The sequence below is a fragment of the Loxodonta africana genome, chromosome 13, assembly GCF_030014295.1.
Source record: "Loxodonta africana isolate mLoxAfr1 chromosome 13, mLoxAfr1.hap2, whole genome shotgun sequence".
In the NCBI taxonomy this organism is placed as follows: domain Eukaryota; kingdom Metazoa; phylum Chordata; class Mammalia; order Proboscidea; family Elephantidae; genus Loxodonta; species Loxodonta africana.
The window spans coordinates 19,179,039-19,251,127 of record NC_087354.1 but is presented as its reverse complement, the minus strand read 5'-3'; positions in this window follow the sequence as shown (position 1 = coordinate 19,251,127).

Here is a 72,089-nt window from a genome sequence, read left to right as displayed (position 1 = left end):
GAGAAGATAACGAGATGATTATATATAAAGTCCATATCAATGTGTGGCAATTCAATAATGTTTAAAAGTGTGGGTTCCATTGGAATTCCTCGGACCTAGAGGGCAGTGTGTTTGAAAGAATGAATAACATATGGCAAGGCCATACAATGCCTCCAACATTGTAGTGGGGCAGCATCACAGACAGGGCTCCAGCCAGACTGCTGGGGTTTGAATTCCTTCTTCCTAAAACCTAGGCCAAGTTACTTAACATCTCTATACCTCAGTTTCCCCACATGTAAAGTGGAGCTGATAGTAGTTTCGGCCTCGTAGGGCTGTTATGAGAATTATGCCAAGCACTTAGGACAATGCCTGACAACACAACTGAACTTACCTAGAGTTCCACGCTGCCTGCTCTGTGAAGTCTGCTTAGACACTCAAGTTATGTTCTCCCTGCTCTGATCTCCCCGACCTTCACCCACTGTATTTCTTTATTTACACATCTATTTCCTGAGTCCTTACCTAATCAAGTTCCAGACTGTGTCTTACTCATTTTTGCATCCCCAAAACCTAACTCCCTATATATGCACACTAAATAGGTAATGTCTTTAAAAACACGCTACACCACTTACCTACCATGGACAATGGATTTTATAAACGCTAGGGGTGTTCTTCCCCCCGCCCACACGCACACACACAAAATGTACCGTTTAGTGAGACTTTGGAAAGAAGAATATATTTTATCTCAAACGTTGAAAGGTAGAAACAAATCTGCATTCAAGCTTGTTTTTAATAAAATTTATATAGAATTGTTAGGACCTAGCAATTAAAATTATATCATTTACTGGAATTACTTTACCCTGCCTGTTTATACAGGCATTTCCATTATTCCAATTTGAGCTGCTAAGAAAACCTTCAGCAGCAGCTATTTAAGGCAGCTATTTTTTTTTTTTATTTCTATGCTGCTAAGAGTGAAAACAAATTTCCTACAACATAACTCATGTGGTAGTTTCTGGGTGGACAGAGAAGGAGTCAGTAGGAAAACAAAAACAAAAACAATAACAATAACATTGGACTTTGAAGCCTGGTCTCTTGGATTCTGGGTCAGGCCTGCTGACAGTGTGTGACCCTGGGGAAGACACTTCATGTCTGCAGACCTGACGTCCTTATTTGCATAGCAATAGGGCTGGCAAAATGCTCTGGAATTCATCAAGCTAAAGTAGCACAGCAAAGACTCCTGAATAATTCTGGCCTACTCCTGCTTTGCAAATTGAAGGGAGAGAGCGGGACAGTGCCTTTCATTAAATGAATAACTGTTATAGATTGAATTGTGTCCCCCTTAAAAAAAAAAAAAAAAAGTACTTGAATCCTAACCCCAATACCTGTGGATATAATCTAAACCTATGGATGCGTGTGTGGAGGTATCATAAAATCATCCCCCATAACGCACTCTAATGTAATGTAATCAATTAGTTGAGGTCATACCAGTGTAGCTTGGATCCTAAACCTAATCACTTCTGAGTTATATGTAAGAGCAGCAGAGACACAGAGACACACCCACATAGTGGTGGAGACAGACGCCATGTGAGGACCACCAAAGAACCAACCAACACCCGGGCTACAAAAGAGTGGTCAATCGACATGGCTGATGCCCTAATTTAGGCTGTTAGTCTCCAGAACTGTGAGAACATAAATTTCTGTTCTTAAAGCCACTCACTTGTGATATTTATGTTACAGCAGCGCTAGCTAAGATGGTAAGTGAAGTTTATTTTGCAAGAAGCAGCTAGATGAGTTTCTGGATGTTTCCAAAAAATGGTGTTATCTCCCTGAATATTCCCAAATAACTTCAAACCGTCCTTGATCTGTTTGTGGAGTGGAAGTTCCCAGGCAAAGTAGTTTTCAAGACACTTCAGCTCAGCACCACAGATCCCTGCCTTTTTTTATCAAAGGGGACTTCCTGCTGAGTTTGTTTACACCATTAAATTTCCTCAAATGTAAAGCCAGGAGAATTTTTCCAGGTGTTAAAATTCCTAGAGGGCGGGGAAAGTGCAGAGCCCTCTATTAGATCAATACCAGGCTAGAGTGAAATACAAAGAACCCTTTTTATAGTGTGGACCCCTCCAGAGGTCTCGATTTGGGGGCAGCTTTGGCAGAGCGCACAAGGCCGTCTGTCACCTTCCCCTGACACCGGCAGCCTGACCAGGGAGGTTACAAAGCTCTGTGCTGGCAGCAGCCCCCAGGCCCGGGCACAGCCTTGGTCCTACCGACTCAACATGGTAAGGTTACTCCTCTGCAGGGTGTAGCTAAGCTCTCCAACAGTTCCTGGCTTCTATGGTGGGGTCAGAGGGAGAGGGTCAAGCCAATTCCCTCCAAGGAGCCCCATTTAAATGAGAAGGAGAGGAGATTCCAGCTGGAGCCGGAGGTTGCAATCCGAGCGACAGCCTGGGCTTTCGCTGAACCAGGTGAAGAGAGCTGGCAAGGTCGCACCTCCCATCACCAGGCGGTGCATTTAATTTAAAAGGAGTGTTAACCTTGTTTATACAAAATAACACCAATACGCAGAGAAGCAGTAAATCCATTGTCGTTAAACAGCGGGGCGCGGTGGCGCTGGCAGCCTGCCCACCCGCGACGCGAACTCGCCTGGCACCGCGCAGGGAGCCGCGGCCAGAGCCGGGTGGCCATCCTGCCAGCCTGGACAGACCAGGCGTGCGCGGCGCCCTCTCTGCCCTCCAGATGACTCTCCGCATTCTTGTCAAATATATTTAGAACAAGAGGTGTCTACTTAAATAGAAACATTTGTTAATCACTTCAATGCAGGCGTTTGGCAGCCCTCCAACTTCACCTTTATAAATATGTAGGATCGGTTTCCAGCTAAGAGGGCAACTCCGGAGTAAGCTTCCCTTCTCTCTGTGTCCCCTCGAATCGACCGAAGGTGCATGTCCCTAGCCTGGGACACGGGCAGATTAACCAGTAAGCACGGTATGCTTCCGTTTACGGTGCTCAAGGTACGCACAGACTTAATTGTGTTTACTTACTTATCTGTAGTGCACAATTGTGAAATTGTACGTAAACACAATTAAGCCATGCCGTACCTTGCTTACTGGGTAATCCGTCCCTGCTAGCACCTTATTAATTTTCCATCCCGGCGGGTTTTCCTGAGTCGAGGCCAGCCCTCTCTCTAAAGGTGGAGGAAGATAAATAAATGATACTCAGCAGAGAGAGAGGAAAAGAGTGGTGTTTCTTTAAGTAAGGGGCAGATTAAAGGCAGATGCCTGTAGATGAGAACCTGGTGTCGACACCCTCCTTGTTTATAAGCAGCTGTCCCCACTAACTAGCAGGAGGTTACCCTGAAGTAGGGGATGAAGCCGCAGAGCAAGGCTTCGGTTTAACGAATTCCATCATCCGCTCCACTCTTTGTGACTTCCCTCCATTTAAGAATCAGTGAAACTGTCCAGAAAAGGCACATCCTGGGTACAGAGGTTGTTACTGCCCGCCTTTTGAGTTCACAATATAAAAACTCCGGCTGTACCGGACTGTCCTGGATCGGCTGATGATTATTCCAGGCATGGACACTGGGGCCAGGGGCCAGGAGGAGAAAAGGCAGCTGGTTGCCAAGGTGAGAAGGTCAGCTCTAGGTGTCTTGAAGAATCCTCCTTTTGTTTTAAAAACACTGACATTTCTTTGCCCCCCAACAAGTCTCGGGGCTGAGCATGTCAGCTACGGTTACCAAATTACATTTCTTTGAGGACCGATTCATCATTAAGGCTAAACACATGAAAATCACAGTTAATGCTTTGAACTATTTCCCTCGTAAGATTTTAAAGTTGTACCGGACCTTGCCTGGCATCCAGGCCAATACTTTGACCTCCCAGCTGAGACAGCAGATGCCTAGGAGGTTAAGAAACTTGCCTAAAGTCACTTAAGTTTAGTGGCAGGACAGCGGCTGGAACCCAGATCCCCGCCCACAATTCTTGAGATATATATATATATTTCATATATGTTATTATTTTGGAGCCCCTGGGTAGTACAAACAGTTATGCACTTGCCCACTAACTGAAAGGTTGGTGGTTCAAATCTACCCAGAGCTGCCTCAGAAGAAAGGACTGACTAGCAGTCTGCTTCCAAAAGGTCACAGCCTTGGAAAACTCTATGGAATACAACTCTACTCTGACACACATGGGATTGCCAGGAGTCGGAATGGACTCGACAGCAATGGGTTTGGTTGTTGGTTTTATTATTATTACAAGTACTATATATATATATATATATACAATATATAATTTGTGCATAGTATATTATATATTTTTTTAGATTTCCTCTTCCAGTCCTGGTGTAACAAGCTGACAACAGCTGTCTAGTCCTTTCGTCACTGAAAGGAAGCCAAAGCCTTTGCTTGGCTCAGGTCCCAGCCCAGTGGATCCTTGGACTTCTCTCAAGGCCCAACTCAGCCCTGATTATTCCATGCACACAATCCTTTTAAAGATCAACAAATCTAGAATCCCATAATCTCGTTCATGCTCCAACCAGTTGAGCAGACACAGCCCCAATAAAGCAAAGCACAGAACAAATTTATTTCTGCTGTTTAGAAAGTGAAGATGGTGTGAAACAAATTTCTTACTTCCTTTTACCTCAGCTTTGTCCCCTGTAGCTTGTCCCTCATCCATCTATAGAGAATTTGAGGAAAAAGAAAAAGATTTTAAGACCAGCAAAGTATTTTGAATAGCTCAGAAGAAAGACGGTAGCATTTTGGTCTGTGTGACTTTCTCAGGAAAGTTCCTTACCATATTTTTCAAGATAAACTAATGCAATCAGTGTATTTCTAGTGTCCTACAATAATGCGAGGTTTCCCATTTGGATTGTCATACTGTAATGACTCCACACTCCCCCTTTATATCAAGGTATAGTAAAACTGGAGCCCTGGTGGTGCAGTGGTTAAGAGGTATGGCTGCTAACCAAGAGGCTGGCAGCTCGAATCCACCAGTCACTCCTTGGAAACCCTATGTAGCGGTTCTACTCTGCCCTACAGGGTCGCTGTGAGTCAGAATCGACTCAACGCCAATGGGTTTGTTTGTTTTATAGTAAAATTATTCTTTCTACAAAATTTAAATATAGCTTATGATCTCTTTATGGTGTTTCCTTAATTACCAAGCAATTTTAACCGTCCTAATAACTCTCTATGTTCCCTAGGATCAATACTTCAAAAATGTATAAGATTGATTTAAATGGATTTAAATTACTTTTAAAGTGTTACATCTAATGGAAAGGTAAATGGGAACTGCCATTTATTATTCATGTCCTCGGCAGAATTTAGGAATAGGGTCATTATCAGTCGGAATCGACTCGACGGCACTGGGTTTTAGGTTTCTGGGTGGTATACTTTTATTCACTTTACATACATAAACCATCCTTTCAACAATAAAATGTTATCTAATTCAGTAGAAGCACATTTTGCGCGGTAAGAACATTTACAGTAAACATGAGTAATTTAAATGAGTACTAATTAAGAGGATTGTACCCTGCTTAGCATGTGTCATTAAAGTACATATCATAGGAGACAGTGTCTTCTCTACGTTACTTGTTAAATGCTTTGCCATTCATTTCACCCACATTTTTTAACGTATAATTGATGGTTGAGAAGTGTATACATGTAGTAGGTTTTGCCAAGGACCCAATTGTGAGCAGAGATTATAAATAAGTGCAGTCAGTCAAGAAGGTTTATCAAATAGATACTCTGTATAAAGTCCTAGCAAGAGGAGGGAATGATGTAGAAGCCCCACTACCTGTCTTGTCTAAGAGTCTAATGGATAAGAAAGGCCATAAAACCAAAAAAACCAAGCCCATTGCCATCAAGTCGATTCTGACTCATAGGGACCCTATAGGACAGAGTAGAAGTGCCCCATAGAGTTTCCAAGGAGAGTCTGGTGGATTCGAACTGCCGATCTTTTGTTTAGCAGCCTAGCACTTCTAACCACTATGCCACCAGGGTTTCCAAGAAAGGCCATAAGCAAGTCAAAAAGGCAAATTAAAATAACTTAAGCAGCATTTCAGCACTAGACTCCATTAGCAACACCCCCCACCATCTAGATGTGACAACCAAAAATGTCTGCAGACACTGCCAATGTTCTGGGGGGGGGGGCGGGCAGCAAAATAACCCCCAATTGAGAACCACAGTGTAGCCAAAGGTTACGTAAAGGCCAGGAGAGGGTATGGGCAGGAATGATGATTAAGGCATGGAAAGTTATCTCAGGAAGGCAAGATTTCAGCATCTGTAGAGAAGGAACCTGGATAGGTTCAAGAAGAAGGACATTCTTTGTATAAAATCATAAAAATGGAAAAGAGCAAGTTCGAAGTCTAATAGCAGAAGTACCAGGAAAGGCAGTAACCATTTGGGGCATTAAATAAGTTAACCAACCTCTGGACCAAGCTAAAGCTATGTCTACGTACCCTTCAGGAATGTTTAAAAAGTAATAAGGCACTGAAATCTCTAAATTTGTAATTCTAGGTGCATACAACATGTTACCTGGTACAACAGGGTTAGGCTGCTTATAGTCGTCAATTCTTTAATATGAACAGAGAGGCAAAGGGTAATAGCCCCCTTCCATCTTCTCCTGAGACAAGAAAAAGAGTAGTTAAGAGTATGATATTAATAATAACTAAGCTGCTATTTATTTGGTGTCTCCTATATCCTAGGAGCCCTGGTGGTGCAGTGGTTAAGAGCTCAGGCTACTAACCAAAAGGCTGGCAGCTTGAATCCATCAGCCATTCCTTGGAAACCCTATGGGGCAGTTCTACTCTTTCCAGTAAGGTTGCTATGAGTTGAAAACGACTCATCGGCAACAGGGTTTTTTTTTTTTTCCTTTTGATGTCCTAGACCTTTTGCAGACAATATCTCACTTAATCCCTTTAAGATCTGTGTAAGGCCAGCAATAACTTCCCTGGGCCTCAGTTTCCTAAACCGTCATTGTTGTTAGTTGCCATTCAGTCAGATCCAACTCATGGCAAAGCTTATATAAAACAGGAAGAAACACTGCCCAGTCCTTTGCCATCTTTGTGATCACCAGCATACTTGAGTCCATTGTTGCCTTCCAACATAGAAGGCTCAAATTCCAGCACTACATTGGACAATATTCTGTTGTGATTCACAAGGTTTGCATGGGCTGATTTTCAGAAGTAGCACTCCAGGCCTTTCTTAGTCTGTCTTAGTTTGGAAGCTCCACCGAAACCTGTCCACCATGGGTAACCCTACTGGTATTTGAAATCTAGGTGGCATAGCTTCCAGCATTATAGCAACATGCAAGCCACCAAAATACAGCAAACTCCCAGATGGGTGGTGGTCCTAAACTGTAATGCTAGTGAAAATTTGTGGTATCAGGTAACGGTTAAGAGTTTGGGCCATAACTTGAATCCAGATCCTTCCACACCAAGTCCATGTGTGTTCTTGCCCACCACACTGAAAGGCAAGCAGAGGAACTTCTTGGTGGAAAGATAACACAGCCAGTTTATGAACATGGTAAAGATGTTCATTCACTGTACGAAAACCCATTGCCATCAAGTCGATTTCAACTCATAGCAACCCTATAGGAGAGGGTAGAGATGCCCCAAGGAGCCGCTGGTGGATTCAAACTGCCAGCCTCTTGGTTAACAAGCCAAGCTCTTAACCACTGCACTACCAGGACTCCAGGACTGTAAAAACTAGACGGTTGTGGGGCAGGGGGTGGGGTGGGAGGGAGGCTTGCTCTCTCTTTACATCTAATTAACCTTAATTATTGTGTGCATCCTTATCTATCAAAATAATGTGACCTTTATCAGGTTTCTTTCATTTAGCTATTAGGCTGTCATTGTGGATCAGGACTTTCTAGACTGGTTGATGTTTAACAGAAGTATAAAAATATGACTGAGAATACTGGCTGTTGGTGAAATCCCTCAAAAGGAGAAAGTAAAAATCTCAATTTTAGGACTTTCCCAGGTAAGGATATTCAGAATTGAGAGGCAGGCTCTGTCCTCCCATCTCGTTTCATTCATAGCTCTTCATTTACTCAGTAAGGTTAACTCACCCAAGTGGCTGAAAGGAAGTCATGCTTTTACGAGGGGATCTCCAGGCAAACATGTGCAGTGTGAGTTTTGGCCAGCGCTTGTGATTTCCCTTCTGCCTCAACCCCACTCAGTCAGCTGGGGAAAGACAAAGTACTCACAGCTCCAGGCTTGTGGCTTTTCCTTAACTGAAGTCAGTGTGATTAATACCTCCACCCAGGGCGGTAAGATTTAAACTGGGCCACAAACTATGCTTTCTGCCTGGTCATGATGGACCAGTATGGCGCATTACATCTGTTATTTTGTTGTACCAACCCCGGCGCCCAGAGGTAGAAGATGTCTTATAACCCCTATTTTATATTTATATTTTATAACCCCTAAGTGGGAGCCCTGGTGGTGCAGCAGTTAAGAGCTATGGCTGCTAACAAAAAAGGTTGACAGTTCGAATCCACCAGCCCCTCCTTGGCAACACTATGGGGAGTTCTACTCTGTCCTATAAGGTCTCTGTGAGTTGGAACCGACTTGATGGCAGCGAGGATTACCTAAGTGAGGAATCCCTGGGTGGTGCAACCAAACGTTGGCGTCCACCCAGAGGTGCATGGGAAGAGAGGCCTGGTGAACTACTTCAAAGTATCTGACACTGAAAACCCTGTGGAGCCCTGGTGGTGCCATGGTTAACGAAAGTGCTCAGCTGTTAACTGAAAGGTTAGTAGTTCAAATCTACCAGCTGCTCCACTGGAGAAAGATGTGACAGTCTGCTTTCCTAAAGATTTCAGCCTTGGAAACCTGTGGGGCAGTTCTACCCTGTCACGTAGGGTTACTATGAGTCGGAATCAACTCAGCTGCAACAGGTTTGTTTGTTTGTTTGTTTTTCGGTTTGGAAAACCCTATGGAGCACAGCTCTGCTCTGAAACACATGTGGCACCATGAGTTAGAATCAACTTGATGGCAAATGATATTCCCTAGGGGAAAGAGATGAGGATCGAGAGAGATAAAACAACTTGCCCAAGGTCACATGGCTAGGAAGGAAGAGGGTCATAATTCTAACCCAGGTCTACCTAATCTCAAAGCCCATATTCTTTCCACTAAAACAGGTATTTCAAGGGAAATTAGTTATTTAACATGAGAAAATTAGGAGTGAGATTTCCAGCCTATGCCAGAGAAGTTAAGGTGAACCCCATGTCAAAGGAGAGGCACTGAAGGCTTTGGGGCTCTCAGGCTTCCATTCTTATCAGCGCCCTGCTGTTTGCTAGATGATACACCCTTCTAGAAGAGCAGTAGGCGAACATTATCTTGTTGTCTGCAAGACTTAATGACCCTCTTTTCCAGCCCTCAGTATGTGAACATTATGCTCAACCGCAGCTTTCATTTATCTTTTCCAGCATAAATGACCTTGCAAAAAGTTCAAGGAGAAGCTGACAAGTTCAGTGGGACATGGGTACAGGCTTTTTATCTTTCTCATGCCACCATGCAATCTGCCAGGCCTCTCAGAGAAGGTTATGTGCAGTGCTCCCCATGGACCATAGTCCATGCCCACTGGAGCTATATGGAAGGACCCAGAAGATGAAGCCATCAAAAAGCAAGTAGGCTGGAGGGTTTCATAGGCTGCTGCCGTCGTTTATCTGCTCACGTAGTTCTCTGGGAAAGAGTTTGCAGTATGCAGGAGGGTCCACTGGGTCTGTTTCTACAGAAAATCATGAGTGTGAGGGAATGCCCAGGAGCGCTTGCCCTCACAACCACATGAAGGGAGCTTATACACTTCTAAAGTGTGCAAGCAATTATGAATTCCTTCAAAAAAGACTTACCTGACATCACTCGAGTGCCAGGTGCTCTTCTAGGAGCTGAGATAGCAGTGAACAAAACCAAGTGCCACCACTGGGCAGCTTGCATTCTCATAGGTGTAGAAAGAAGACATAGGAAGTGGTGATAAGAGTGGGGGAGGTGTGATGTTCCATGGTGTAGTCAGAGATGATCTTTCCAAGGAGGTGACATGAGAGCAGAAACACGAATAAAGCACGAGAATGAGTCACAAGGGTATCTGGGGAAAAGAATGTTCCAGAGATTGAAACTACAAGTGCAAATTCCCTGATGAAGGCCAGTGTGGTGTCAGGGTCAAAGGAGAGAATGGAGGATATAGCAGACAAAAGAACTACTGGGAGATCTATGTCATTAATTTTGAATGCCATATAATATCCTGTTATGGATTAAATTGTGTCCCCCCAAAAAATGTGTGTCAACTTGACTAGCCCATGATTTCCAGTATTATGTGATTGCCCACCATTTTGTCATGTAAGGTGGATTTCTTATGTGTTGTAAATCCTACCTCTGTGAAGTTAAAGAGGTGGGATCAGCAGCAGTTATGTTAATGAGACAGGACTCAAACTACAGGATTAGATTCTGTTTTAAATCAATCTCTTTTGAGATATAAAAGAGGGAAGTGAGTAGAGAGACATAGGGACTTCATACCACCAAGAAAGCAGTGCTGGGATCAGAGCTCGTCCTTTGGACCCAGGGTTCCTGCACGGAGAAGCTCCTAGACCAAGGGAAGATTGATGACAAGGACCTTCCCCCAGAGCCAACAGAAATAGAAAGCCTTTGCCTGGAGCTGGGGCCCTGAATTTGGACTTCTAGCCTGCTAGACTGTGAGAGAATATATTTCCCTTTGTTAAAGCCATCCACTTGTGGTATTTCTGTTATAGTGGCACGAGATAACTGAGACATATCCTTTGTAAGAATATACCATATTCATTGATTCCTCTGCTGACACACATTTAGCTTGCTTCCAAATACTCACTATTATAAACTCCGACATACATGGAAAACTGTCTCTAAAGTTTACATCAGGAAGTAGAACTGTTGGTCATGGCGGATGAGCATCTTCAGCTTCAGTACATATTGTCAAATTACTCTCTGGTTACTTTGGGAATATTTTTTCCCTTGTCTTTGGTCTTCTAGTTTCACGATGATGTGAATAAATTTAGGTATATTAGTATTTATCTTGCTTGACTCCCGGGTGCCCTGGTTTGCTGATGTGTGGCAAAACAGCATTCTTCTCATGACTCTCGCTGGCCGCCTCGGTTATCTGGCTAGTCCGGTGCACTGCTGTCTCAGCTGAATATTCTCCAACGTGCCTCATTCCAGCAACGGGAGATAACCGTCAGCTGGAACATCTGATGGCCTCACCTTGGAAATGTAAAAAGCACAAGATAATGACCAGAGTTTCTTACATGCAAACCCAAACTCAACCTTGCCATTAGGTCAGTTTTTTTTCCATAGAGTGATAGAGAAAAAAAAAATGGAAAAGAGATCAAAAAGAACGAAAGTTAGTAAAAGTCTCAAATGAAATTACCAAATGAACAGGAGGAAGATGACATTTAAAAGCCCAGAAAACATCGTCCAGTTAATAGAAGTTCTTGTATTCCTTTTCCAATTATTCATTATAACATCCACTGAGCTATCTACATTTATTTTTGAATACCTGCACAGAAGCATTAGTGCACTAGGTACAAGAGAAACAAAAATACAATTTCTGCCCACGAGAAGCTTGTGGTGGAGTGGATGAGACAGACAGGTACAGGCAATCCCCAGATTACAAGTGAGTTCCATTCCTAAGTTTGTCTTTAAGTCAAATTTGTATATAAATCGAAACAGGTACAGTTTGTATCTAACAGCACTTAAGCGAATATTTGTCTTGGTATATAGTATATAGCATACCTTTCAGTGCATAAAAAACATGAAAGAATCACTTCCAGATACACTAAAACATCTTGAACATAATACTGTAATAATAATAATATTTTGATATGCATCAAAAAGTAGCAGCCATTTGTTATTACCAACTATTGTATGTACCTCGAATTTTTAATATAATAGGCTTTACAGGGGTTGGTTCGTAACTACAGGTTGTATGTAAGTCAGATGTTCATAACCCAAGGACTGCCTATATGTAGAAAATAGCAAAACAAAGTAAAGAGGCTGCAAAAGTGCCCAGCCCTAGGAGAGAGGTTATACAACCCGGGCTGAGGAGAGCTAAGGCGGCTATTCTGGGTCACGGTCTTTCCTCCATACACACATGCCCCCAGACTTAAAGCCTATCCAGAAGCCAGCATATTAAATTTATTAATTAAAAGTTGATCCTCCTTGTGGATCATGCTTTCTCAATACAGTAAAATACTATAAAAAAGATATTGCTCATGCAACCATATGCAACATTGCATAATTCAGATAAAAGACACCATCCATGATAGAAGTGCTGCATAAGAGTTGGATGTAATGGGTGAAAAATCCAATGTCTAAAGCAGGGGGAAACTATTTGTGCCTTTATAAGTCAGTGCTTTGTTTATCATTCTGTGGTATGGAGTCATTTTTGCTATCATAGGAGGATCCTATGACTTGATGGTGAAACTATTAAACGAGAAGCCAGAGAATTCTAATAAACTTGTTGAAATTTGAGTGCTCTTCCTGGACTGGCATCAGACATGTAATGAATGTGGTCTATTTGCCATCACTAAAATGAAGAGTTGATAATAGAAGTGTCTAAATGTTCACAGTTTCATAGAGGATACAATTGCTAATTGCTTTTCTGTGGGCTAGTGTTTGGGATTTAGTGGTAAGAGGAATGCACTATTTTCTAACAGTCGCTTCAGGTTTAAAATAGTCTCTTTAGAGCAGCATCACTGCTGTTTAGCTTTAGATCCCTAGAGTGGTGGATCTATTTACCTAGGGATCTATCTCTTGTCTCACAAAAATAAAGTTATTCTGAGAGCTCAAAATGCAGAAAATAATATATTAGAATATTCTTACAAAAAGTATGAAACCACCAGACTTATAAACCAAACCCATTGCCATCAAGTCAATTCCGACTTGCAGCAGCCCTATAGGACAGGGTAGAACTGTTCCACAGAGTTTCCAAGGAGCACCTAGGTGAATTTGAACTGCTGGCCTTTTGGTTAGCAACTGTAGCATTTAACCACTACACCGTGAGGGTTTCCAGCAGGCTTATAAAAAAAAAGGCTTATAGTAGGTTTTTATTCTAAAGACCATTACAGTTTTAAAATTTTTGTTTTGCTCCCTATGATTCCCACTTCAGATGTCGTTACTTGTGGGGAGCACCAAAATTCCACTGGTGTTATTACAGCTCAAAAACATTATGATTTTGAAGAGAACAGGAAATACAAATTGAGGTTTTTTTTTTTAATGTTTGTTTCATAGCAGTTATTTAAACTATTACACTATGGTTTACTTCTGCATTTATTAATACTTTCAAAGGGAATAACTCTTAATATAAAAAAGCCAGATACTGGGAAGTTGTATAAAACTTAAAAGAAATATGTCCCTAAAAACATGCTCTTAAACCCATTTCCTGTAAATAAAACAATCCCAGCTATTTCTTGAAACAATTATATAATTAAACTCTGGTAACAGAGGTTACTGAGATTTTTAAAAAGTATTTAAAAAATATTCTTTACTTGGAAAATTGTTCTGGATTCAATAGGTACCATAAGACGTAAGTCTGTGACAGCTGTGATTTTAGCAGAGCTCAATAGTAAACTAGATGCAAAGCGAAGAGTAAAAAATAGCAACCCTGTATTATTAGTTAATAAATAAAAACTACCTATGAGGGCAATGTACTTGGCACTATGCAGATTGAAAATTATTATTATTATTAAAAATTATTGTTATTATATCATCTGGAACCCCTGGGTGGTATAGTTAATACACTCACTGCTATCCCGAAGGTTGGAGGTTAGAGTCCACCCAGAGATGACTTACAGAGGTACCTTGGAAGAAAGGCCGGACAAGCTACTTCTGAAAAACAGCCATTGAAAACTCTGTGGAGCACAGTTCTTCTCCAACACACAAGGGGTTGCCATGAGTCAGAATTCACTCCATGGCAACTGGTTTGCTTTTATTGGTATTATATCATCTAACTTTACAAGAACACAATTTTTATTTTTTATTTTTGTGTGTGTGTTTTAAGTGGAAGTTTACAATTTAAGTCAGTTTCTCGTACAAAAACTTATACACACATTGTTATGTGACCCTAATTGCTCTCCCTATAATGTGACATTACACGACACAGTTTTTCAGTGCTTATTTTACAACTGTAAAAGATACATGTCAAAGAGTACCATGTGCCTGGCCCAAGGGCCATAGGTAGCATGGAACTATGGAGAAATTTGAATTCATGTCTCACTCCAGAGCTACATGCTTAATCACTCAACAGGACATCAGGTAACCTGGAAAAGGAGACATCACTTCATGAAACCATGACTGGTTTTAGCTTTCTGCTCAAACTGGCTTCCCAATCAATTTTCAACTTCATTAATGCTATTCTTCAAACTAAATTTTCTTATGATCACCAGTCTCCCATGATTTTCCATGGTTTCCTAACTTCATGCCTCTAACCATGTGGAAAGTGGTACCATGGGCAGCAAGGTGGGGAAGAGGAAGGAGGGAAAATCATTGAAGCTGGAGGGGTCAGCCTTAGCCCACCCAATTATCCTTTAACGATCAGTTCAAATGTCACCTCCTCCCCTATTCTTTCTGAATGTTCCAAAGCACATGCTCTTGACTACCTTGCCAAAGACCTCCCATGGTCTGGTTAGGAGACAGCTGGGGTTTCTCCATCCATGACTCCCCAGTGCCTGCGGATGTTAACCCTCATCAACCCCCAAACTCAACAGCCCCCTGGCAGGGTGGCCTTGACTTCAGAAACAAACATTATCTATGGACACTATTAAATTTAGATCTTGTTAACTCTAAAGACATTTCTGATAACATTTTTTAAAACCATCAAGTTATTTATGCATTTTCAAGAAGCCATCTGTTTATTTTTCTTGGTTGCTTAAATTCAATTGTTCCTATTTGTCTTGAAATAAGACTAAATATTTTTAAATGCAGAACTACATAGCTGATATGGCCCAAGTTCTTTTCTGCATTGCCAGGTTCTAACTTTTTATAAAAACATGTTTTTCAAATTTATTTTGGAAAGGCCATTTGCCTCAGAAAGTAACTCTCAAGCAAAGTGGACTTATAAAGCCTACATTATTCTTAGGCTGCCTAATCCTTTATCCAGTTCATTGACGGTCATACTCTATAAAAAACAGAAAACTAAACAGTCCGAAAACATGTCAAAAATAAAAATGGAGACGTTTGATGTTTTGAAAAAGTTTTAATTTGAGAGAGAAAAATTATTCTATTGCCACTAATACTTTGAATTTATACAGGAACTTTTCATAAGATGCTCGAGTAACTTTTAATTTATTCTCAAGATAAGTAAAATAAGTTAATAATAATAGCAAATGTTTTTCAAGCACTTACTATGTACCAGGTATTTTGCATGCATCATCTCATTTTATCCTAAAACAAAGGTTATTTTAATCACTTACCTTACAAATAAAGGAGCTGAGATCTAGAGAGATGAAGGAACTCGTTATAATTACAGAGATGAGTTGAACCCTGGTTGTGTGCCTCTGGGGAACTCTGGTAGTGCAGTGGTTGAAGCGCTTGTCTGCTAACCATAAAGGTCAGCAGTTCGAATCCATCAGCCACTCCTTGGGAGAAAGATGTGGCAGTCTGCTCCCATAAAGGTTACAGCCTTGAAAACCCTAAGGAGCCATTCTACTCTGTCCTACAGGGTTGTTATGAGTTAGAATCGACTCGTTGGCAGTGGGTTCAGTTTGGTTTTGGTTTGTGTGCCTCTGAGTATAAGCACTGTGCTGTACTGATTATTCCAAGAGGGCTCATGATCAGGGCTGCGAAGCCTCAAGTTCCTTTTGGATCTGACCTCCATACCATCAAAGGCTAGGGGTCACCAGACTGTGGTCTACCTGGTCGCATCCATCTAGGAGAGGATTAGAGATGTGTCGTTATTCATGTAAACCTTGCTTTGAATACCGAATGTACCTGTAACAGCAATAACACTGTACCTGTTATTTCATTTTAGTAAGTTAGAAGTTCTTTTCTGACACACAAATTTAGCATGAAACATGAATCTCCAAGAACAAACTGATTCACTTGTAACAAGGGCTACACCACTCACCCACATCCAGTTTAACTTTCTCGTAATTTGATCTACCTAGAACCACAGAGTTTAGCATTTTGAAAAAGAGCTATTAGATTCATTCTGTCGCCTTTTAATACATCACTCCAGCAGAAGTGATCCAACTTGTTAGGATTTTACTATTCCTTTTTAAAGGGTGCTCTTCTACTAGTTTAAATTGGGTTATTTTTTATCATGATCTATACAACCAAGGTTATTCTTAAAATATACGCAAATTCACTGTCTGCAATCAAACTTTTCTTCACATACTCAGCCACTCAATAACTTTATTTCTGTCCCAGACAAAAATGATACAATATGTTAGATAGACATGTCACACAGCTTTCCAAGTTTATGCATTCCTCTGGCTTCTAGTGGGAGACGTACTCAGACTAAATCTTTTCCCTAAGTGCAATCTTGTAAACGAGTGGTAGAATTATCAGCCTCAACTCTAAACACCAGTTTTATAGTTTGGGCTTGCAGACACCACCTGCTAAGTTTGTTGAAATGATGGGTGCCACCAGTGGATATCAAAATCTATTGTTTCCAAAATATCTTTGGAATGTAGCATGTTTCTAGTTTAATAATAGTTAAATAGACTCTTGGACTCAATACCATGTTTGAAGAGATACTTAAATAGCCATAACAGGTCTCATGGACCTACAACTCAGCCCCACACCCTGATTTGTTTGTCTTTGATGTAGTCATTTTAAAAGCCCTTTTAATCATTAGGAGCTCTAATAGGCAGAAATGGGTGTTGCTGGTCATTAAGTCTTCCCATCAGTTCACCACGTTGGCAGAACCTATTGTACCCACTCAATACAAGACAAAATGAATTTATTTTCCCAAGCAGAAGATCTTATTTCTGGTCTTGGCTTCCCCCCCTACATATCTCTGGGACCTCCTTTGGCATTTTCCTGGACTCTTCTCCTGGTCTGCACACACACGATGGGGAAAGAACTAGACATTTTATGCCAGAGGAAGCCCTGGGAGGACAGGGAGCTAGGGATAGCTGCCAGATAGGTATCTGCCCACCTGTCTCCCTGGGCTAAGTGCCAGGAGAGGCAAAACCGTGGGTCAGCACAGAAGGCAGAACCAGAGGAGCCTTGGACTGCAGCTCTACTTGACTTTATAAGTGAGGAAATTGGGCTCTGGGAATTTGTGCCAGGCTGTGGCTCGACTAGCATCCATCCCACCTTAGTTTTCTGTGCAGTACACCCTCATTTAAAGCAAAAACCAAACCAAGCCCACGGCCATCGAGTTGATTCTGACTTACAGCAACCTATAGGACAGAGTAGAACTGTCCCATAGAGCTTTCAAGGCTGTAAATCTTCACAGAAGCAGATTGCCACATCTTTCTCCCGTGGAGCCCTGGTAGGTTCAAACTGCCTAGCTTTATGGTTAGCAGCCAAGCACTTTATCTACTGTGCCACCAGAGCTCCTTATCATCTAAGGCAGTGTCCCCCAAACCGGGGTCCACTCTCAAGAATTCCCAAAGGGAGCAATGGAAGCTCTGCAGTTATTTTAACATTTCAAAAAAGCCTAAGAATGATCAGGTGGACACTTGAGACTATGTTGGCATCTCCTGCCTGGAGGGGAGGTGAGGGGGTAGAGGGGGTTAGAAGCTGGCGAAATGGACACAAAAAGAGAAAGTGGAGGGAGAGAGTGGGCAGTCTCATTAGGGCGAGAGTAATTGGGAGTGTGTAGCAAGGTGTATACAGGTTTTTATGTGAGAGGCTGACTTGATTTGTAAACTTTCACTTAAAGCACAATAAAAATCTTAAAAAAAAAAAGCCTAAGAAATCTTAAATTCACCATCAATTCAGTTTACCATCAATTAAGCCACAAATCTACTTAATAAAGTTTTTTTTTTTCTTCAATGAATGGTATTTATGGGGATTCAGGAGCAAATATTAAAGGGGTCATTGATTTAAAAAATAGAATGGGAACACTTACACTATGGCATACAGAATGCTCTGAGAAGCGGAGAACATGTGCTTACATGGCATATTGTACGTGTTGATTCAAACGTGAGTTTTTGTGTGTGTATATGTGTCAGCTTCCCAAAGAATAACTACTGTGCCTGCCGGTCTGTGTAGCTGCAGCCACCCCCTTCAGGAACAGGCATGCATTTGACTGAGGCCACTACTCTCAGGTTTCTATAAAATGACTTCAACAAAAATAAAAGGAGAGGAAGGAGAGAAAAACAGGGAAAAAAAAAAAAAAGAAAATGGAGGTCTAAGAATTATTCAGGGACCCCCTTTGCTTCTCTTTAGCTTTGGGACCAAAAAACCAAACCAATTCCATTTCCCTGGAGTCAATTGCTACTCATATTGACCCTATAGGACAGAGTAGAACTGTCCCATAGGGTTTCCAAGGAGTGGCTGGTAGATTCAAATTGATGAGCATTTATTTGGTCAGCTACTGAGTTCTTAACCACTGCACCACCAGGGCTCCAGCTTTACGGCATCAACCCCCTATTTGACTATTTTTGTTTCCTTGGATTGGTGTAACAAAATACCACAAACCGGGCTGGTTATAAGTACAGAAATGTATTGCCTCACAGTTCTGGAAGCTATAAGCCTAAATCAAGGTATTGGGCAGGACGTGCTTCACCCAAATGCTCTAGGGGAAGATCTTTTCTCATTTCTCCCAGATTCTGATAGCCTTAGGCATTCCTTGACGTGTAGATACATTTTCACATGGTGGCCCTCCTTCTTCTCTCTTTCTCCATGTGTCTCTTCTCCTCTTTTATAAGGACACCAATCATACTGGATTAGGACCCACCCTATTCCAGTAGGGAAACCCCAGTGGGGTAGTGGTTAAGAGCTATGTCTGCTAACCAAAAGGTCGGCAGTTCAAATCCACCAGGCACTCCTTGGAAGCCATATGCAGCAGTTCTATGTTATCCTATAGAGTCCCTATGAGTCAGAATTGACTCAACGGCAGTGGGTTTGGTTTTTGTTTTGTTTTGTTTTGTGTACTCCGGTATGACCTCATGTTAACCTGACAACATCTTCAAAGACCCTAATTCCAAACAAGGTCACATTCACAGGTGCCAATGATTCAGACTTCAACGTGTCTTTCTGAGAGGGACAAAATTCAATCCATAACATTGCCCTAACTTGGTAATATACCACGATTCCACGGAAAAGAAAGGAAATTGGTAGAAATGGCTTCCCTACATTGCAAATGGGGAAGAAAAAGATACCCCTTATTCTTTTCCAAATAAGGATACAAGCATTCAAGGAGGTCACAGGCATCTCCTGGTCGCCCGGGTTTACCTATTCATAGTTCCCCAGTCCTGAGAAGGGAGATGATTTGGGAAATGTGCCATGTGGTCTGGATGTTTTCTGATTGATCTTTATCTACACTATCAACAAATGTGAACTCTCTTAATCAGTGCGTGCTCCGCCTTGGGGACTGCTTGGCACAGGCAAGATCTTCGCGCCAATTCGTGGTTCTCTCCCAGTGCCACTGGCTGTCCTTCGAGGCCTGCATTTGGTTGGCATGGCTCTCCTGAGCAGATGGGCACTGACTTATCCTGCCAAGAAAACAGTATGTACATCATGTTAGAGTTTAGGGGGTGGCTTCCCATCCCAGAACTCCAGCTGAGAAGTTGGGATCCTATAGTTCCACGCCTGAAAAAAGTGTGGCTTCTCCAACTCTTCCCATTGTTTTTATTTCTCTAGAGTTTATTTACGAGTAGGGAAAAAAAAAAAAAAAAAAACCTCATTGCAGGAAATTGAGATATAAGTGACTGATGCTTAAAACTTTACTGTTAGAATTTAATTTTTCTAGATAGCCATTCTCATTGCCACAAAACTCCCTTTTCAACGGAAACATTCAGAACTTCAATGTATAGTAAATAAAAACAGGCAAGGAATCTTGTTGAGGAGTGGTGGGTGGAAGCAAGAGAATTTTTCCTCTCTCACCCTCTCATGGCAGGCTGGGGCTCAGACGAAGATGTTTTAAAAGGTGCTGAAAGAAACTGATTCTGGTCAAAATGAAAATACCCCTTTGAGTATTTATGAAGCATTTACACCTGGTGTGAATAAATGCATAGAGAGAAAAGCTTGTGGATATTGCATAAATACTCAATTCTTGGGCTGGGTCAGGAGTTCCAACGGGGAGGGAGCAGAAGTAGGAAGAACATTATGGGGGTCACCGTTTCCCAGACAGCAGGCTCAGGTTACCTCACTTCAGCTTTAACAGCACTGATTGAGGCTCTGATATTGCAATAAGCCCTAGGGAGGCACAGCTGAAGCCCAGGGCAGCATCGTTAGGTACCAGCTTCTATTGCAACCCAGGACCTCATGGGCAAATGAAACCAACAGCCAGATTCCGGTCATGTAACAGCTCCCCAAATTCTGGACCGTTCTCAGCAACCCTGACAGGCTGTAGATCTTTCACCCCAGAAGATGCCAACTGAGCCCAGAGGTTGCAACCAGCCCGCAAATGTAGGGTTTTCTTGGCTCATGTATAATCTGTTGTAATAATATATACACACATACATATAGGTATATAATATTTTTAATCTATGTTTTATGCACATAATAACCTATTCAATAGCACATGTATAATCCCATAACACTCTGCCAGACGGTTCTTGGAAACTCTTTGGGGCAGTTCTACTCTGTCCTATAGGATCGCTATGAGTCGGAATTGACTTGACGGCACTGGGTTTATACATAACACGTGAAACAAGACTATATATGACTTTTTTTTTTTACCGATGGCAATTTTTGGTTAAAGTTTTAGAGATGACTGGTTTTAACAACACTTGTATCACAATATTCTTCTTTATATTTCAACAATGTTTTTAAACTGAGGGGATAGATTAATTTTCTACAACCTGATTATTCATTAATTAGTAGTAGGGCCTAGGTCTCACAGCAACCATGAGGGTATTCTCCATAGAGACTAGCGGAGCTCTTAACAGGCTGACCTCCAGCCCTGGGTGGGTTCTTATTGACTCGTGGATGGAGAGCAAGTAAGTCTCTCATTGACCACTCCGTGAGAGGGAGAAAGAGGGCTGGAGAGTTTGTCCTCTATCACTTTCCTTCTAGAAAAGAGGAGAAGAGGGCCCTAACTTAAGTTAGGATTTGGAAACACTTCTGTGCTTCAAAAATCTTATGAAAAAATCATCCTGTAATTTTGATCTTTCGAACTGAAGGAAATCAAGAATGAGTTCCAAAAGAAACAAATGGTTTAGTGATAAAATTATCATCATCATCGTTATATGTGTACACATATATATGTAAGTTTTATCCTATATATACATATATGCATGGTGTATATATATATACACACAGTGACAACTGTGAGAGCCGGAACTCAGTGGGACTGCCTTGTTTTTCTGAGTCTCACAGGTTTCCCACCTTTGACAGGGTGTAGTAATCACTTTTCTTTTGTTCTCCATTTACTGGAAAATATTTGCATTTTCCTTCTCTAACAGGTTTTCTCCTTACAGAGGTGCTGGCTTTCACAGGTTTTACTGTGTGTGTATATATATATTTATATGTATTCTTTTAGCTATATCGTTAGGTGCCGAGGAGTCGGTTCCAACTCATAGAGACCCTATGTAAAACAGAATGAAACACTGCCTGGTCCTGCGCCATCCTCACAATCGCTGCTGTGGTTGACCCACTGTTGTAGCCACCGTGTCAATCCATCTTGCTGAGGGTTTTCCTCTTTTTCGCTAACCCTCTATTTTACCAAGCATGATGTACTTCTCCAGGGACCGAGCCCTCCTGACAACATATCTAAGGAACATTTTGGCTGTACTTCTTCCAAGACGGATTTGTTAGTTGTTTTGGCAGCCTATGGTATATTCAGCATTCTTCCCCAACACCATAATTCAAAAACATCTGTTCTTCCCAGGTCTTCCTTATTCATTGCCCTGCTTTCACAAGCATATCAGGCACACCTTAGTCTTCAAGGTGACATCTTTGCTTTTTAACACTGCAAAGAGGTCTTTTGCCACAGCATTGCTCAATGCAATGAGTCTTTTGATTTCTCGACACTGATTGTGGATCCAAATGAAATGAAATCCTTGACAACTTCAATGTTTTCTCCATTTGTCGTGATGTTGCTTATTGGTCCAGTTGTATTTTTTCTTTATATTGAGGTGTAATCCATACTGAAGGCTGTATATAGTCTTTGATCTTTTAGTTATATATGTGTGTATATCCTATGTATATGGTTTATAGGATATATTTGATATACATATATGTCTTACTATATACACATGTGGAGCCCTGGTGGTGTAGTGATTAAGAGCTATAGCTGCTAACCAGAAGGTCTGCAGTTCCAATCCACCAGCCACTCCTTGGAAACCTATGGGGGAGCTCTACTCTGTCCTATAGGGTGGCTATGAGTCGGAATCGACTCAACGGCAATGGGCTTTTTTTTTTTATGTATATATGTATATCCGATATTATGCACACATTAATTACACACACATGTGTATTATACACACACATACACAAGCACACACACACAAAAGACTGGCATTTTGGCTATCTTTTTGAGTCACAATGATACACAATTCTCTAAATCACCAAAAGGCACATGTCACGTCACTATAGCTTTGATATTATAAAAGGCTCTTTCCCTAAAAGCCCTTCGATCTGCCTTCATCTGTTCTCCAGGTTTTGCTGATTTAATTGCCAGGAATGTAAATATAAATTAATTAATAGTTTTTCCAATTGTCATTTTATGGTTTGGAGAAATGGCGAAGCATTTCTTTTGCACATCCATAATTATTTAATGATATCTACATAAAGGCTTTTAATTATATGGGAATCGTGATAATAATTATAAAGGCCCAGACTCAGCTGATAAAATACATATTGCTCCAGAAAAAAATTATCTCTATTAAAAATGAATTATTTCTGCCAGCGAAGGGCTCACACGACATTTTTCGACGATTAAAACATATGCAGCCTTCAGTTTTTATACATATCGGGGGAAAAAATTGCTGGTTTGTGGAATCAGAAAGATTTCTTTTTCCCGTTCCCCTTTCTTCCCCCTAGGACTTTTATTTATCACCTTATTCTTTTAGTGCCAAAAGACTCGTATAAAGAAAATCGGAGTTGATTTTGCATGTCACAATTTAATTTAAAATTGATATTATGGAAGAGCTCATTCAAGTGTTAAGCTGCTGCCGTACTTGTCAGTGTGTGTTCTCTGGCAACCAAATTGCAGCTCTCTGCGGAAGGAGTCCTGTCACTTCTCTCCATCTCTCAGCATGCTGTCCACATCCCGGCTTCTATAACTTTCCTGTACATTCACAAACGCTTGTAAAGTCGAGATGAAACAAAAGTACAATATTTATGCGTATGATAACTTTTAAAACAGTGCTTCTCTCTGACATATTACTTGCACTAATATTTCAGTCAACAATTCAGCAGGGAAGATCACTGCTTTTTAGAAACGACTAGGAATTGAGAACTGGCTGTCTCTAGGTGAAGCAGGCAGCTAACTAAACTACATTCAAAACATTATTGCTCAACGTCAAGGCCATAGTCTTACTACAATTTCTTTTTTCTAAAAACTTAAAAAAGCAAACCTTTGTTGCTACAAAGCCATTTACCTTTTTTGGCTTAGTACAAAGAAACGATACTGAAGTAACCAGCCAAAATTAGAATATTTCTGTATTGCATTTCAACATTTTGAGTTGGGGGGTTGGGGGATGGAGAAATTAAGGCTGGTCAATGAGATTAGTGTTTCAAACATAAAAAAAGAGAAAGGGAGAGAGACTCCAATTAGAAGTATCCTGGGGTTATTAGCGATAACGGTGCTCATATCCAATTAAGATGAAAACCATTTTACCAGCTTAATGTGCCACCTCTGGCAGTTTGGGTTTATTGGTTTTATCAGACGAGAACTGAAACTTGAAATGATACGTATGCTGGGTACCAAAGAGACATTGCTAAGATTTAGAGATAATTGGCATAAAATGAGATGCCTCAAAAGTTGTTGATTAACAAGCCTGGTGGATTTTGGAGAGGGGAAGAAGTTGGTCATTTCAGTAAGTGTTTGAAAGGAAAAGATACCAAAAGAAGTTACGCTGACCTTCTTTGCTGTCCCAAAATGCAGTTATATGACAAATTCTTATAGAGCAAGACAACCCTCAAGATCTATGATGCATCTCCTGTATTAAAAAGCCAAATGAATAAGGGCAGTTGTTTATGATGAATGCCAGGTCTCTTGTTTTCCTTTCCAGATTAAGGGATATAATAACTAATGATTGTTATCAATAATTCATAAGAAAATCTTTTATATTCTCTCCAAGCTCTCCAAGACAGGCTACATAACAAATAAAACTTGTTTCGTTAATTAAGGTTTATGCCTTTATGTTTTTTTTCACAATCATCTGAACGTTTCAAAAAAATGTATTTATCTTTTCCTATCTGTTTTTTTTTTTTTTATCTGTATCACCTGAGTACTGCAGAATGATTTAAAAACAAACACATATATAAACAATAAAGCTTCCCACTTAGGCAGCAATGAAATCGCTGTTGCGTTGCTTCAATAGATGTCTCCTTGACTAATAAAATTCTTGTCACTCATTTCTGAAGCTGATGGGGGGAACCATTCATTCCACAGCCACAGTGTTCTCCATGCTTGTCTTTGGCAAAATACTCAGGGCATGGGCAGGAATGTGTAATAGAAATTGCAGGTGAGATTGCCATGGTGGCTGCCCCTGTGGCCGGCCTGTACTGGTGGCCAGTGGCCTGATGCAAGTGGTTCTTCTTGCAAGTGATGCAAGAAGGCACACTAGGACTTCCTCTGATGAGGGATTTGAGCCCTGTTCCATGATACAAAGGAGGGACTCTGAGAGGCTAGGGACAAGTGTGACCCATGCTCGGAGTGGAAGGGAAGCATAGTCAAGCAGGAAAATAGAGGCCTTCTTAGCTCCTAAGATAATTGGAATATTTCCTTTCACAGAAAAATAATATTAGGTTTGTAACATGAAGCTTGTTTTGGTAGGTGCTTTGTGATTAAATTTCTAATCATTTCTGTTTCTAATAAGCCTGTCAAATTTGTTAAGGAGTTAACATACTCCTGTGTTGTTTGTTTGCTTCTGCCAAGTAGAAACCCAAGAGCAACTCAGAATAAGCCTTAAATTGACGCTAGTCACATGCACTCTTTCAGAAAACAAAGTAAAATTAGAATTAAAAATAAAGTCATAAGATTCTGTGTGCACGGGTATGTACGTGTACATTTGTCTTTCCTGGACTTCTTTGAAAAATGGATCTCAGAGAAAAAAGCAATGATTACCACTTGGTATTTTTCAAAGGGTTTGTTTGATAGCATGTGTTTTAAATGTTTTTAAGGGTATATGTTTTCCCTGAGTACAGTAGCTAGTTTGCTTAACTAGCATATGCCACTATCTAGATAAACATCATGATCAAGATGGCATTAAAAAAACCAAACCCACTGCCGTCAAGTCCGACTCATAGCGACCCTATAGGACAGAGTAGAACTGCACCATAGAGTTTCCAAGGAGCATCTGGCGGATTCGAACTGCCGTCCTCTTGGTTAGCACCCGTAGCACTTAACTACTACGCCACCAGGGCATTACAATTGCTGAAAATAGGTCTTAATGTATCAATGGATTAACCAAACGTGTTGTTGTTGCCGATTTTGACTTAGACCCCATGTGACGGAGTAGAATTGCCCATAAGTTTTTCTTGGCTATGAGACTCATGTCTTTCTCCTATGGAGCCACTGGGTGAGTTGGAACTGCCAGCCTGTCAATTTGCAGTCAAACACATAAACATTTGCGCCACCAGGGCTCCTTTAAACCACGTGTGCATAGTTTATAGGAAAGAATTACACGCATATGAGTTGGGTTTAATTTAACGCAACTAAAATTTTACTTCCACAAAATAGTAGGAGTTAGCCATGCTTTCTAGATGACAGAAGAATTGACCATAGAGAAGGGATAGCACAAGAGATGATATCCATTAACTGCAAAATCATTTGATACCGTTAGTCGACTTAAGATTTAACTAAAAGTGAATATGAATCCTTAAGTTCTGTAAGGCCTTAAATGCAAAGTGTGAGGGTCCTAGGTATGAAAAATGACTTGCTGTTGTGTTGACCCCAGCTCATGTAGACTCCATGTGCATAAGAGTAAAACTGTGCTCCATAGGGTTTTTATCACTAATTTTCAGAAGTAGGTCACTGGACCTTTCTTCCAAGGTGCCTCTGGTGGGCTCAAACCTTCAGTGTTTTGGTTGGAAGCCTGGTGAGTTAACCATTTGCACCACTCAGGGACTGCTTAGGTATGATGTTATTGTCGTTGTGTGCCATTAAGTCAATGGCAACTTACAGCAACCCTATGTGACAGAATAGAACTGTCCATATGGTTTTCTAGACTGTAATTTTTATGGAGGCAGATTGCCAAGACTTTTCTCCCACAGAATGACTGGGGGGTTGCAACCACCAGCCTTTTGACTAGCAGCTTAGTGCCTAACCATTGTACCACCACTGCTCTTTTAGGCATAATACTCCTGCCTATTTCCCTTCTCAAATAGAATGAAACTGGGGGGCGGGGGGTGAAAAATGAAACTAGAATTGTTTATTGTCTAAACAATTAACATCATGGAAAAGTATTTCACACAACCCCACTTAAAGCAATGAGAACAGATCAGGAAGTTTATACTGGAATACATTTTAAGTGCTCTAAGAAACAGTTTCAATTCACCTCAAGTTAAGACCATAATAAAAGCCAAGTCTTAAAGCATTCTTTCAGGAGCATATTCATTACAAAAAATTTTAGAAAATGCAGATAGTTTATTTTTGCTTATCTAATTTTACTCTCAGAGAAAACAAATAGCATTTGAATAAGTATTCTTGCAGAAATTTTCCTACTTAAAAAAAAAACCTACAAGCATATAACTAAAGAAATTATTAATAAGCATTAAACATCTTTCCATGTCAATAAATATTTATTTCACCCTCTTTGGTGGATCCCTTGTATTTTTCTTGTACAAGGTTACCAACATCATGGAATTACTTTTGGAAGGAGTAGTGCTCAGGTTCTTCCCAGTTTTGCAATGATAAACAACATGTTGAGAATATTCTATCTTGGTAAATTATTTCTTTGGGATAAATTCTAGAATTTTTTTTTCGATTTGAAGGATATGGATATGTAATAACACTCATACAGCATGACATCACTTTGTCTCCTCTTCACATGCTCAGGGTAATGGCCTTCAGAATAACCTGGAAAACACGTAAGTGGATCATGGATAAAGGAAGGAAAGTAAAGGGGCTACTTTAGAATCCATAAGAACTGGGCTTACGCATTGTATGCTCCTCATTGTGAGAAAACAAATAATGAGTTATCTATTGCTACGTAAACAAATTACCACAAACATGGCGATTTAAATAGCACACGCTTATTATCTCCAAGTCTGTGGGTTAGGAATCAGGATACAGAACAACTGGGTTCTTTGCTGAAGGGTCTCAGGAAGGATTCACTTTTAAGTTCATTTACAGGGTTGTTAGTTGATTCAAGTTCTTTCACTTGTTGATCTGTGAGCTTTATTTCCTACCTTGCTGTGGCTCAAAGGTTGTCCTCATGTGTTTGCTATGTGGGGCTCTCCAACATGGCACCTTGCTTCATTAAAGCCGGTTAAGGAAGAGAGTTGGCTAGCAAGATGGAAGTTAAAATCTTAAGTAATATAAACACAGAAGTGACATTCCATCCCCTTTGCTGGATTCTATTGGTTAGAAGCAAGTCATAGGCACACACTTAAAGGGGTGGTATCTCTCAAGGCTCCAGGAATTCATGGAATACCAAGAGAGATGCTTCAACAAATGGATGCAACACTGGAAGCATTCATTCATCTATGCCAGGAAATTTGGAAAACAGCTATCTGGCCAATTGACTGGAAGAGATCCATCTTTGTGCCCATTCCAATGAAAGGTGATCCAACAGAATGTGGAAGTTATTGAACAATATCAGTAATATCATAAGCAAATAAAATTTTTTTGAAGATAATTCAAAAATGATTGCAGCAATACATCAACAGGGAACTGCTAGAAAGTCAAGCCAGATTCAGAATAGGACATGAAATGAGGGATATCATTGCTAATGTCAGATGGATCTTGGTTGCAAGCAGAGAATGCCAGAAAGATGTTTACTTCTGTTTTATTGACTATGCAAAGGCATTTGATTATGTGGATCATAACAAATTATGGATAACATTTTCAAGACTGGGGGTTCCAGAACACTTAACTGAGCTCATGAGGAACCTGTACATAGAACAAAAGGCAGTCAATGGAACAGAACAAGGGTATACTGCCCAGTTTAAAATCAGGAAAGACGTTTGTCAGGGTTGTATTCTTTCACCACACTTATTCAATCTGTATGTTGAACAAATAATCCGGGAAGCTGTACTATATGAAAAAGAATGTGTCATCAGGATTGAAGGAAGACTTATTAACAACCTGTGATATGCAGATGACACAGCCTTGCTTGCTGAAAGCAAAGAGGACTTTAAGTACTTACTGATGAAGATCAAAGGCTACAGCCTTCAATATGGATTACACCTCAACATAAAGAAAACAAAAATCTTCACAACTGGACCAATAAGCGACATCACAATAAATGGAAAAAAGTTTGAAGTTGCGAAGGATTTCGTTTTACTTGGATCCACAATCAATGCCCATGGAAGGAGCAGTCAATAAATCAAATGACATATTACACTGGGCAAATCTACTGCAAAGGATCTCTTTAAAGTGTTAAAAAGCAAAGATTCCACTTTGAGGACCAAGGTGCACCTGACCCAAATCATGGTATTTTCAATCACTTTATATGCATGCGAGAGGTGGACAATGAATAAGGAAGACCAAACAAGAATTAAGGCCTTTGAATTATGGTGGTGGCAAGGAATATTGAATACGGCATGGACTGCCAGAAGAATGAACAAATCTGTCTTGGAAGAAGTACAGCCAGAATTCTCCTTAGAAGTGAGAATGGCGAGACTTCGTCTCACATACTTTGGACATGCTATCAAGGGGGACCAGTCCCTGGAGAAGGACATCATGCTTGGTAAAGCTGAGAATCAGGGGGAAAAAATGAAGACCCTCAATGAGATGGATTGACACAGTGGCTGCAACAGTAGGCTCAAACATAACAACAATTGTGCAGATGACTTAGGACTGGGCCGTGTTTAGTTCCGTTGTAGATATGGTTGCTATGAATCGGCACCAACTCAACGGCACCTAACAACAACAACAACGTCGCCCAACAGTGTGAATACTGGGAGGCAGGGTTCACTGGGTACCATGCTGAAATCTGTGGTTGGAGGTGTATAACAATCCAAAGATATACCATATATTTACGTAAATAATTTGCACCTTCTACTTTTGTTAGTTGGCTGCATCCTCCCTCCATGAACCATGCTCACAAGCTCCACTGTGCCAATCCTCTTCCATATGTTGCTATTTAAAAAAAAAAAAAAAAACCATAGCATGCTTGTGAAAACACCTCATGGGGGGAGGGTGCAGTGGCAAACAAAGGCAGAAAGTTTGCATTATTTGCTTAAAAATACAGTACAGGTGTTTTAGTTACCTAGTGCTTCTGTAACATAAATACCACAAGTGGATGACTTTAAAGAACAGAAGTGTATTTTGTCATGGTTCTGGAGACTAAAATTCCAAATTTGGATCTGGACCATGTTGAGTTCTTCCTTTTTAGTAGCTCCAGGCATTCCTTGGTTCCTTGGCATACCTTGGCTTGTAGATGATCCTCACATGGCATCTGTCTTCCTCCTTATGTGTCCCTGTGTCTATTCTGGTTCATTAATAATTCAGAAGTGATTAGGGTTAGGATCTTCCCTGTACTGGTATGGCCTCATTAGCATAACGAAAGAAACACCTATTTTCAAGCAATATCACGTTCACAAGTTCAGGGGTTAAGATTTCAACACATATTTTGGGGGGAGGCACAATTCAATCCATAACAACTGGTAAGGTGTATTTACATCGGAAAGGTGTTTCTGGACATGATGGCAGATATTTTCTTTAGCTGTCCAAAGTTGTGGGGGGGGGGATTTTTTTTTAACCTTCAGATTTTTAATAGCTTAATTTTCTTAGAAAAATTGATCTGATTTAGAAATTCCTGTGATACCAAAAGACATTTAAACTTCTGAGATGTTAAAAAGAATTCTCATTCTGCCCCTTGTGATTTTTATTATTTAATACTTAACTGAATTGAAAGCCTCTTAATTGGTAGACAGTCTTCGTGTACACACTTTAACCAACCACATTATTTATCTATATTATTTAGAACATAAAAAAAAAAATCTGTTAAGAACACATTGCTTTTACTGAATTTCAACTTTACTTTTGGCTTACAATATAGACGTAAGCAATGGTAGTTTATGGGACATAAATATTTAATTACTGATAACAAATGGCACTTACTTAGAAAAAAATATTACAGTAGTTCAAGAACACATTTTAAATGTAGGTGCACAAACATGCAATCACAAGAAAGAGAGATTGATGGAGTAAGACCTTAGTGCTAAACTTCCTAGTGACTACCCACGTCCCATTTTGCTAATATTTGTACATAGTTGGCTGTGTTTCAGCAATGATTCCAGGTTACTGCAGCTTAAAGTCCATCCATACAAGGCCACAATGTGTGACTGAAGGGCAACTACAGCCCAGGTTGCCAATATTCTCCTGAATTGGTCTTTAATTGGCATAACCAGCAGCTTGAATTATTGGTTCAACTGATAGAAAAGTTTTCTCTCTTCTGGCAAATAAGATCTTTTCTCTCTTTTTTTTCTTTTTGTAGAAGACAAAAAAAAAAAAGGAATACATTAATGACTTTGTAAAAGGGCTAAACAGAAACAAACATTTGTGAATAAAATAGAATTTATGAAACACCGCAGACTGGCCAGCTTCATTCTCATTAAAGAGGAAAGTACTTACGTACCTAGTAAAGGTTTAAAAAATAACTAAGCAGACAGCCACACCAACTTAGAGTTGGGCAATAACGAATCTGCAAATCATTATTGACTCAGCTGTAAATTCAAGATCACTTCTTAACCTAAGAAAATTTCTTGACTCATCTTTTTTTCTTTTATTTTGTCCAATGAATCCAATTCAATTAGTATTTATTGAATACTTACTCAATGTCTTTTACTCAATGTCAGGTACTTTAGGAAGGTGACAAATACTTAGATTCAATCTTTGGCCTGCTTTCTAGGGAACACATGTTCCCTAAGCAATGTCAAGGGGCTCTGCAATCCCCACCCACACATTCTCCTCAAAGCAGAAGCCTAGGTTAGCCAATTATAGAACATTATGCCCTATGACATGTGTGGACACGGTATATTTAGGCCCCTGGCAGGAATGTGGTGGCTGAGTGACCTGGGATTCCTCAGCCCCACTAGAAATTGGTCATCCTCCAGACAGTGCAGCAGTAGGTGTAGCTTCCAGGCCTGACTGCAGTCAGTCAGATAGAACGGGTGGAAGCCAGGAGTCTCCATTAAGGGCAGAGGACACAAGCCCACGAGCATTTCCAAGGACCTCATGGACATTAGGTCCTGGGAAAACCAGGTTGAACAAGGCCTCACTGCTCCCCCAGTGCCTGGTGGAGAAGAGCTTTGAAGTTCAAGTTCGTGGCTTTGCCACTTACTCATCAGCTATATGTCCTTGGCCACTTACTCATCAGCTATATGTCCTTGGCCACATTTTTAACCTGTTTCATCATCTTTTAAAATAAAAAACTGGTAAGAGTAGTTTACATGAATATTGAGAGGATTAAATGAGGTAACAATAGATAGAAATCAAATTGTACGTAATTCCTGCTTCCTTTTCATGATAAATGGTAGTTCCATAAACACATGGTGAAAAAATGAAAGAACGAAATCCAAGTCAGAGACACGTTTTCCCCTGAGTTAGCAGAAACCCTGTCTTTGAAATTTCTTAAAATGGGAATCCTGGAGTGAAAAGGTAGACAATGAATTCTGCCTAAACATTGAGGCAGGAGGGAGGGAATGGGAATATTCACCACTTGGCTGTAACAGTCACAGCTCACAAGATCCAAATTCTAGAAAGTGACTACTTGCTAAAACTACTCAATGACTTGCTCTTCCCAAGAGCATGGTTAGGGGGTGGAGGGAAGAAAAGGAAGAGGAGATAATGAGCCCATATTATTTTTCTTTAATCTTTTTACTAGAGTTCAGCTGCAGGCAGATGGGGTTAGGAAAAATGCATTCGCTATAAGACCAAAACCTTTAGTAACAATCGTATTCCTTGAATTAACCTTATAATCATCATTTTCCTTTAAAATAAGCATACATGTATACATTAAATATATAATTATATATTACTTATATATACATATATGGTTTTGGGGTTTTTATATATATATATATATATATATCTCATTGTTTTAACTAAAATTATCATGGACCAGGCACTGGGTCATTTATGAATCATGTTGTTCTGTCTTCTCAGCTGCTGTGCGAGTTACCCAAAAACCCAGTGCTGTCGAGTCGATTCCGACTCACAGCTCTGTGAGTTAGTGACATGTTATTCTCACCCAACAGATGAACGCACTTTGGCTTAGGAGGACAGAGGATCTTTCCCAAAGCCAGAGTCAGGCAGGTCTGTCAAGCTTTAGGCTTCCTTTCTTTACCACTAGTGCACTCAGCTAATGTAGATTTTGATGCACGGTCAGAATCTTCATGCTAGCCTATGAGTGAGGTATAGTTATTCTCAACTGATGCAAATACGGAACAAAAGCAAAGTCATATTGCTGATAAGTGCCAAAATTCCAACCCCAAAAGTGATTCTCGAGCATCATGAAAATGTAATATTTAAAAAGTTCTTTTTAAAATCTTTTTCCTCTTTTCTCCATGTAATATTGGGTCTCTGAATTGTGCCTGTCCTTCTCCATCTCCTTGAAGGAAAGATCACAGCTTGGTGATCTTTGGAACCTGACTAAACTGCCCAGCACATGATCTGAGTACAAAAAAGATTATCCCAAGCATGCATTTATGAATCCCAGTTGCTTGTACATGAAAAACACTACTTTTTTTTTATCTTTCTCTGTATTAATTCAATTTTTGTAGAAATAAAATTCCCTACAAACAAATCTGCCTTTCAAAACATTTATTTACCCATCAAATAAAATTTAAATAAAAAAAAGCAAAAGAAAACCTGGAATGACCAAACTTTGCCATCCTGATTGACCTAAGATTAGGGTTTATATTTATCTACGGGAATCTTTTTATTTTTAAAACTACCTTCTTAGAAAATATTTTGAAAGGCAAAAACATGCAAGCCTTTTCAAATGATAAATCAGATTACCATTACTGTGAAGCTTCTAAAATTTTGTAAAAATAAAATTTTAAATCATTTTTTAGATTAATTCGCCTACAAACACTAAATACTTTATCTTGTTACTAATGGAAAAAGATTAAGAATCTTTGAGAAATGAAGTCTGGCCATAAACTTAAAATATGCCTCACCAGATAAAATTTTGACCACACAACAACTTTAGCACGCAACTTTGGTAAAAGTTTATTGTGAGTTTTGTGTTCCTTGACGATAGATATCACAGCAAGAGGCAACTGAGTGCAATTGAATCAAAAATTCACTGTTCTATGAAATTAAAAGTGATTCCAAACCGGGTAGCTGTTAAGTTATAGAACTATCATTCTTCTCCGTGACTGTAGAGGCATTTGGAAGAAATCAGACAGATTAGTAACCGAGAAAAACTATCCAATGAGGAATTTAGTTAATGTGGATTTTTTTTTTTTTTTCCTTCCTTCCTTCTATCTTAATATTTAACACAAGAGAAAAACCCTGCTCTATTTTTCAGCTGGAATCACAGCAGTTTCTGTTTCTAACCTGGGAAGAATGTGGTTGGGACTGAAAAGCCCCCTATCCTATTGTTAGACTCCCAGGCACTGATCCTTGCTTTTAACATCATAATGAAGGATGCTCTTTAGTGGATTATCTTGAGAAGGGATTAACTCCTTCAAGTCTTCTTAGGGGGCAAGGTGTTTTGAGCCCTAAATACACACCAATTGCCTGCTTAACTTTTCATCTTATTTTGAAAATCACCCAGCTGGAATTCAAATTCTTTTCCATAGAGCTGAATTTTATTAGTAGCAAAGTTTGAGTTGGGGGCAGCAGATGCTAAATATAAGCACTGTTCTTTTAATCTCATGGGGCCAAATGTTTCAGATATTTCACTGAGACAGGCACGTCAGGCTAAGACTCAATCTCAACTTTGCTGTCAACTCTGCAAGCGCTTAAACGCTCCCCCATCTCGCAAGCCCATGACTTCAGCCTTCTAGAACGCCCTACTTTTATCGGGACTCTACCTTTAAACCGCACTTTGTGTGGATGCGTGTATACGTATCCACTTGTCTATAGGGCCTTGTACTACGGCTTTTAACATGATTATCGCTGTTATTTTAAGCCACACTCAAAGTAGAATTCAAATGCCTGGTACACACACACACACACACTTGAAACGAGGACTAATTGCTCTATAATTTATAATCAAGTTGTTTCTTTAGCCTCTGCTTCTTTATCTTAATAACCATATATTTTTGTCTGCCTTTTACATTTTTTTTTTACATTTAATACTGAAATCTTGTATTTGCTTCATATTCATCTCGCTACTTCTCTAACCTCATTTCTGTTATTAACCTATCCCATTGTATTAGATGATTTTCGAGGGAACCAGATAGCTCTATATTTGTACTTTCTCCTACTTTTCTGCTCAATTCAAACTTCTTTTCTTAATAACTTTCAACTTTTCTTTTGTTCAACTGAAAGAATACTTGGAACCGCTGAAAAGACTTATTTTAAAGATGTTCGTTAAATGTAGAAACTATTTTAAACACACACACATATAACTTTTTCTTGAAACTTTGCCCTTTGGACTGATTTTTTTTTTTTTAATCAAATAGGAAAACACATCAACGGCAGCTTGTTTAAAAAAAAAAAAAAGCCCTGTAAATTCATTGAAAAACAATGCTATGCTAAATGTGTAAAAAGTTTTAAATATCTATATAACAAAAACAGCAACAAAAAGATTTTGAGTAAACGAAGTTCATAATGTTTTTCAAACCAAAAGCATCCAGGTGTACTTTTCTTGCGAACAAAATGAAATGCGCTCTTATTCCTTTATATATAAATAATAATAACTGTATTCTAGAGACTCTGCTTTAATTGTAAATAACCCTCCACATTCCTTCAGTGTAAACTCTTTAAGGAGTCATGAATTTTATTTATACTCTCTCTCTCTTTGAGAGTCTTTTGTTTATTTGCTGTTGCGTTCTTTGTGAAATAACACTCCCAGAGGAAAATCCCTCTCTCTGCTTAAGGAATTAGGCCAGAGACAAAAGCAGGGAATTCTTTAAGCCTTGTTTTGTGCTAAGAGAAATGTTTGACATTTCTGTGGAGAGGTGTTTAGTTTGGATTCATTAGGTCTTAGGGACTCTTTTCTCTTTTTTGGCCTTTCAGTTTCTGTCACTGTTTTTTTCTGTGTTTGGTAGACTGAATAGAATTTACCAGGGTGTAATTAGGTTTCCTACATTTGAATAGCAAAAATCCAGTTGTTTTAAATGGGGGAAACCAAGGGTTCCCCTTACTCAGCAGGCCCAAACCTGAATTCCACTTTCTGATACCCAACTGGATAGCAGAAAAAGCAGCAGCAAAAGCAAGGAAGAAAAAAGCTTTCTGGGAAGTGTGTGTCCTGATTGAAATAAATACCTCTCCTAAGCCTCCTTGAACAAAGTTACTTGACCACCACGCCCACAGTTCTGCCCCTGATGGCCAAACGTTTGATTTTTCTGTGCTTACACTAGAAACACTAAATAAATTTAGCTTTAACGTAATTTTTTAATGCGAAAGGATTTTTTTTTTTTTTTTAACTCCCAGGCTGGTCTCCGCTCCTTCCCAAATTCATTTACGGGATGTCCACCGCCTGGCCTGGCAATGGTACGTTCTTGACAAGGCATCGTAGCACAAATCATTTGCCTTCTGCCAAATAACAGAGATACTTTGCTAGGTTATTAGTTTCGCTGCCTGGATTAGTAATAGCAAAAATATTGGGTAATTCCCCAACCTTAAGGTGAGAAATACAGCTTGCCCATAGTTTTCCTTTCCTCTTTCCATGTGACATTATGGAATAAACCACAACGATTACTACTCTAATTTTACTACTGCAGGTTTAAAGCAGGGAAGTGGTGGAGTCAGGAAACCTTGAAGGCCCATTCAAGAGCAATTCAGAGATTAACGAGTGTTAACCATACAAACAGAAACCCTGGCGGCACAGCGGTTAAGAGCTATGGCTGCTAACCAAAATGTTGGCGGTTGGAATCCACCAGGCACTCCTGGGGCAGTTCTACTCTGTCCTATAGGGTCGCTATGAGTAGGAATCAACTTGATGGCAATGGGTTTGGGTTTTGTTTTTTTGTTTTTTGTTTTGGTTTTAACCATACAGACTGTGCAGGCTCCTTTCCAGTTGAATCCCAATTGATGTTTCAAGGCTTGGTGGTCTCAGCCCAAAGGCTTCTGACTTTGAGCTTCAAAAATATGCCCCACGGCAACAGCTAGGCCTAGTGTTCTACATTCACACCACACCTCAGGGGGTGATGAAGTTAAGAGAGCATCTGAGGAAGACATGGCCAAGCCCTCTCTGCTGACGCCCTTATTGGGAGGCAAGCTTTCTTCGGCTGGCTGACAATAACCCTTTGGCAGATTTGGCTGGGAAAGCGTTAACCAAAAATAAAAGGTGGAAACGTGGTTGAAAGGCCTAGTGCCCTTGATTAAACGGGGAGAGGCGAGATAATAACATCTTCAACTAATGGATTGGGCCATTGTGAATTGTGTCTTGCCAACCCTCCCTCCGCACAAAAAAACTACCAATTTGTCTTTATTGAAATTGAGGAGAACCTGTGAGCCGTGTCCATCCATACCCCATAAGCAAAGATGTGTATAAATCTCCAACCCCTTCAGGATACCATCTTCAGGAATGTCTTCACCATGTGCTCCAATGAATCTATTTTCACTGGATCTTCAACTCTATCATTTTTATTAAAATTAATGCTAAGCCTAAAAATTTAAGAAATTAATTAAGCTAAATAGAATGAAATATTCAAATGAACTAGTGTTGCCCCCTTTGTTTGGAAACCCTGCATTGTAGATAATATAAATGGTGTTCTCTGAGGATCTAGAGGTGTGCGTCAAAAACCATTTTGCAGTTCCACATACTTTAGAGGCCTTTAAGAAGAAACATAAAAGTAGAGAAATGTAATAGATTAAAGCATGGATCCATGGATCCTTTTTTTTTTTTTTTTAATTTACTTACTGTGCTTTAGGTGAAAGTTCACAAGTCAAGTCAGTCTCCCATACAAAAAGCCATACACACCGCGCTGTGCACTCCCAGCTCCTCTCCCCTTAATAAGACAGCACATTCCTCCTCTCCACCCTATATTCCCCAAGTCCACTCAACATGCTCCTGTCCCCCTCTTCCTTCTCATCTCGCCACCAGACAGGAGTCACCCACATAGTCATGTGTCTACTTGACCCACGAAGTTCACTCCTCTCCAGCATCATTGTCTATCTTATAGTCCAGGCCAATCCCTGTCTGTAGAATTCCTTTCGGGAATGGTTCCAGTCTTGGGTTATCAAAGGGTCTGGGGACCGTAGCCGTCAGGGTCCCTCCGGTCTCAGTCAGACTATTACGTCTGGTCTTTTTATGAGGATTTAAGATCTGCATCCCACTGTTCTCCTGCTCCATCAGGGATTCTCTGTTGTGTTCCCTGTCAGGGCAGTGATTGGTGGTAGCAGGGCACTATCTAGCTCTTCCAGCCTCAGGCTGATGGAGTCTCTGGTTTATGTGGCCCTTTCTGCCTTTTGAGCTCATATTTACCTCGTTTCTTTGACTCTCTTCACTCTTCTTTGCTCCAGGTGGGTTGAGACCAATTTATGCATCCTAGATGGCCGCTTACTAGCGTTTAAGACCCCAGATACCTCTCACTAAAGTGGAATGCAGAATGTTTCCTTAATAATATTGTTATGCCAATTGACCTAGATGTCCCCTGAAACCATGGTCCCCAGACCCCCCTCCCTGCTATTATGGCCTTCAAAGCTTTTGGTTGTATTCAGGAAACTTCTTTGCTTATGGCTTAGTCCAGTCACACTGACTATCCCTGTGTTACGTGTTGCCCTTCCCTTCACCTAAAAAATTTTTGTTTACTGTCTAGTTAGTGAATATCCTTCTCCCTCCTTCCACACCCTCCTAACCATCAAAGAATATTTTCTTCTGTGTTTAAACTTTATCTAGAATTCTTATAATAGTGGTCTCATACAATATTTGTTCTTTTGCAATTGACTAATTTCACTCAGCATAATGCCTTCCAGATTTCTCCATGTTATGAAATGTTTCACAGATCCATTGTTGTTCTTAATCCTTGTGTAGTATTCCATTGTGTGAATATAACATAATTTATTTATCCATTCATCCATTGATGGGCAGCTCAGTTGCTTCTATCTTTTTGCTATTGTAAACAGCGCTGCAATGAACATGGGTGTGCATATATCTGTTTGTGTGAAGGCTCTTATTTCTTTAGGGTATATTCCAAGGAGTGGAATTGCTGAGTCGTGTGGTAGTTCTATTTCTGCTTCTTAAGGAAGTGCCAAATTGATTTCCAAAGTGGTTATACCATTTTACTTCCCCACCAGCAATGTGTAACTGTTCCAGTCCCTCCACAACCTCTCCAACTTTTATTATTTTGTGTTTTTTTGTATTAATGCCAGCCTCGTTGGGGTGAGATGGAATCTCATTATAGTTTCGATATGCATTTCTCTAATAGCTAATGATCGTGAGCATTTCCTCATGTGTTTGTTAGCAGCCTGAATGTCTTCTTTGGTAAAATGACTGTTTATATCCTTTGCCCATTTTTTAATTGGGTTATTTGTCTTTTTGTTGTTGAGTTTTTGCGGTACCATGTAGATTTTAGAAATCAGATGCTGATTGGAAGTATCATAACTAAAAACTTTTTCCCAATCCATAGGTAATCTTTTTACTCCTTTGGTGAAGTCATTGGATGAGCATAGTTGTTTGACTTTTAGGAGCTCCTAGTTATCTGATTTCTCTTCTGGTGTTTGTAAATTGTTAGTAATGTTTTGTATACTGTTTATGCCATATATTAGGGCTCCTAGCGTTGTCGCCATTTTTTCTTCCATGATCTTTATCATTTTAGATTTTATATTTAGGTCTTTGATCCATTTTGAATTAGTTTTTGGAAACCACAGATCCTTTAAAGCGTGATAAAAGTTAAACCCATCAACTTTGTTCATTGACGAATAGGTAGGAAGGGATAACAAGGTAAGCATTTGTGAAAAAGTATAGATATCAAAAAATGTAAGTGTTTAGGGTATAAGAAGAAAGATTTCATAATTCAAGCATGAACCATGAGTTGAAGTAAAAATTCCTTGCCTAAAAGAAAAACAAAATCTGGTTTCTTCAGGGCAGGGAAGGGGTTTGAGAAGAAAGAGGGGTAATACCATGAGAGAGAATACATCCATGCGCACACACTACAGTCAACACAATGTTTGTCTTTAACTCCAGTAATGAAAGACTTCACAGGCAGGGGTTTTGAAATATTCAAAAACGTCCCCAGTCCCTTATATAGGAGAGCATATTATTGATTAGTCCCTGTATTCATTTCCTACAGCCGTGGTAACAAATTACCATAAACTGGCTGAAAACAACAGAAACGTAATCTTTCACAGTTCTGGAGTCTAGAAGTCTGAATTCAAGGTGTCAGCAGGGCCACACTCTTCCTAAAGACTTTAGGGGAAGGTCCTTGCTTGTCTCTTCAAGTATCTTGTGATCCCAGGTGTTCCTTGGTTTGTAGCAGCATAGCTCCAAACTCTCTCTTCTTCTTCACGTGGCCGCCTTCTCTATCTGTTCATGCCTGTGGCTTTCTCCTCTTTTATAAGGATGCCAGTCATATTGGATTAGGACATATCTTACTCCAGTATGACCTCATGTTACCTAATTATATCTGCAAAGACCCAATTTCCACATAGGGTCATGCTCACAGGTACAGGGGTTAAGACTTCAACATACATTTCGGGGGGACACAATTCAACTCATAACAGTTCCCTTGGGTAACACCTATCATTTTCAACAGTGAGCCCATACTTCAGAGAAACTTTTCCACCCTCATCCCCTGCATTGGTTCTAAAGCAACAGGAGAGGCAGGAAAAGGAGCTAACTCAGTGAATGAGTTTCAATCTCCTCTATTTGAGAGAACAAGGGGAGGAAAGAAAATGTCATAGCCCTCAAAGTAATGCTACTATGGCAATAACAGACATGAATCAACTGCTGAGAGGGAAACAAAATTTGGTGTTTCATCATATAGAACAAATTTGGGCTGACCAGATAGATTTAAATGATCTCATTTTTTCTCCTATTGAAAAACTCAATGGTAGTAGAAGGAAGTTCTTCTTGTGTTCCAAAAGAAAAAATGTTTGTTAAAATATGCCTTGGTATAGTAATAATTCAGCTGCCAGTTTAGGCTGTTTACCACTGGAATGTCATTAAGCAAAGGCACGGATAAGGATACAACATGCTGGGGTTTTCTCTGAAAGTCTGCATTTACTCATACCATATAAAATCAATTTATATAAGGCCCACAGGACTTTTTTTTCCTTAAATCTACCAAATATAATATGTTCCAATGTGCAAAGAAAGCTATAAAAAAAAATAGTCTCCATCTCGACCCTGGAGCCTTGGGCTCCTAGCACTTCACTGTGAAGATTTAGGGTCTTCAGCAATTATAATTATTTAAAACCAAATGTGTTTCTATATTTTAAATCATTGTGTAAATTCACTTCTTTTATTTTAAACAAAAGCTACTATCGCTGCATAGCATCCCTGTTATTTGTTAATTACTGTGCAGATAATAACTTCAGATAAACATGGTCCTTAAACTTCTTAATAAAAACAAATCGCCTTCTTCAGCCCATTACAAAAAGGGACATACTTTGTGATGAAGGGTGGGTTTATAGTTCTGAGACACCGTACAAAAGAGCATATTTTTAAAGGCAGCAACTATTTTTTTCTTTCTTATAGTACCCCATCCCCCCTCACTAGCATGCAGATAAGGCAGAATGACTTGAAGCATAAAGACCCAAATGAAATTATATTCCATATTCTCAGTTGATACCCAATCCTTCTTGTCTCTGCGTGAGCTCTGAAGTGCTTAGGTCCAAATAATAAGAAAAAACGATTCATTTCCAGAGAGAATGGTTGAAGCAAAAAGAGATAATGTTTTTGGAGATACTTTGTTAAACCATTTCTAGAAATAGTCAAACAGCCTCAAAAATTACTACGCTTACATATTGGTTCTTAACATAATGAATTTCATTTAGACTTTTCGACATTGTAGGTTGCAGCATTTAACAGGATAGTGTGAACACTAACGGCACCTTTCTAAAAACTGTAAGTGTTGCTTCTCTTTCTTGTAACAAGACCACATTATCCATCAAAATTTGAAAAGATTTTTTTTCTCTCTAGGTTTTGATTAAATATAAAATTCAAATGTTTTGTTTACAGGCCCTAAAAGGAAGTTTTGGTACAGCACTAACCAAATAAAATCTCAATATGATAAGCCAATTTTCCTTTTTTTTTATGTGGATGTTAAGGGGTCCTTTGGAGATATTTTGGAGCCCTGGTGGTGAAGCGGTTAAGAGCTCAGCTGCCAACCAAAAGGTAGCAGTTTGAATCCACCAGCCATTCCTTGGAAATCCTATGGGGCAGTTCTTCTCTGTCCTGTAGAGTTGCTATGGGTTGGAATCGACTCGACGGCAAAGGTTTTTGTTTTGTTTTGCTTTGTTTTTAGAGATACTGTTTTCAAATATGATCATCCCTTCTCCTTTTTATTTTTATATTATCCTCACAAAATAAAGATTTCTCCCCCCTTAGGTTTCCTGTCACTTTTGAAATGGAACACATGATGGATTGTGGCACATTTGCCTTGCTATGTTTTATCAAGCTCATTACAGATGATGCATGATCTGGACTTTACAGGAGGGAAAAAAAAAAAACACATGGTTACCCTCTTTCTTATCTTCTCTGTTAACCTCTGAAGTCTTTCTGGCTTGTTACACAAACTGACCACCTATTGAGGGAAAAAAAAAAAATCTTGTCTGTTAAATTCATGGTTTTCCCCTAGAACAGCCCTAAACCCAATCTGTAAATTCTCAAAGAGTGATATCATCTCCAAACTTTGAGCTCAGCGTGGCTCATCGAATTTTTCCATAGTCATGTTATGAAACAAAAAAACGTCGTGTGCACGTGTAGATTTGACGAAAAGGTTATTTTTTTCACACAATTTTCCAAAGACAAAAGCTTTCAATAAGAAAGCTTTAGTTAAATAACACTAACTTCCATCCATAAATTTAAACAAATCTAACTCTGAGCATCATAATGGTTTACTGAATATTCATTTTTTAAAGAAAATTATGAGACTGAGTTTTAAACTAATTTATGCTAGATAAGTTTGAAACAGGTTGTGAAAATACAAAAATTATTACAAAGATAAAAGCCATATTTTCTTACCTCTCTCTACAGTACTTTAACATTTTTGATTTGCACGAAACCTAGACAGTTTCACCAGGATGGTCATTGGTTAAAAAAAATTTTTTCTCCAATTTTAATTCAATACTTATCAGATAGAAAAAAATCATTCCTAATCTTTCAGGTATTAACCACTATCAAGAATTAAAATGCAAATAAACATTTTTTTTAAATGTTAAATACAGAGCTGGAAATAGCCCTTGAACTCAAAATAAGGAAGGTGGCTATTTTGATAGCAAATGTACATATTGTTTGAATTTCTTTTTCATTAATAAACCTTCAGTTCGGGCAGTGATTGGTGAGTTTCTCTGGTAAAATAACACTGAAGCAGTTATATTAAAAAGAAAATCACATTCCAAAATCATGGAGAATTGTGGCACAATTCTTTAACCTATTACCTGAAAGGAGCCCTGGTGGCACAATGGTTAAGAGCTCGATGGTTAACCAAAACGTCTGCAGTTCCAATCCACCAGCCACTCCTTGGAAACCCTATGGGACAGTTCTACTCTGTCCTGCAGGGTCACTAGGAGTCAGAATTGACTCGGCAGCAATGGGTTTGGTTTGGTTTTTATTACTTGAGAGAATCTTCTGGGTGGCCCATGGGTCAAGCTCTACTTGTATTGGTGTTTTTAAAAGTGACACCCATACTTTGGTTTCTGTAATTAATCGGTTTGCAAACATAAAATTCATGTTTCATGTGTGAGTGATACTTTGCAGTTTCAAACTGATGTCACAGGCATTATCTCCTTCTCCCTCATTCATTCACTCAGAAATTTTCTTGTGTCAGGTACTCTGCTGGGTTCTGAAGTACCGTGGTGGACAAACCAGATGTTGACCCTGCCCTGATGGACAATCTTAATCTAGCATCACGTAATCAGATAAAGAATTTAGTCACAATCGAAATGAGCCCTGTGAAGGAAAAGCGTAGGGGCGTCTGCAAAGCACGTGTTGGGGGGACTGGACTTACTGCAGGATGGGGGCGGGGTGAACCTAGCTCACTATGTCAGGGGTGGGGTAGGGACGTCAGGGGGAACCTACTTAGTGCGAGATGTCAGAGATGAAGGAATGAGGGGTAGGAGGAAGCAACTTAGCGCAGGATGTTGGGACTCCCCTTAGAAAGGAATGTTAAAGTGAATTCAAGTTTCCAAAAGAAAGCAGGTGGGGCTGAAAGGATGTAGAAATCAAAGGGAGTTGTTAAGAAGCGCACTAGTGAGAGAAACAGGCCCAGATCATGCAAAGCCCTGAAGTCATGGCAAGGACATGATTTTTGTTCAAAGACTTCTAGAAAGTCATGGAAGAGACTCAGAGAGGCTTCAATGCAAGGAGAGTGACACAATCCATCTTGTGCTTTTAATAGGTGATTGATGCAGAAATCCTACAAGGTAGACAAAATGCGATAAAACCAACTGAGCAAATGTGGAAACTAAAATCTAATGATTCGGGTCCTTGCCAAAGGACGCCTGCACAAGAGAGTGGTCGGTATGTGCCCTCACCCACTCATACCTTGCAATTCAACACCATGTTTCTCATTATTTTTGGTGTTTTTTTTTTTTTCATTTTTATGTTGGAAGATATAAATGAGGTAGTTTGTGAACTAAAACTGTCTAAGATAAAAGTTACTTTTTAATGTCTTTCTCTTTTATCGCGTGTTTATTGGCTGTCTAAGGGACTCACCGGTTAAGATACTTTTTTTTTGCATTATTTATGTAAGCATTTCAGCTCAATTACTAGGATGGCATTTAGATAGCGGCAACACTATCTGTTCTAAAAACAAGTTAAATAGAATATTACATCATATGCCCCACATAGAATAACTCCATTATAACACACTAAGTAATAATTATGAGAAGGTTCTCTAGTATTGCAGTAGTATGAATATGAGAGATGAGAAAAATACCATTTACAACATTGTGCTTAGTACTGAAAAGAGGGCAAACACACCTGCAGAAAGAAAGCCCACCATGGGTCATACTAGTGTAAAGGAATGCCTCTACCTGCCACTTTCGCTTTGGCTCTCCTTTTTCTGTGGTGAATATGCTGGCTCAGAGACCAGCTCTGGCCATTCTTTCCCCACCACTTGATATACAAAGAATCTGTCCATCTCTAGGAAACAGAAGGAAACCGTTGGGCCTGGCATTGCTCCTTCCAGAGAGGAAAGAATGAAGAAGTCACAGCAGGAATTTCTCATTTTTGTAAGATGGGATTATTGAAAAGGGCAGCAGAGTATCATGACTCTGCAGTGGGCCTAGAAACTTAGTCCAAAGCGCTTTCAGATTAGTTGCTCAACAACAGACAGAAGCTGGAATACCTGGAACACCTGTACTACACTCGCTGACTTGAGACTGTCAAAGCAGAGTAAACCCCAAGAAGTGTACTAAGCCCTATGTCACCATACAGAGTGAAAGCGAAAGACTGACCACCATTATGGAGCCCCCTTGGTATCTTGGGAAACCCTGGTGACATAGTGGTTAAGAGCTATGGGCTGCTACCCAAAAGGTCGGCAGTTCGAATCCACCAGGCCCTCCTTGGAAACCCTATGGAGCAGTTCTACTCTGTCCTATGGGGCCACTATGAGTTGGAATCGACTTGACAGCACCTGGTTTGGTTTTGGTATCTTGGGTTTTAAGGTAGCATTGTTTGGTAGGCAGTTGGATAAACGTATACAGAAGTCAAAGGAAAGAGCTATAGATAGATACACAAATTTGGAAGCCAGAAAAGGGGCATAAACGGAGGAGACCTGAGGGACAAAGACAAGACCCTAGAGAGCACTAACTTTTCTTCTCACACTGATGGATCCCTTATCTGTTTTTGCATACTTTAGCCTCAGATTATACATCATCTGGTATGACTCTAATTCCTAGTACAGACAACTCTTACCATGCCAGCTAAATTGGTAGGCCAGGAGAGTGTGACATAAAGTTCCCAAATCCAATTATTCACCCAAAATAGAAGCTGGAAATTGAAGGAACTATGTAAGTTCTGCCTCTGAAACTCAACCAACCAAACAGCATTGACTTAAATATTAGATGACTCAAATCAACTACCCTGTTTTGTTGTTTGAACTGCCTGGATCACTGTCCATTTCCTGAAATGCACTTTTAGTTGGTGCTTAAGGTTACCAAAGCTGGGGGGGGTGGGGGGGAGTTATTTACAAGACCAGTTTCAGGTGCCTTCTGTTCTTCCAATCATTTTCTTTCTGTTTGAATCTAAAGAATGGTCTTAATGCCCAAGAGGAAGCCAAAATTTTGCCAAGCTAAAGAAGTTTATTTAAAGATATAATGAATGAAATTGATGACCATGCCTAACATGGGAACTTTAAAATCTTGGATCATTTGGAGTGATCTGGAAGGCTTTATAGTTATATGATTAAAGAATATGTTCCATTCAATCAGAGTCGATTTCATACCATAGGAAGTCTGGCTTACTTCGTAATACAACCTAATTCTCGGAGTATTATTTTGTAACTTATTTTTAAAATTCTGCATCTGATATAAATTTATAGATTTCTCTGATTAAACCAAACATGATGAGAGAATTAAAATATGTGCCAACAGTATCATATGGTATTATACCTTCTCTATTAAAAAAAAAAATTAAGTTTCCATTTTGGAAGAAGAACGCATAAATTGTTGAAATTTGAAAGTCGATTTCACGTCTGGATTCTCTGTGGGGCACCTGGTATGTTTCCCTGAAGCCTGTCTAGGTTGGTGTATTGGTACAACCATTTCTTTTAATAAACCAGCTTTGAAACACAGAAGAGGCATGCTGTTTAAAAGCTGGTGAAAGGTGATTGCTAGCCTTGAAATAAAAAAGGCTACTTTCATTTTAAAAAACAAGGCCCTTCTCAGTTCGACTGAAATGCATTGAGTAAGACAGTGAGACTATCTCTTATAATTGTCAGCAGATTGGCAATCTGACATAGAATTCTGGCAAACCTGTACTTAATTGCTAAAATATGACTTCCTAGCAACTACAAGTGTGTTCTGGCAATGTCAAGTTATCCCAAACCACATGACTTGACTTCGGCTTTAGAATTAAAATTGAAGATTTATCCCAGGTTGAAGCTGCGCCTCGTGCATTCTGCAAGAGCTCAATAGACTGCAGGCAGGAGAAAGGGATATCGTTAAAGCTTTGCAGTGCCCCAGGGGTCAATGTCAGATGCAATCTAATTTAACATCTTTATTAAGGATCTCGAAGAGGGAGTAAGCCACATATTAATGAAATGTGCAAATGATATTAAACTGGGAGCTGGTGTAACCACCAGTAAGGACAAAGAAATAATAGAAACGCACCAAAAGAGGTTAAAACTATGAGCCGAAAATTATTCCAGGAAAATCACCTTCTTGGGATTGATCATTTTGGAGATGAGTGCTGGGAGTTGGAAATCTCAAAGTTTGGGGCCGCATCCGATTGGGAACCAGAAGAAAGAAAAAGAGGGCAACCCTTGGCCAATATAAACACTTTACATCACAGTATGCAAATTTGTATAACCTTTTAAAGTCAGAAAGACCACCAGCTCTAAATATTTAGATACAAGCCAACTGAAATGTAATAGCTTAACTAAATATGACACATATTAAAAAAAGCTATTAAAAATGACTATTCATATTGAACAATACCAATATGCAGAAATGTTTATATGAAAGAGCATTGAGTGAAAAAAAGCAGGAAGTAAGATATATGCATGATGATACAACAGCATAAAATATATGTATGTTCATTAAACAAGATCCAGAGGTTTCCACCCAGAAGCTACTTTTTAAGTATACACTAATTTCAAAAAAAAAAAAAAGGAAATGTGTGTTTTTTTTAAGAGTAAAACAATTAAGAAGCCCTGACATTTTAGCCTCTATTTCTCTGCACTTTCATCCAAAAAACAGTTGAGACTACTCTAAAAATTACTTTGCCAGAGTTGTTACTGAAATAAGATACCCTTAAGGCAGCATGTGACAACCTTTCAGGCTTTAGGTAGGAGTCTTCTAACTGCCTGTAACTTCTTCATTCTTTTTTATTATTATTATTATTACTGTTTTTGGTGAAAGTTTATACAGGAAATTAGGTTCTCATTTAGCAATTTCTATAAATATTGTTCAGTAACATTGGTTACATTCTTCACAATATATCAGAATTCTCGTTATTTCCATATTGATTGTTCTGTTTCCATTGATCTAGCTTCCTGTCCCCCCTAGTCTTTTCATCTTCGGTCTGGGTAAATGTTAACCATTTGGTTTCATCTAGATGGTTATTTTCAGGAGCACAGTACTCAGGATGATATTATTTATTTTATTGGCCAACCTGTCATTTGGCTGAAAGGTGACCACTGGAAGTGGTTTGAGTTCCGAGTTTAAAGAATACCTCAGGACAGTAGTCTTGGGGGTTCATCTAGTCTCAACTGGTCTAGTAAGTCTGGCTTTTTTTTTTTTTTTCTTTTTTTGGGGGGGTGGAATTTGAGTTTTTCTCTACATTTTTCTCTCGTTCTACCTAGGACCATCTATTGAGTCCTTGGTCTAAACAGTCAATAGTGGTAGCTGAGCACGATCTAGTTCTTCTGGTCTCAAGGTAGATGGTGTCATTGTTCCTGTAGATTAGTTTCTTCTCTGAGTCTTTGGTTTCCTTCTTCCTCTTTAGCTCCTGATGAGTAGAGACCCAGTAGTTGCATCTTAGATGGCTGCTCGCAAGATTTTAAGACCCCAGATGCTACTCACCAAACTGGGATGTAGAACATTGTCTCTGTGGACTATATGGATTATATTATGCCAATTGACTGAGTTGCCCTCAAACTCAGTAGAGAAATCGCACGTGGTATTTGGGTGTGTCTAGGAAGTATCCATAACTGTGTGTCCTATGTGCTTTATTTTATACTTGGAAATATACACAGCACACATAAACATATACATGCATATGATTACAGTTATTGATATATGGCTTCCTATATGTATGTATATATCTGCTAACGAAAAGGTTGGCAGTTTAAATTCATCATTGCTCTTTGGAAATCCAACGGAGCAGTTCTACTCTGTGCTATAGGGTCGCAATGAATCAGAATTGACTCGATGGCGATGGCTTTGGTTTGGTTTTCATACATCTATGTAACCAAACACATATTTTCTCATTGTTATTACTGTTGTTGCAAAATTATATATCCCCCAATGATTTTCATTTTTACGAATTTTCACATAAATTGTTCACTGAGATTAGTTACATTTATCACAGTTTGTCAGTGTTCCCTTTAACTGTCTATACCCTTAGATTTGTGTTCAGACACATGTCTTTACTATGGTTGTGCTATGCTCACTACTTCTATACTTGGAGCCACATTTCCCATCATCAAAATAACAAGTCTCTAGTTCCTAAAGGGTACTTACTCCCCTCCCCGATATTTATCTGTTTTTGTCTTCTTATAAAAGAGGAATCATAAAATATTTGTCCTTATATGCTTGACTTATTTCACCTAGCATTATGCCCTTCAGGTCCATCCACGTTATAACACGTTTTGTGGACTCATCATTGTTCTTTATGGTTGCGTAGTGTTCCATTGTGTGTATGTACCACAATTTGCTTATTAACTCACCCGTGGATGGGCCCTTGGGTTGTTTCCACTGTTTTGCTATTGTGAATAAAGCTGCAATGAACTAGGGTGCATACACCTGGTCATGTCAGTAATTTTAGGTCTCAAGGGTATACTCCTAGGAGTGGGATTGCTGGATTGTAAGGTAGCTCTATTTCTAGTTTTTTTTTTTTATAATTATTAAGTGCTAATCCATTTTCCATAGTGGTTGTACTATTTTACAGTTCCACCAGCAATGAATAAGTGTTCCAATCTCCCAACATCCTCTCCAATATTTGTTGTTTTCTGTTTTTCTAATTGGTGCCATTTTAGTAGGAGTGAGATGGTATCTGATGGTAGCTTTGGTTTGCACCTCTCTAATGGCTAACGGGAAGAAAGTCCTAGTGACCTACTTCTGAAAAATCAGCCGTTGAAAACCCTGTAGAGCACAGTTCTACTCTGACATGCATGGGGTGGCCTCGAGTCGGAACTGAATCCACGGCAACTGGCTGGCTAATGGCTAACGAGCATGAACATCTCTTCATGTGTTTGTTGGCTGCTTGGATAGGGCTCTGTTCACGTCCTTTGCAATTTTATAATTGGGTTGTCTTTTTGTTGTTGAATTTTCCTATAAATTTGGGGGATTAGACCCTTATCTGATATGTCTTTCCAAAATTTTTTGTCCCAGTCTGTAGGTTCTTTTCTTACTCTTTCAATAATGTCTTTTGATGAGCAGAAGTTTATAATTTTTATGGGATCTCATTTATCTGTTCTGTCTTCTTCTATTCGTTCATTTGTTGGAATGTTTGTTATCCTATTTTTACAGAAAATTAGGTCCCATAATTTTCTCCCTATGTTTTCTTCTAGAAATTGTATTGTTTTAGGTTTGACTTTTAGGTCTTTGATCCATTTTGAGTTAGTTTCTGTGTATGGTGTGAGATATGGGTCCTGTTTCAACTTTCTGCAGGTGGATATCCAGTTTTGCCAGCACCATTTATTAAAGAGACTGTCCCTGCCCCACTGGATGGACTTTGACCCCTTGTCGAAAATCTGTTGTCTGTAGATGTTTGGGTTTAGCTCTGAGTTCTGAATTATATTCCAGTGGTCTGTGTGTCTATCATTGAACCAGTACCAGGCTGGTTTGATTATTTTGGCTGAATAGTATGTTCTGATATCAGGGAGTGTGAAGCCACCTGCTTTGTTCTCTTTCTTCAATATTACTTTGGCTCTTCGAGGTTTCTTTCCTTTCCTTATGATGTTGGTCATTAGTTTTTCTTTTAAGCAAAGGATGTTATTAGACTTTTTATGGAGATTGCATTGAATCTGTAGATCACTTTAGGTAGTATTGACATTTTCACTATATTAAGCCTTCTTATCCATGACCACAGAATGTGTTTCCGTTTTTGTAGGTCTCTTTTAGTCTCTTGTAACAGAGAGTTTTATAATTCTCATCATATAATTGTTTTATGTTCCCGATTAGGTTAATTCCTAGGTATTTATTGATTTGGGAGCTATTGTTAATGGTATTGTTTTCTTGATTTCTTTTCTGGAGTAGTCTTTGTTAGTGTACAGGAACTCAGTTGATTTTTTGTGTATTGATCTTGTATCTTGCAGCTTTGCTAAATTCTTCTATTAGTTCCAACAGTTTTCTTGTGGAATCTTTAGGGTCTTCTAAGTCTAGGGTCATGTCATCTGCAAAGAGTGATAGTTTTTCTTTTTTCCCAATCTGGGTGCCTTTTATTTTTCTTCCTTGTCTTATTGCTCTGGCTAGGACTTCCATTCCAATGGAGAATAAGAGTGGTGATATGAGCATCCTTAATTGATTTTCTGATGTGGAGCCACCGTTGCAATCCTGGTATGAATCCTGCTTGATCATGGTATATGGTTTGTTTGTTTGTTTGTTTGTTTTAATATGTTGCTATAGTCTGTTGGCTAGAATTTTGCTGAAAATTTCTGCATCCGTGTTCTTAAGGGATATTTGTCTGTAGCTTTCTTTTTCTGTGATGTCTTTGCCTGGTTTCAGTACCAGGGTTATGCTGGTTTCATGGAAGGATTTTGGTAGTGTTCCTTCCTCTTTCATGTTTCTTAAGAGTTTGAGTAGGATTGGTATCAAGTCTTCTCTGAATGTTTGGTAGAATTCTCCAGTGTAGCCATCTTGTCCTGGGTTTTGGGGGTTTTTTGTTTGTTTGTTTTAGTTTTTTGATGACATCTTCAATCTCTTCTTTTGTGATGAGTCTGTTTAAATTTTCTACCTCTGCTATAATATGGGTAGATAGTATGTTTCTAGGAATTTGTCCATTTCCTCTAGGTTTTCAAATTTTTTGGAGTATAATTTTTCATAGTAATCGGTTGTGATCTTTTTTATCTCTGATGGATCAGTTGAAATGTCACCAATTTCATTTCTTAATTTGGTTATTTGCCTCTCCTGGATTTTTTGTTTTGTCAGTTTAGTGAGTGGTTTGTCTATTTCGTGGATTCAAAGAACCAGCTTCTAGTTTTGTTAATTATTTCAATTGTTTTTCTATTTTCTAATTCATTTATTTCTGCCCTGATTTTTATTATTTCTTTTTTTCTGGTTACTTTTGGCTTCTTTTGCTCTTTCTTTTCTATTTGTTCAAGTTGTCAGTTAAAGGTAGTGATTCTGAATCTTCTTTTTCTAATGTAAGCATTTGTTGCTATAAATTCTCAACGGTTTTGACATGTATTTTCGTTATTATTTGATTCTAGGAATTTTTTAATTTCACTTTTGATTTCTTATACGACCCAATAATTTTTTAGCAGTATATTATTTAGTTTCCATGTAATTTTTCCCCCTTATTTATCCTTTTGTTTATTTCTGGTTTCATACCATTATGGTCCGAGAAAATGCTTTGTATGATTTCAATCTTTTTTAATTTGTTGAGACTTGTTTTGTGACCTAGCATATGGTCAATTCTGGAAAATGATTCATGTGCACTGGAGAAGAACGTGCATTGTGCTGACGTTGGGTGGAGTGCTCTATATATGTCTGCTAGGTCCAATCGGCTTATGGTTTTATTTAAGTTCTCAATGTCTTTAGTGGTTTTCTTTTTAAATGTTCTGTCTATAATTGAAAATGGTATAAAGTTCCCTATTATTATTGTTGAGTTACCTATTTCTCCTTTCATATTAGTCAAAATTAATTTCATGTATTTGGGTACCCTGCTATCGGGTACATATACATTTATAAATGTTATGTCTTCTTGTTGAATGGACCCTTTCATCATTATGCAATGTCCTTCTTTATCTCTTATAACCAATTTTGATTTAAAGTCTATTTTATCTGGTATCAGTATGGCCACTCCTGCTGTTTTTTGTTTACTGGTTGTGTGGAATATTTTTCTCCTTCCTTTTATTTTCAGTCTGTTTGTGCCCTTGAGTCTAAAGTGGGTTTCTTGTAGGCAGCAAAAGGATGAACCTTTTTTTTTTAAACCATTTTGCCACTCTCTGACTTTTGCAAGGGGCATTTAGAACATTTACTTTTAAGGTTATTATTGAAAACGAATTGTCTACCTCACTCATTTTTTTTGTTTGTTTTTTGAGAGTTTTGTGTTTTGTTTACTATACTGATTTTTCTGTTTTTGTTTGTATTTGGGTGCCTTATTGTGACAAGCCTTTTGCTAACTTGCTTCTTTTCTCCTGAGTATTTCTTCTTAGTATTTCTTGGTGGTTACCAAATATGTTACGTGACTTACAGTTACTACAGCATCTAGCATGAGAATAACTGTTAACATACAAACTTAACATAATAAATCCATTCCTGATATGCTCCTCCATTCCTCCACTTCTGGTGGTGTGTTTCCATTAACATCAATATACAGCCTATATTCCATAGGTTTAGTTTGTATTTATTTCTTAACTTTCTTGTCACTCCATTTTGAGTACTCCCTTAAGTAATACTTGCAAAGCTGGTCTGATAGTGGCAAATTCCCAGAGCTTCTGTTTGTTTGAAAATTCCTTGATTACCCCTGGTTTTTGAATGGCAACTTTGCTGGGTAAAGTATTCTTGGTTGGCGATTTTTGGGGTTCAGTATTTTATATACGTCACTCCATTGTCTTCTGGCCTCTAGAGTTTCTGGGGAGAAATCTGCACTAATATTTATGAAAGACCCTTGGTATGTTAAATTGTGTTTTTCTCTTGCTGCTTTCAAAATTCTCTCCTTGTCTTTGGTTTTCAATAATTTTATCAGGATCTTTCACGGAATTGATCTTTCTGTGTCTCTTCTGATTGGGGTTTGCGTATCTTCCCGTATTTGCAGGCTTGGCTCTCTGTTCAGGTCTGGGAAATTCTCTCTGATTATCTCTTGGAAAATTGTCTTTATGCCTTAATTTTTGTTGTGGTGCTCTGGGATTCCAATAATTCTAATGTTACATTTCTTAATTGAATCCCATATTTCTTTTTGCATTTGTTTGCTTTTCTTTGTTCTTTTCTCTTGAGACTTGATAAATTCAGATATTTTGTGTTCTAACTCAACTATTCTGTCATCTGCATTTTTGACTCTATTGTTGAATGTTTCTCTTGCTTTTTCTAATTCAGATTTTTATTCTTCAGTTCTGGTAGTTCTCTTTGGTTTTTATTTTTGTTTTCAAATTCCTTGTTGAAGCTCTCCTTTTGTTCCTCCATTTGCTTCCTGAACCCTGCTAGTTTGTTTTCTGTGTGCTTTTTGCTTTCTTTCAACACATTTAGCACCATAAAATAGCCTGAAAATAATCAATTCTTTGCATTATTCTGGCCCCACAGGAGAGATATCCTCTTCTTCACGTTTTGCTTTTGAGTGTTCCTTCTTCTCTTGTGCTTTTGTGGTTTTCACTAGCTTTTGTTGAACTTAAGCCATTTTGTTACATTTCCTTTAATTGTTTTATCCTGTTTATTGCAGGAACTTTCAAGAGATCTGTATGCTTGGTCTCAATTCGCATTGGCGGGAGGGGGATGGTTTCACTGTACAACTCTGCTGGTGGACGTGGTGGGGGTCAACTTTATTATGGTAACTGTGAGGATTTTCTTTCTTTTTTTTTTTTTTTCAGTCTTTCCCTCACTGGTATCCCTGCATTGACACATCCACTACCCTCCCCCCTCCCCGGGAGCCACCTCCGGTGTGCCTGTATGTCTGGACCATTCCCCTTGCCCTGTTGCCTTTCCAGCTCTTCTTGGTCGTCATGCCCCACAGTTGCAAGCCTCAGCACGGTTCAACAGTACTGTCACGAAGAGTTAAATTCTTTTTCAGCCCCTCCCACTTGCGCAGTCCTGCAAACTCCCGCAGCCAATTTACGCTGCCTTAAAAAAATCTGGCTAGAGCATCCTCAGATAAGCTCTATTTCTGTGTTCCTCCCTTGGGATGTTACCCACTCCCATCCCAAAATGGCTATGATGGGTTCACACCCCCAGTGTTAGCAGGTAGACCATCTGTTTCTGTACTGACCGCATTCCTCCTCTCTCTTGCTTCGGAGCTTACCCTGATTCTCTAGCTCCTCAGCTGCTATCTGGTGTTCTGAGGTCTCTGTGCTTGTTTTTGTTTTTCTGTATATTAGTTGCTGGGGGAGTAGATGGGGCTGTTCACTCACTTCACCATCTTGATCCCCTCACCCCCACCTATAACTTCTTAAAACCATTCTTTCTTCCTTTTCTACATCCACTTCTACTCCCCTACCAACAACCTTGGTCACTCTTAGTTATCCAGGCATTTGACAAGAAATTTTATAACATTAAATAAATACCCTGAAACATTGATTTGCATGTTAAGATCTCTCCCCTCTTCCCCCAATCCTAAGAATTCCGTAACGGACTGCTCTCACTTGAACTAATACAGTGGCCACACACAGAACAGAGTTGGAAAGGGAGACCTTGCTTTACCCCAGTGTCCCTGAAATATTTTACTTCACCCCTGTCTTTTTGATGCCTACCGAAGGTAGCTTCCACTTGTCTTCTAATTCCTGCCATGATTCCTTGGCCTATTTTCAGGGACCAGGAGGGGAATTAAAGAAGAACAATTCCTTGGTTCCCCAGATATCCTAAAAGGGAAGCCACTGACCTAGCATAGAACCCACAACAGTGGCTCCTTGTAAGCAGTGAGGCATCAGTAGTAAACTATCTAAAATGCTGTCACGAGTGGATCCAAAGAATCTAAGATGCTGAGATTCCGAAGTAGTGAATAAGAACAATTTTTATTAGTGCTTTACACAAAGATACTCAAACATCATATAACTGTGGGGTTGACATCCTCTGTAGCAAAATGTTTCAGATTTATCAGTGGGCAACCATAGGATGATGGGAATGGGGCAAAGCCATGGACACATGAGGCAAGATTACAAACATCAAATACGGATTGAAGTTAATAGGCATACACATGCTGAAAGCCTACAAAGAAATCCTTGCCAATGAGAAAGAAAAATTATTTTAAACATAGTAGAAGAAATTACTAGAAATATGGGAATAAAATTCAAGGGAAAAACAAGTTGGCTAAATGTTAAGAATTTTATTAAAGTTTAATAATAGAACTTAAAGATTTTAGACCCCTAAAAGTTAAGTTACCAAACATGGAAAGCACATACTGAAAGACAAATTCTGTTACTGATACTTAAAGAGCAATGGATTAGAATAAGCTTCTCCATATGAAGTGTAAAGTTTCCCACGTATCGAATCCACTGTATCAAGCACGACGTCCTCCACTCAAACCTAACCTAAGTTCTTCACAAAGTTAGAAAAATGTTTCCAAAAAGCCATTTTGTCTTCTTGGATACTTTACCTTTTCTTAATGTATAATTAGAAAATACATCGGAAGTCCAACTATGAAAATGTTTTAATACTTTCTACTAAGATAAAATAGGATGTTTTTCTTTAGTGAAAAATCAGTTCAGCTTAGCTGAAGCTTAGACATTCAGCTATGTTTTCTTCCAGGTGTACAGGAAGTAAAAATTATTAATGTCACAATGTATAGAAAGATGTTTAGTGCCTGCTCGGTTTCCACCATTCTTCCAGGTGGTGAGAATATAGAAAAATACCAGACCCTAGTCCCTGCTCTTACAAAGCTCACCATGAGAGAGAGACGCCGACCAATAAAGTTTCATATGGTAATGAAATGGTTAAGAGCTCAGCTGCTAGCCAAAAGACTGATGGTATTTTACTTGGATCCACTCTTACAAAGCTCACCATGAGAGAGAGACGCCGACCAATAAAGTTTCATATGGTAATGAAATGGTTAAGAGCTCAGCTGCTAGCCAAAAGACTGATGGTATTTTACTTGGATCCACAATCAACACCCATAGAAGCAGCAGTCAAGAAATCAAAAGATGCATTGCATTGGGCAAATCTGCTGCAAGAGATCTCTTTAAATTCTTAAAAAGCAAAGATGTCACCCTGAGAACAAAGGTGTGCTTGACCCAAGCCATAGTGTCTTCAGTTGCCTCATATGCATGCGTAAGCTGGACAGTGAATAAGGAAGACTGAAGAAGAATTCATGCCTTTGAATTCTGGTGTTGGCAGAGAATATTGAATATACCATGGACTGCCAAAAGAACAAACAAATCTGTCTTGGAAGTACAACCAGAATGCTCCTTGGAAGCAAGGATGGTGAGACTGCATCTTACATATTTTGGACACGTTGTCAGGAGAGGTCAGTCGCTGGAGAAGCCGCTGGTAAAGTAGAGGGTCAGCGAAAAAGAGGAAGACCCTCAATGAGATGGATTGACACAGTGGCTGCAACAATGGGCTCGAGCATAGCAACAATTGTGAGGATGGCACAGAACCAGGTAGTGTTTCATTCTGTTGTGCATAGGGTCACCGTGAGTCAGAACCGACTTGACGGCACCTAACAACAACAACCTAACACTCATTAAACTTAAGGGTAAATATGATGTCTTCTTTTTGGGGCAAGTAGTGAACAAAAAATATACTTAAATTCTGAATGAATTAATTGCCAGTTAATCAAGAAGCATTTATCACAGATCTATAATGTAACAGTTAAAACCAGTTGCTATGGAGTCAGTTCTAACCCATAGGGACCCCATGTGTGTTAGAGTAGAAATGTGCTCCATAGTGCTTTCAGTGCCTGATTTTTTTTTAGGTCGCCAGGACTTTTTTCTGAGGCACCCCTGGGTGGACTCAAACCTCTAGTCTTTCAGTTAGCAGACGAGCAAATTAACCATTTTCACCACCCAGTGACTCCCCACGAGGTACGGAATGGCTTAAACAGCTATGTGTCAGGATTTCAATTTTGTGGGCGATTTTGAGGTTTTACTATTTTCTCTGTCAGACACTTAAAAGAGATTTTGACAAGGAAAAAAAAACACAAGTGGTAAGGAACATATTCTTAAAATTGACGCTATAGTTATAATGATGGTTGAAAATAAAAATAAATATGTCTATTCACAGAATAGTTTATCATGTGAAATAAAAATGAACTTTTTTTTTTTTTTGCATTGAAGATCATTCTCTCGTATCTAATTTGGAAAGAAACTTAACAACTAGTATAACAAAGGCTTTCTTCCCATTATAATAAGTAATTGATGTAGAGTTAACCATTTTGCCTGATGGATTTCAGTGTGAAAGAGTGACAGTGCTCACTGTATCAATCAGTGAAAAGCTGCGTTGTAGATGATTTTTTTTTAAGACATTTGTACGCTTTTTGAAATGAGAAAGCATCCTAGCCATGAAAGAACATTGTGAGAACTATTTTTTTGAAGCATCATGTGCAGAATTTCAAAAACAAAATCGTCGCTCCAGCTCATAAAACTGTTGAGAAGAATGACCTAGTAGTGACTGGCCTGGACTTGAAGCCAGAGAATTGTTTTCTGGACTCAGTCTCTTCCCCATCCAAACTATCAGCACCCGACCACGACAACTAGCTTTCTAAAAAAAAATGCTGACCTCATTCGTTCTTCTTAAACAACTTCCAAATCTTTTCAGTTGCCTCGTGCATAGAGATCAAACTTCTTAGCCCACTCTCCTGTCCAGGAAACCCTAGTGCTCGCGCCATACAATGAGTCTCTCTTCCCAGATTTATCATGCTCTTGCGTTGTCACCATGCTCTTGCATTGTCTTATCTGAGACACATTTCTTGAGCTTCTTTTTCTCTACTGGTGAACTCATCACTCAAGAGCTAGCTCATATGTCTACGCCTTGGTAAAAACCAAAGTTACTTGTTTCTTTCTCAGTGCCTACTCTGGGTGCATGTTTACCATATTTCTGCATGGTATGATAATATAGCTAGATTTTACTATAATTATTTATTTCTCAAAGTATATTGACTCAAGCCCTCAATGGCAAAGAATGTATTTTAACTTTGCTTCATGTTCTCGCCTACCAAGTAGTTCAAGTGTCTGGCACAGAATCATTGGTTAATATTTGCTGAATGAGTGAATCAATGAATGAATGAACTCTGCTGTGGATTTTACGAATGACCTGCTGTATGACCTTGGCCAGGTCATTTTATCTCTCTGTGCCCCAGATTCCTGGTATGAGAAAGGGAATAATAATTGCTACCTGCCTCAGAGGGATGCTGTGAGGATTAATGAAATAATTTCTGTAAAGCAGTTTGAGCTCCCTAGAAGAAAGGCACTATGTAAGAACAAAGTGTTGTTATAATAATTATGCAGTACCTTTCATCTGAGAATCTCAAAGCACTTCACAAAACATTAACTCATTAATCTTTCCAACACTCCTGCATGACAATTCCATTGTTTTCATTTTAGGAAGGGGGCGGGAAATGCAGACAGCAAAAGTTTAAATGTCCAGCTCATAATGCCATTTCTGTTGAATGCCAATGTCAAGGGCAGTCTTCAGGACTCCATGCTCTAGGACAGCCCTTTGAACCTCCAGGGATTGTAACTTCCAGCACAGAAAAAGCCACCAAGCAGCCCAGCTGGATGGCAAAGATCCAGCTGGAATGAGGGCCCAGGTTAATACCTTACACAGAAGAGGGGTGGGATGGGGCACAAGGTGATGACCACAATCCTTCCCTTAACTGCAACAGTAAGGAGAAAAGGTAAGCAAGGCCTACAATCAATCGCTCAGCCTCCTCCAAGGGCTTTGGCTCAAATCTTTTCATCGGGCCTCTTTTAACTTGACACCTTTCTGGGATATCTCTGTCTCCCAGCCAGAAAATGTCTCATCACCTTTGAATACAAAGGTAGCAGTTTAGCAACCAAAGAAATAATCCAAAAATGCTGCATTCAAAGGAGCTTTCACCTCCTAATACTGTTTTTCCTGCTGAATCCCATGAATGTTAGCTGAGACAGGTGGTACTAATCCTCCTTCTAAGAGGAGGAGGAAGAATGCTAGCTATTCTACATATACTTAGGAAAAAAAAGAAAGAAGGCTGTAGTTTGGATAAAGCGTGTTACATCAGCAGCGTCTGCCAACATGAAGCCATTGCTATTCATAGCTAACCAGAGAGAGGACATTTGTGGTTTTCTTATAAATGGTAAGTTCATACTCCTTGAGGTTGCTGTCAAGATCACTGGCCCAATAATCTGGGCAAATCTGCTGCAAACACACACAGCATGTGTGCCTCAACAACCTGGAAATAACATGATTGTTTCTAGAGGCAAGGCGATTTCAGCAATCATCATTCCAACAATGATTTTTTTTTTTTTTTAAGCAAAGCATTACAATTAGTCATAGTTTTAAATCCATAAGAGCAGAGTTAGTTTGTCATGATACAAAGCTTCATGCTGACACCTCATCTGAAACCTTGATTGAAATGTCCGCCAACTTCGTCCATGCTTGTGATGATCCTCTCCACTCCATTTGCTAGCAAACCCGCTCCTTTGAGGTTAAAATCACTCACAAATTGTGTCAACCGTAAAGATCTTAAACTCCTAGCCTACACTTCCTGACAACAATCTTCACCTTTTTTGCTTCCTCATGACTCCTCGGAGGCAACTTGCAGTCACAGAAAAAGAATGAACTTTGGAACCCAATCGAGCTGATAGTTAATCTTTCTTGTTGTTAGTTAGTTGCCAAGGAGTTGAGTCCACCTCATCGTGACCTCATGTATAGCGAAACGAAATGCCCCATCTTCATGATCACTGGTATGCTTGAGTCCATTGGTGCAGCCATTGTGTCAATTCATCTCATTAAGGGTTTCGCTCACCTTTGCCAGCTCTCCATTTATCAGACATGATGTCTTTCTCCAGAAATCGGTTCCTCCCGATGATACCCTGCTATTTCCAGGTTGTGCAGACTTGGGCAAGCTACTAAACCTCTCTGAGGCTTCTTTTGTGGCTTGAGAAATAAGAATTATAAGCCTACATTGGAAGCTGTTTGAGAGATAATGCACACACCTCGTGGTTCCCAACAAAGATGGGTGCCGGTTTGAGCTTCCTAGGGCTGCCATAACAAAATATACCACAAGCAGGTGGCATTAAAGAACAGAAATTTATTTTCTTACACTCCTGGAGGTTAGAAATCTGAATTGAAAGGATGGCTGCAGAGGGAGGTCCTTTCTTGTCTATTCAGCTTCCAATGATAGGCATTCCTGGGCTTGGACATGCATCTGTCTCCATCTTCTGTTTTCCTTCTCCCCTGTGTGTGTCTCTGCGTCTAGTCAACTCTTTTTATAACTCAGAAGTGATTAGGTCTAGGACCCATCCACAATGGTATAGCCTCATTAACAACAAATGAAAAACTTCTATTCTCAAATAGGTTCACATTTACAGGTACAGAAGTTAGGATTTCAACATACTTTGGGGGACACAATCCAATCCATAAAACTGCACTTGGCCTATAGGAATTTGAAACTCTGAGCAGAAGATTGAGTCTGAGTTCACGTAGCAAGCATCAGAAGACTAGATATACCCACAGTATGAGGAGAGTCATTCCAAAGAAAGTCCCAGAAACAGAAAGTAGACCTAGGCAAGGCATTGACAACAGGACTTCAACAGATAGCCCAAAGCAGGGGTCCAGAAATGGGTGGAGCAGACTATGATCAATGCTTAAACTGGCAGACAGTAAAAGCCTGGAATATCTGAGAAGAAAGGGGCAGAAAATCGCCTTAAAGACTAGAGTTTCAGGATCCTAGCCACAGTAGGATACTCAGATATGGAAGAATTGAGGAATTAGGGGACTGAGTTAAGAATTAGGCCCAGACTTAAGCAAAAATGCCTGTTTCAGGGTGACTTTGGGCAATCAGGGAAAAAAAGCACAAAGAATCATCTCAACAGAGCTTGCTTTACTTCCCCCACAACCCCTCCTCCTCACCACTCAACATGTCAAGGACATATCAAATTCCATGGTTCTGCACCTTCTTAAATTTGCATTTTGCTCCCTCTCTATCATCTTGTCTTATATAGAGTTGGATATTGAGCTTGAACTATTTCATCGAAGACTGCTCCCAGACTCCGTAGACACCATACTGCTCAGTCACCAAGACCACAGGTCCACACAAGTGCCCATTGTACTGCTGAGCACTTTCTCAGTCACTGCCACTCCACAGGGGAAGAACATCATACGGAAGAAAACAAGAATGGGAATAAATTATTGGAATCCTAGTATACCACCCCACCAGGAACAAGAGGATGAGAAGGTACTAGCTAGTGCATTGGACTAGCTGCATGGAGAACATGGAAGCAGCAGGCAAGAAATCAAATAACATATTGCACTGGGCAAATCTGCTATAAAAGGTCTCTTTACAATTTTAAAAATCAAAAATGTCACTTTGATGACTAAGGTACACCTGACCCAAGCTGTGGTCTTTTCAATCACTTCTTATGCATGCAAAATCTGGACATTGAAAAAGGAAGACAGAAGAAGAATTGATGAATTCAAATTGTGATGTTGGCAAAGAATATTAATATACCCTGTGGACTGCCAAAAGAATGAATAAATCAGTCTTAGAAGAAAAACAACCAGAATGCTCCTTAGCAGCAAAGATGGCGAGACTTCTCCCTTATCTGGGACAAGTCATCAGGAAAGACCATTCACTAGAAAAAGGGATCATGTTTGGTAAAGAGTCAGGGAAAACGAGGGAAAATCTCAAAAATGTGGATTGACACAAAACCGCAATGGACTCAAACATACTAAAGATCATGAAGATGGCACAGGACTGGGCAACGTTTCATTCTATTATGCACGTGTCGCTGTGAGTCAGAAACGACTCGATGGCAACAAATAGCAACAGCAACTACAGTGCATGGGAGACCAGCCCATCCTTCCTAATTGGAGATTGAATTCTAGGGTTAGGGGAGAGCTAAACCTACAGATGGGAGACAAGTACTTCCACTGTGGAGCCTGACAGATTATCATCAAACCCACCGTCAACTCTCTGATACTTCCTTGGCTATCTCTCTTGGTCACATAGCTTCAGATACTTCCACTATCACTGAACATACTACTTCCTAGAGGTTTATCTCTCACCTCAAGCTTTTCTCTAGAGCTTCAGACCCATGCTTTAAAAGGCTGTTAGGCATTTTCACCTAACTATCCAATGGACATCTCAAATCATGGGTGTCCCTCTCTACTTTTATTAGCGGCCTCAAGTATCTCCTACATTCCAGGTTCAAGAGGATGTTTTGACCATCCATATTGGAGACTGAATAAGCTCACGGCCAGACATTAGGACCAGTGAGAATAGCGTCCAATTGTGCATGAGCAGAGCTGGAGGGAGGATGCTTTACCCTATCCAGAGACCCTTCTGCAGCAGGTTCAGTGAGAGCAGAGTCCATGCCTTAAATGACAGAGGGAGGAAGACTTCAGTGAGTCTTCGAGGATCAGAGTCCCTTCCCGTGATGCCTCAGTGGGCCATAAGCCTCCCGTGCTGCAGATTGAGTCAATTAAAATTTTCTGAATGAAACAGAAATGATGAGCTTTGTTGTTATTGTTGTTGGTTGTCATCAAGGTGATTCACATTAGCTTTAGGGCAACATTACATTGATTTCTCACCTCACCCACCTTCTAGCTACTGACAATCAATGTGGGCTCCTAAGTTAACTCTATCACCAGCCTGTCAGTTCATCCTACTCTGGTGACTTACATGTTGCTATGATGCTGGAAGCTATGCAATTCTTATTTCAAAGACCAGAAGGGTCACCCACACTGGACAGGTTTCAGTGGAGCTTCCAGACTAAGACACACCTGGAAGAAAGACCTGGAGATCTATTTCTGAAAATCAGCCAATGAAAACCTTATGGCTCACAACAGAACATTGCCCAACTTGTTTGCTTCGGACACATCATTAGGAGGGATCAGTCACTGGAGGAGGACATTGTCTCTGGTGAAGAAGAGGGACAGCAGGAGTGAGGGAGACCCTCGGTGAGGTGAGATAGATTGGCATGATATCTGCAGTGATGGGCTCAAACATGTTGGTGGTTGTGAAGATGATGCAGGATCAGGCAGCTTTTTGTTCTGTTGCACAAATCTTCATGAGTTGGAGCCAACTCTACAGGAGCTATCTATCTATCTATCTAAGTTAACTGGGTCCAGTTACAGAGAAAGAAAAAAAAATTGTTACTTTTGCATCTCTAAGTAGCGACTATAACTTTCAGATCTACTATTTATATATCCCCAAAGGGTCCAGTTATTAAATATTTACTGAACGGAAGAGCGCACCTTTGATTTTAGGTGCAGCCTCTATTTCTCTGGGATATTTTGTTACTTGTGAGATCTTACTTTCTAGTGGATTTTCTCCCCACTATTTAGAATTCTGAGAAGCATGGACTTTCCAAGTGGAAAGTGCATTTCACCTGGTGACCCAGTACTGTGCACTGGCCAGCATTGTGCCACCACTTACTTAAAGGATGAATCTGTGTGGGACAGCTCTTTTCTCAAAGCAGAAATTAGGATAACCTCAGGTGAATTGGGTCATATCTATCCTAGATGAGTTTGCCAACCCATAGCAGTAACAATAATTGGTTCCATTTATCTAGCCTTTGATATGGGCCAAGGAGCCCATGGTGGTGCAGAGGTAAAGCGCTTGGCTGCTAACCGAAAGGTCAGCAGTTCAAACCCAGCAGCCTTCTTGAGGGAAAGATGTGGTAGTCAGCTTCCATAAAGATTTACAGACTTGGAAACGCTATGGGCAATTCTCCCCGTCCTATACAGTAGCTATGAGTCAGAATCATCTTAGTGGGAGTGGGCTTTTTGTTTGGTTTGGTTTTGGTATGGGTTTTTTTTTTTTTTGCGTTTGGTTTGGTTACTATGGGCCCACCACTGTGCTAAGCCCTTTGCTTCACACACCAGCAAGAAGTCCATATAAAATCCTTTTCAGTTATGAGGTTAATCACACAATGAGAATGAGGCATTCTAACACAGGTCTGTCTGTTCCAAAGTTTGGGCTCTGCCCACCATTCCTCTCATTCCCAAGGGAATATTTGTAATTCTCTCACCTCCACATTGGAATGCAGCCTGATGGCATCTTTGCCAGTGAGAAGAGGTCTCAAAAATTTTATTTCAGCAGAAGATGTATTTTCTGTTGCAGTTTACAAACACTAAATAAAAATTTAAGACTCTGTACTAGCAAGGGAGCCCTGGTGGGCAGCACAGTGGTTAAGAGCTTGGTTGCTAACCAAAAGGTTGGCAATTTGAACCTACCAAGATGCTCCTTGGAAACCCTATGGGGCAGTTCTACTCTGTTCCATAGGGTCTCCATGAGTTGGAATCAACTCAACAGCAGTGGGTTAACAGGTACTAGCAGAAAGGATAATGAAAAAAGATGAGCACTCCTTCCTCAGACAGAGGAACCAAGTTGGGGGTGGGGGAAAACACAGTTTTTAACTTTCGAGTTGGTTTCTTAAACATTAAATTTATTCAACCGGAATGAACATGTCAAAATAGAGAAATCTCCATAGCACAGACTTGGAGACTCAAAATGTCACTGAAAATTAAGATGTTTTTGAATGAAATAACTTCTCTGGTAAGTTATGTCCGAACATGACCACTGGAATTTCAGAATTGACTATAGGGAGATAAAAAAGTGTAAATGAACTCTGCCTGGAGAATCGGAGGCTGCGGGGTTTTCTGGGCAGAGTGATAGGATGTGGAACTAGCTATGATTTCATCCCAAGTAAATTAACGTTGCATTAAGGGCCAAACTTATCAAAGCCAAAATGTGCCCCCAGATGTTTCTGTAACTCGGCCATTTTCAAAGAGTGGGATTTTATTTATTTATTTTTTTTAGTGCTCTATAACATTTCCACTTTGCCAAATAACCAGCCCTACCCAACCCACTGCCGTCGAGTCTATTCCGACTCATAGCGACACTTTGCCAAATACTGCTAGGTTATTTAGCATGTTCGTCAACACTGTTCTTTTTAAATAGACAATTTTTTTTTCCAAAATTGGGGAAAAGAACAGTTACTTCGGTATCCAGGCCCTGCAGTACTTCTGCATTCAACATCTTTTATTGGCCTTTGAAATTCTCACCTCCACTTAAGGATAATTTTAATTGGACCCCAGATCACCCAAAGTTGCTCTTAACACCTCTTGCTCCAGAACATTGAAGGGAGGCTGTAGATACGGGTTTCTTCTGCAAGATGGCTTATACATATCTGAAAGGGAAGGCCTTTTCCTGCTTCCTGGACTTTCAAAGTTTAGAGTTATAGCTTGGATTCATAAAGAGGTCTAGACGGCTGCTACAGCAACCAACCAGTGCTGGAGTCACTACATAAGATTAAAATTGAAACTTCTACTACGTAGAGTCGCTACATAGAGATCCCCACACCCAGGGCTAAATGAGATCAGGTAGAGATTTAGATAGAGCAGAAAGAAGGGAAAGGCAGTGAATACTTATTTATCAGGAGCTTTTTTTTTTTTTTAAGAGAAAATTCCAGATGACAAAGTCGGCTGGACATGATGCATCTGGCATGTGCTTTGATTCTGTACAAGACAGAGTCTGGAGGTGGTTAAGAGCTTGTCATTTGTTGGATCCTATATGATCATATGCATGACAATCACATATTAGTCTGTTGTTGTTAGCTGCCATTTGGTTAGCTCCAACTCATGGTGACCCTATATATAACAGAACAAAATGATATTAGGTCCTGCACCATCTTCATGATCCCTGGCATGTTTGAGTTCAGTGAGACAATATTCTCTTCTGATCCATATGGTTTTTGTTGGCTAATTTTCAGAAGTAGATCTCGAGGCCTTTTTTCCTAGTCTGTTTCAGTCTAAAAGCTCTGCTGAAACCTTTCCACCATGGGTTTCCACCATCACTAGGCTGATATTTGAAATACTGGTGGCATAGCTTCCAGCATCATAGCAACTTGCAAGCCAACACAGTATGACAAACTGGCAGATGGAAGGTAGTTAATTGTATTACCTGCTAAAACCTGCTAAGGACAGTGACACAGCCAGTTTCCTTCACCAACACACTGCCAATACTTTGCATACCCAGTGCCTGCAAAATGGTAGGCACTCAAGATATTGTCTAAATAACAGATCTCAAAAAACCAGTGACTTAGTTTTGTCTCCTAGGCTGTGTTCATTCATTCTGCAAATACATATTAAGTTGCCTTCTGTGTGCCAGGCCTCACACCAGTAGGATGAGGTTAAACAACACATGGATTCTGATGAGGCAAGCCAGGCTCAGTCTCTAAGATTTCCTTGCAGATCAAGTGGTCCAGGCTTAAAGTTAATAGGCACAGCTTTAAGATGTGTAGAGGCAGAGAGAGGAGAGAGCCATCAGAATCAGATCATGGGCGAGAAAGACAGTAAAGCAATGAGGAAGGAAGAAACAAGGAATAGATTCCCAGGTGAGGAGCATAGGTCCTCAGATACCTCTACCTGTTCTCTGCTCTGGTTTTATAACGGGACTGACTGTGGAAAGACAGTGGCTAACAGGCGCGTTGGCTGCTCTGCTGAGGTGGGGCTCCACAGGTGTTCAAAGATCTTGATTGCAGCTCCTACAGAGAACTGGGCCTTTGGGGAGTTCTTACAGCCCCAACAGCTGATCCCTTCTCATTACTGGTCCAGGTTAGTGGGAACAGACAGCTGCCCCTTTTCACTTAACCCTTTGTCTGCCTTGGCCAGAACGATGAAGGCTCCATTCAGTGAAGACCATATAATCCTTAGTTAATTCCCACTCAACCACTGATTAGCGCAATGGCCTCAGGAAAATCACTTTTCTGAGTGTCCTTCCCTTATCTATGCAATGAGAAGACTGATTTCTGTTCATTCTTGCCTTGCAATTTTCTTTATGAAAAAAGACCTGTAGAGATCTTAAAGAAAACATCTAATCTAAGCATGATGGCTGAGGGAGAAGGTTAAGTGAAGAAAATGTTTTTCTTCCCAACTTTCTTTTCAAAACAGAGATGGCGCTGAAAATGATAGGATGTGGGTCAATAGCTATAACAATGTATATTCATTCAGCAAATTATTAAGTACTTACGAATTACCTGTCCTGTCCCTTAATCTCTTAAACAGAGCCGCCCCTTGATGTTTTATGTTGGCTTATCATCACACACAACATTTTTGCAAGAGAGGCATTCAAGGGAATGCCTGGACATCACTTATCAGGAGCAATGTAAATGGGGAATTTGTAGGCTTTACTAAGAAAATGTGTGCCTAAGTGAGCAGCCGTCATTTCCTCTGTCTGCTATATCAGCTTACTCTTAAAACTGTAAGCTTGCTACACGTGTGTTTAAATGACATAAATCCTGTAAAAGAAAATATCAAACTGACACTTTAAAGCCGTGGTTCTCAAAGCGTGGTCCCTAGACCAGCAGTATCCGTCTCACCTGGGACCTCATTAGAAATGCAAATCCTCAACGTACTCCAACGCTGCTGCATCAGAAACTTCGAGTGGGCCCCGGAACTTGGGTTCTACCAAGCTCTCCAGTTGTTTTTGAAGCACAGTTGCTAGAAAGCTTTCTGAGGCTGCTAAGATGCCTTAAACAAGTGCGAGGCAGGCTGAACGCTCAGCTTTAGTGGGTGGCCAAATGCCTCAAGACGGATGAAACAAAAGGGTTTAATTTCTCAACCCGCAACAAGGAAGCTTTCCACAATTATTTGGAAATACTATATACGCTATCTTAAATAGTACACCTGTGGTTACTAAAAGACTGTCTTGGTTATTATATTTTATACCTCTTTAAAAATTAATATGGTACTAAAACCTCTAGTAGTGCCTGAATGGGAATAAAATAAAATAAAATCACTATCTGAAAGAAAGTTTTGTTTTTGCATCTCTCCTCTATACCCAGGGGAGAGATTGCCAAGGAGCCCTGGTGGCACAGCGATTAAAGCGCCCAGTTGAAAAGGTTAGCAGTTCGAAACCACCAGCTGCTGCGTAGAGGAAAGATGTTGCGGTCTGCGTCTGCAAAGCTTTACAACCTTGGAGAACCCTATGGGGCAGTTCCACTCTGTCCTATACAGTCACTATGAGTGGGGATTGACTCAGGGGCAGTGGGTTTTGTTTTTTGGGGTTTTTGTTTTTTTTTTTTTTTTGGTTTGAGAGATTGTCCAAAGCATTTTGATTTAAAGCATCGTATTAACAAAATAGTGAGGAAACAGAAATTGAGGAAGCAAATGAGTTAAAAAAAAAAATAATAGGAATTTTACTATTACAAGTTCTTTATTCAAGCACAGTCTGCATCAGACTGCATTATAATTTTTATTGTTTTTATAAATTCTGTAAATAAATGTTGTAGACAAAGAACGTTTGGCTGTGAAAACCCAGTTGAGAAGTAGAGGTTATCCTAAATTCTCAAATGCAAATATCACTAACCGAGGACCCCAACAAACTCCCAGTCAAAACTCCAACCCAAAACACTAAGCCAACGTCTCTGGAGTTTTTCTTTTTTTTTTTCCCCCTGCACTTTAAATACAAGAGCAAGACAAAGAATCTTTGCAATGAAATGCTTCTCTTTACGTTAGTGTGTGGCCATGAATTCGCACTCAGAAGTCATGCTCAGCATCAGCCACGTCGATTACAGGCCCCGCCCATGTTTCAGAAGTCAGAAGATGACAAGTAACTCCTACTTTTGTTTTATCAAAATTTCTCAAAGCATCCATCCTAAAGTTGATCTGAGATCATTTTAGGGACCTACTGGTTTATTTTATTTATCAGTCAGAAACCTCTAGTAAGGACAACTTCTCATTCCTTTGCACTATCATGATAACTTAATATGGCCTTTATCCTACCAAGTTTGCATTTAAGAGCAATTCAGTAAATAGATGCACAGGCAAGATCAACTGGTGCTAAAACTGCTAATTCAACAGGTGCTAATGTGAAAATAATGATAGCCACAAATTAACAGCTGGTGCTATGTCTGCTTTTGCTTCTTCTTCCTTAATGTGAATACAAACAGATCTGTGCTATGTATAAGGAGCCCTGGTGGGGCAGTGGTTAAGCACTTGGCTGCTCACCAAAAGGTCAGAGGTTCAAACCCACCAGCCGCTCCACAGGAGAAAGATGTGGCAGTCTGCTTCTGTAACAAAGCAGCCTTGGAAACCCTATGGGGCCGGTGGGTTCTGAAAGGTTGCTGTGAGTTGGAATTGACTCGATGGCAATGGGTTTGGTTGGGTTTGGACACTATGTATAGATTCACATTTAATTGAATGAGGTCTATGTAAAATTGTCCTTTTGAGATACTATATATTTGCATTCATTTGCAACCTTGGATTATAATCTCCCTTCTATTTTACCTTTCCTAATTCCCTTATGCCAATTTTTATTTAAATCCATATTGCAAATGATGACAAAGATAGTTGAAGAGTGGGAAACGAAGCACCTTTGAATGAAAATTTAACTGAATTCATAGTGACCAATAGTTGCCTCTTGCTGAATTCCATAAAGATCCTCAAATACTATTTCAATTTTAATTCCATCCACCTAACTTTTATTGCCCACCTAGTATAAACAATATTATATTGCTTTCTAACGTGCCAACCCTGGGGATATCAAAAAGGCCAATTAGTTTAGCTCTTCATTGGACTTAACTGAGAATTTAATGGAGAGCTGTAGACAAAATTACAAAAAATTAGTACAAGGGATTCTTTCTCATGTGGTATCTGAGAAATGAAAGCCTGCTGCTGACCTGTGTCTTCTGTCAGTTAGCACTTTCTGTCTCACATAAGGCAGTATGAGATTGTAAGTTATCCTAAGAATTTGATGGGCCTTCCCATGTAAGAGGGGAAAAGAAGATAACATTATGCACTGGGTTGAACAGTTGTTTCTGCAAAACTGATGGAAATAATCAGGTGTTCTGACAACACATCATATGAGTTGTCCAGGCAACACAAGCAATGTGGTCAAACCAGTAGACTTAGAAAACTAACCCAACACAGCTTTGCTCAAAACAGTTTAAAAATCTGGTAAATCCCTCATCCAAGGAACTAAATATACCTTAGCACAACAATCGAATTACGAGAATGCATAAAGTAGAGAAAAATGAACAATAATCTAAATGCTAAATGGGGATTAGTTAAGTAAAAAGTAGGCAGCCATAAAATGAAATATTAAATACATGCACTGTAATTTGTAATTATAATGACATACAGGACATGGAAAGGTATCTGTGACATATTTAAGTAAAAAAAGAGATTGCACTAGCATATTTCAATACGACTCAATATTTTTTTTAAAATATATGTATGGTGCGTCTATACCAATTGTTCTCTAAAATGTTGGGTGAGGTCATCTGTGGGTGTTAGAATTATATTTCTTTTGTTTACTTTTTTCTTTTTATTCACTTTATTTTTTTAATATTTCACCATTGAGTATATATTGTTTTGTAACAAGAATAAAGTAAAGTGTGTTAGTTTTATATTTTTAATGAGGTACATTTTTGACAAAGCCAAAGAAAACATTGCCAAGAGTGGTCTTTTAACTAGATCTGTTATTTATCAGGAAGTAAACTTTCTGCATGAGAAACCACTCATGTATTTGGCAGAGTTTGGTGTGTGCTGTCCTTACACTGATTGTGGCTTCTCTCTCTTAGCATTAAAAAGACTACTGTAGTCCCTACAATGATTTCATCATTGTTTCTTGCTCTTCTTTAATAAGAGATCAGTATTTCTACCTCTGGAATTCTACTGCTACACAGGTGAAAGGTAGTCCTTGATTTGTGAACAAGGTTAAGTCCTAAACGTTTGTTGATAAGTTGGTGGTTTCCATCTCAGAATACATTTTTCCGTAAAAATATTACCCATCATTGTTTTGTTCCAAGACCCACTGAACCCAAATATACTTGACGACAATCATTATTCTAACAGGGAGCAATCAACTGAAGCTTAGCCAGCCTACAACTAGTGTTCAGAGAATTGGCTTGGGCTGCCAGAAGTGAAGGGCTTCTCTCCTACATTTCCTTCTCCATCTTCTTCCCCCCGTTTCTAATAAGCACTTGAGAGAGTGGTTCCCTGTCCCTGGAAGGAATTTCATGCAACAGTGCAGGGCAGAGCCTGGGGGAGAGCCAGGAGAAGAATGGGGATTGGTGGGAGGGTATCATCAAGGCTAAGCCCTCTAGGCAAAGGGAAGGAATCTTTGAGGGTCAAAGTGAAACTGCAGAGCTGGGCCTCGTGGCACCAAAAGCCTCAGGGATATGTCTTGATCCTGGGCTAATGCTAAGTCTCCAAATCTTAGCTCAATCACTCTCCAGCTGGGCAACTGGAAGCCTCAGCTTGCTTGAGACCTACTATGAAGTGAATTACAGCCATGAGACTTCCTTTGTCTTGCTTTCCCCACCTGAACCAAGCACACAGCCCTCTTTTGATTTTCTTAGGATCATTCCTGCTCACAAAACAGGAATAATGGTGGCAAGAGTAATAATAATGCCTAATTATACTGTTTTTACAGCTTTATAGATTACAAAGCATTTTATAGAAACCAACTCATTTGTCCTATTTCTCCTTGTCACTTCTAGGAAAGACAAAGTTACAGGTTTAT